General features: G+C 40.3%; 1 protein-coding gene and 2 long non-coding RNA genes across 4 annotated transcripts; 2 read left to right on the top strand and 1 right to left on the bottom strand.

Moving 5' to 3' along the window:
- Positions 1 to 13,977: 13,977 nt before the first annotated feature.
- On the top strand, positions 13,978 to 17,355 carry LOC148115583 (uncharacterized). Its single transcript, XR_015731977.1, has 2 exons — positions 13,978 to 15,340; positions 16,508 to 17,355. It is a non-coding gene; the product is annotated as an uncharacterized LOC148115583 (long non-coding RNA).
- A 20,552-nt stretch (positions 17,356 to 37,907) lies between these two features.
- On the bottom strand, positions 37,908 to 64,635 carry IHO1 (interactor of HORMAD1 1). Of its 2 annotated transcripts, none has more exons than XM_034431728.3 (10): positions 64,428 to 64,635; positions 64,230 to 64,332; positions 62,841 to 62,956; positions 60,319 to 60,387; positions 54,231 to 54,405; positions 53,568 to 53,725; positions 50,692 to 50,740; positions 50,415 to 50,490; positions 42,077 to 42,180; positions 37,908 to 39,505 (listed from the first exon to the last, which is right to left on the bottom strand). In XM_034431728.3, exons 4-10 carry the CDS (start codon positions 60,372 to 60,374, stop codon positions 38,393 to 38,395), a joined length of 1,731 nt encoding a protein of 576 aa, XP_034287619.2. In that variant the 5' UTR covers positions 60,375 to 60,387; positions 62,841 to 62,956; positions 64,230 to 64,332; positions 64,428 to 64,635; the 3' UTR covers positions 37,908 to 38,392. The 2 variants fall into 2 exon arrangements, with proteins under 2 accessions (XP_034287619.2, XP_034287620.2); XM_034431729.3 differs by having other exon boundaries at positions 64,418 to 64,597.
- On the top strand, positions 41,523 to 45,154 carry LOC117673977 (uncharacterized). Its single transcript, XR_004593631.3, has 3 exons — positions 41,523 to 41,751; positions 42,881 to 42,998; positions 44,916 to 45,154. It is a non-coding gene; the product is annotated as an uncharacterized LOC117673977 (long non-coding RNA).
- Positions 64,636 to 67,673: the final 3,038 nt, after the last annotated feature.

Genomic DNA, 67,673 nt, shown 5'->3' with positions numbered 1-67,673 from the left:
GGGACTTAGCTAGCCTTGCTGGCTGATGTAATCTTCCCAGGTGCCATGTGATGAGTTTCTGTTAATAGATGGGTCCTATTGTGTTAGTTTCTGTTGCTAGATGGGTCCTATTGTGTTGCAGATGATGGTCCATTGACAAAGATTGAGTTTCTGCCTCTGGCCCATTGACAAAGGGGGGTGGGCAGGAAGATGGGAGCTGCTTCGTCTTTAAAACATGCTTCTCCATTTCTCACACAGGGAAACATAATATTCTGCCTTTTTAATATTTCCTAAAATATTTCATTCTTCTAGGAAAGGGGTGGGTGCTAACTTCCTACACCTTTATGGTCCAAACTTTATTTTCCAAATTTCCAAGCTTTCAAAACTAAACTCTTAAAGTCTTTTAAAGTCCCTATAAAGATTCTCAGTCATCCAGGTCATGGTTGTCCCAAAGGTGCTTTTTCAAGAGGCAACTTCCTTGAAGACATTTCGCTTTTCATCTAAGAAGCTTCTTCAGCTCTGACTGGATCTTTCCAAATCCTTCCATTGCCCACCATCCAGTCACAGCTGAAGAAGCTTCTTGGATGAGAAGCAAAACATCTTCAAAGAAAAACCAGAAAGTCCAGTTGCCCCTTGAAAAAGCACCTTCAGGGCGTCTTTTAAAGTGCCTTTTCTAAGGGGGTGGTGGGTGGATGGGTCTCCATTCCTCAGCTAGAGTTGCACGCCAAAGTGTTGATCTGTTTGGGATCTTAGAATTTGGAGGGAAAAATGACAGTTGATCCCCTACAGAGCAGGAGAATTTCAAAGCTCATTTGCCAAAAATCCCCCCAAATTCCAAAATGCATAAGCATTTATGTTTTTGTGTGTGTGTTGTATTCATTCATTTTCCCTCTTTCCTGCAGGCTGCTTCTCCTATCTCACCTTTTATTCATGTTTCACTGATTAAGATGGCCGCCGCTAAATATAGCTCATTCTAAACCACTGAATACTTGATCTGCACAGACTGGAGGGGGAAGGGAAGCCACTGCCAACAGAAATCCGGGTCTGGCCTCTTGGTGAATGGGTCAAAGAGGATCAAAATGCAGCTATGGCTATAGGTTGATTGCAAGGTGTGGTCAGGGAGTGCAGATGACAGCTGTCATAGTGCAATCAAAGCTCCACCCGGGTTATTTTAAGTGCAGCACATTTTTTTAAGGACATCCTGCAGACACCTCTACTTGGTTGCCAGGAGAGTGCTAGATCCTTTTTGTGATCCAGCAAGGGCTAAGTTCTTAAGGCATCCTCATTCACGGTGTAGGAAGTTAGCACCCACCCCTCTCCTAGGAAAATGAGATATTGTAGGAAATATTAAAAGGGCAGAATATTTCCTCTAAAAGAGAGGCAGAAACTCAGCCCCTCACCTTTGTCATTAAGGCCTGGGCCAGCCTATTCTACATAGCAGAGATCTACCTCCTTCAGGCAGAGCCATAATAGGAATCCCAAAGCCCTTTCATTACATCATCACCCAGCAAGAGTCAACCAAGCTTGGGACTCAGGACAGCCTACAGAGTTGCCCCTGCATGGCCCCATGGGAATCTGACAACCAATCAGAATACAAGCTCAAATTCAAAAGCCCAGAGAGGGCATAAAACCGAGGCACTCTCAGCATCTCTTCCCTTTTTTCTTCACCCAAGATCTTCAAGGCATGTGATCCTGTCCACCAGGGGTGGGTTCTACTTACCTTTACTACCGGTTCACAATGGGATCGCGTGTGAAGTTTGGACACTGGAGGGAACTAAGAGAAGATTACAATTAAAGGAGGAAACACTTAAAATTGACTCATTAACATAGAATGGAGCAAATTATTTATTAGTTCGATTTATTAGTTCGATTTATATATGCCGCCCTTCTCCGGAGACTCAGGGCAGCTTACAATGCGTTAAGCAATAGCCTTCATACTTTTGTATATACCTGCTTAGTAGGGCTTTTTGGCCCCCCCTGAGAGGTGTTCTATTTTATACAAAGTCAGCTTATTGCCCCCACAAACCGGGTCCTCATTTTACCTACCTCGAAAGGATGGAAGGCTGAGTCAACCTTGAGCCTGGTGAGAATTGAACTCGTAGTAATTGCAGGCAGCTGGCAGCTAAGTGCTACTTTAACAGCAGCAGTTTAGTCCACTGCGCCACCAAGGCTCTTAATCTTAATCACAATGCTAAATTACTTTAGCATTGGACATTTTGAAAAATTTTTGAAGAACAATGGACTCAGAAGATAATTTTAAGAATGTCTGTTGTCATAAATAATCTGCATATGATGTTACAAAAAAGGAACCAAGGTCTACTGGTTAAGACTGAAATTGATTTGAGTGCAGATTTAAAAATAACAAGCTGCAAGAATAATATAGAAAAAGATGATATGCTGGACATTCAAATTAAACGGGTTGATGTTTTAATAGTTAAAAGGGACATAAAAATAACAAACCAAAAATGTGCTTATGATCATTTTTATATGGATACACAAAAGAGATTTGCTAAAAGTTTTGAAGGATTTTCTGAGAAGGGACAAGGAAAACTTGAGAACAAACCAATTTTAGGACATTATTTCAAGGGATTAAAATTAAGATGGTTACAAGTTCAGGCAAGGGATATAAACTTGATTTACTTGATCAAGATTAAAATGAATACGTAGTTAATTCTTCTTACCTTTAATTGATTTTTGTTGACCAGGAATGAATGACAAGGTTATATAAGATTTTATTTATAGTTAAGAGATGAGAAATGGGAAGAAGAGATCATTTGTTATAGTCTAAGATAAGTTACTAAACTTTGTTTATATTTGTAATGTAAGAGGTAGCCATTTCTTTATATCTGTCTTTTTCTTTCTTTCCTTTCCCTTTTTTCTTGTCTGTGCTGTATCGTTGTTCTTTTTACTAGTTCTGTTTAAGTTCCACTCTCAAAATCCCCAAACCCACATAGGCAAAATAAACATCCAATGCATGTGGAGGACACCAAGTTGAAATTACTTTAGAACAGTGTTTTTTCAACCTCAGCAACTTTAAGATGTGTGGTCTTTAATTCCCAGAATTTTCTCAGGCAAGAATTCTGGGAGTTGAAGTCCACACATCTTAAAGTTGCTGAGACTGAGAAGTCCTACTTTAGAAGATTTGGAAATACAAACAAGCTGGGTGAAAAAGATGTTAGAATTGTTCTTGGCATCTGTGACAATGTATCAGCTAACATCTTTTGGCAGCTAAGAATCTGTAGGATTCCAGGTAAGATTATTATTTTACAAATAACATTTGAACATCAGTGGGATGGTGAACAATAGGGTTGGGTGCTGAAATTAATTACCAATTTCCAATGCACACAAAAATTGAAGCAGAGTTCAATCAACATTGGGTTTATCTTTAGCCTAGAAATATTATACTTGATTAGATCCTGTGGTCTAACCGGGCATTGTAATGGACATATTTGAATGCCATTGTGTAGAGGAATTCTTGTGGAAAAGTGGTTGCATCTTTTGAATGGCTTAAAGCACAAAATGGGTGCATTCATCCAGTTCATTTTTTAAGTCATCATTTGGCATCATCACACATTCATGAGTGTTGTGGAAAAAAACCTTTTATAGTATAGGGGATTATAGAAATAATGTAGACAAATGTTAAGCTTAGAGAAGGAATTTGGTATATTTTTTTATTCATATCAGTACGAAAGAAAGTCAAAAGTTATTCTTTTTCTATTGTTCTTACTTTTGCTTTTCTTTTTGCCCCTTTATCTTTCTTTCTTGATCTTTTTTTTCAAAATCTTTTTTTCTTCTCTATTTATTTTTTAAACTTGTGTTTTTGGAAATCAGTAAAGTTATACCAAAAAACCCTGTTATGACAGTTTTGCTAAGGGAAAAAGTCAGATATGGAAATATTTTTCTCTAATCTTTTGCTGCTTTTAAAACAATAATGGAAAAAAGGAACAAAACACAAGATACATACGTTATAAAATTCTATACAAGGGTTTTTAAAAGTAAAAAAACAACAATAGAAAAAATAAGAAAGTATGTTGTTACGACAATAAAGTTATAATCATATATATAGTTATCCAATACAAACATTATTTAAGTATATGTGTCAATTTATTTTATTTATTTATTTATTGTTTATATTTATATACCGCCCTTCTCCCGAAGGACTCGGGGCGGTGAACAGCCAACAGATAAAACAACAAGAAATACAAAATTAAAAACCAGTATTAAAATCCGATTAAATTAATTTGGCCCACAATTAAAAGCACCCCTGTATTAAAACCCATAATTAAACAGTTTAAAAATTAAAACAATTTAAAAGAGTTTAGGACAACTTGGCTTGTTGGAATAAAAATGTCTTTAGGGCACGGCGAAAGGTGCATAGATCCGGGATCCGCCGTATCTCTGGGGGCAGCTCATTCCAGAGGGTAGGTGCCCCCACAGAGAAGGCTCTCCCCCTGGGGGCCACCAGTCGGCATTGTTTGACCAACGGCACCCTGAGGAGCCCCTCTCTGTGGGAGCGTATTGGCCGGTGGGAGGCTATTGGTGGCAGAAGGTGGTCTCGTAAATACCCAGGTCCTAAGCCATGGAGCGCTCTAAAGGTGGCAACCAATACCTTGAAGCGCACCCGAAAGACCACCGGGAGCCAGTGCAGCTCGTGCAGGAGAGGTGTTACATGGGAGTGCCGAGTCGCCCCCATCACCACCCGCGCGGTCGCAATCTGGACCAGTTGGAGCCTCCGGGTGCTCTTCAAGGGGAGCCCCATGTAGAGAGCATTACAGTAGTCCAGGTGGGATGTGACGAGAGCATGAGTAACTGTGCATAAGGCATCCCGATCCAGAAAGGGACGCAACTGGCGGATCAGGCGAACCTGATAAAAAGCCCCCCGGCCACAGCTGTCATATGCTCTTCTAAAGACAGCCGTGTATCCAGGAGGACGCCCAAGTTGCGAGCCCTCTCTGTGGGGGCCAATGACTCACCCCCAATTGTCAGCGATGGCACCAACTGACTATATTGGGATGCCGGAAGCCACAGCCACTCGGTCATGACCGTAAGTTTGGGGGTATCCACTGTCACCCCGGCTATCACGTCGAGCAGCTCGGGCAGGGCCACCACTACGTGGCAGGGAGCCAGGTACGCAGTCAGCAGGCCCATCTGTACCCCATGGCCCCACTTCACAAGGAGGGACTCACATCCAGCTATCTGAGGAACAGTGGCCTCTTTCGAACCAAGATCTTCTTTAATGATAACCGCCACCACACCACCCCTTCCCTGAGCCCTCGGCTGATGGAATGCGCAGAAACCTGGTGGGCACAGTTCAACAAGGGGGACCCCCCCTCCTGCCCCAACCAGGTCTCTGTAACACCCACCAGGTCCGCACCCCCCTCCTGTATGTGTCAACCCTGAAGCTGGCCTGTCTGAAGCCATCTAGGAACTTCAGTGTTGCCACACTGGAGCGAGGGATAGGGAGGGGGGATTAGAGTTAGCTGGGCTTGTGTATTCAAAATAAAATACTTTCTCAAGACTTTCGCCTGGGAACCAAGGACGTTCTCATACCTGGCTGAGAGAAGGAGGAGTGATGTCACCAGACCACCGGATGCTGCAGACCAAGTAATGCTGTCCAACAGCTCACCGATGGTGGCCCTTTAGTTCATTGTTGAGCGCAATTATAGCTCTGGGATAAAAACTATTCAGAAAACGTGTGGTCTGAGTTTTAATTGTTCTGTAACTTCTGCCAGAAGGCCACAGTCCAAAAAGATTGTAAGCAAGGATGGGAAGAGTCCCATCCTGCTTACAATCCCATTTGCATTTAGAACAATCCTCTTCTTCTGCAAAGCTGGCAATGCTGAGAAAACAAGCAGTATTTGTGTTCAGTTGCTAAACGTAGAGTTTCATCTGTTATGTTCTGCATCCCTATCTACTGAATGGTTTTCTTCATGATGCAGAAGAGAGGAGGGGTCTCCTAGTGTTTATAGAATAACAGAGTTGGAAGGAACCTTGTAGGTCATCTAGTCCAGCCCCCCCCCCGCCCAAGCAGGAGATCCTACACCGTTTCTGACAGATGGCAATCCAGTTTCTCCTTGAAAGCCTCCAGTGATGAAGCTCCCACAACTTTCGAAGGCAACTTCTGTTCCATTGGTTGATCGTTCTCATTGTCAGGAAATTTCACCTTATTTCTAGGTTGAATCTCTCCTTGGTCAGCTTCCATCCATTATTCCTTGTCTGGCCTTTAGGTGCCTTGGAAAATAGTTTGACCCCCTCCTCTCTGTGACAGCCCCTCAAATATTGGAAGACTGCTATCCTGTCTTCCTTGGTCCTTCTCATCATTTCTGACCGATGTCAGTCCAGCCTCTTCTTGAAAGCTTCCAGTGATGAAGCTCTCACAACTTCTGAAGGCAACTTCTGTCCCATTGGTTGATTGTAGAGATGCTTTCCATCTCTATTCTGCTGCAGTCGTGTACAGGTAGTCCTGGCTTAATAACCTCACTTCGCTGAGTGAATTTCTGTCACTAAGCGAAGGGCTGCAAAACGCAACCATCATGGGAGTGCACCATTTTGCAGCAGATTCTGACACTTTCATTAAGTGAATCCCACACATTCATTAAGACAGGACTTCCCATGGTCATCATTTAGAACCTCCTGCCAGATTCCCCCTTGCTTGTAGTAAGGCAACAAAGGCGGTCGCAAATGGCGATCACAAGACCACACAATGCCATAATGGTGAGCCGTGTGCCAGGCGTCCAGAGAACAATCACGTGACCATGGGGAACACTGCAACTGGCATAAGTATGAGGACAAGTCATAAGTACCACCTGTCAGTTTAAATGTTGCTAACAAGTGGTTGTTAAGTGAGGATCGCCCGCGCATAGCAATAGCACTTAGACTTATATACTGCTTCACAGTGCTTTATAGCCCTCTCTAAGCAGTTTACAGAGTCAGCCTGTTGCCCCCAACAATCTGGGTCCTCAGTTTACCAGCCTCGGAAGGATGGAAGGCTGAGTCGAGCCAGTCGGAATCGAACTGCTGGCAGTTGGCAGAATTAACCTGCAATGCTGCATTCTAACCATTGCGCCACCACATCTCCTAAAAGAGTGAAAAGAGTAGAATAACTTCCCTCAGGCACTGTCCATGCTAATTTGACCACAAAATTGGATTGCTGGCTTCTGCAAAATCCCTGGGCATCGTCTCCTTCCCAGCCCAGGTGCCAATGCTAAGAATCCTGGCAAGGAAAAAGCGTAGCAAAAGTTCTTTTATCTGCCAAATTTCTACACTTGCTTTATAGAACTGGAGACATGGGGGATCTGAAGGGACCGGCTGAATGCCTGTCCCGGCCTCTTCTCCCAGCCTCTCCATATACCGGCTTGTGGCAGGAGGGAGGCGGGTTGAGCTGATTCAGAGCTCACAGGGAACGAGAGCAGTGGAGGAAAGCTCCCACTTGCACAGACCAACCTCCTGTCTGCCTGTCAGCTGTTCAGTCAGGCTATTTTATTTCAGGAGATTACAAAGCCTGTGATTTAGTCTAATTAGCAGCAGATTCATGGCAGGAGGTGTTGTGTGATGCAGTGGGGAGCCTCTCCCTCCCTTCTTGTCATCTGCCAGGCTGATCCCTCTGTTGAAGGGAGGGATTGGATCAGAGACCTGCTGGGTAAGGCGGCAGTGGCTGATTGGAAGGATGGTTGGAAGTACAGATTAGGCGAAACCCGGCTCAAAAACAGTAACTGTGAGAGGGACCTTGGAGTCCTAGTGGACGATCACTTAAGCATGAGCCAGCAGTGTGCAGCAGCAACCAAAGAAAAGCTGATACAACCCTTGATTGTATAAATAGAGGCATAGAATCAAAATCACCTGAATTATTAGTACCACTTTATAAAGCCTTAGTAAAACCACACCTGGAATATTGCATCCAGTTTTGGTCGCCACATTACAAAAAAGATGTTGGGACTTTGGAAAATGTTCAGAGAAGAGCAACTAAGATAATTAAAGGCCTGGAGCAGGGGTGGGTTCTAAATTTTTTTTACTACCGGTTTTGTGGGCGTGGCTTATTTTGTGGGCGTGGCTTGATGGTCATGTGACAATTCTTTAGGATTTAGCAGAGGTACTGGTCTACCAGGCTTTTAACTGCTTGCAGAGCTGTACCGATCTACCCATTTATTTTTGCAGGCACTGATCTACCCATGTATTTTTGCAGGCACCGGTCTACTCATTTGTTTGCTTTTAACACTGATCAGCTGTAGGGCGGCCCTTTGAAGCCCTGCGGCAAGAGTTTAAACAGTTTTTTTTCCCTCTAGCCATCAGCTGGGACTCAGGAGGCAGCAATAGATTGGGAGTGGGGCCAAATAAAAGGTCAGAATAATGCGGGGGTGGGGGGGTAGGGGGGGTGGGGGGCAGGGGGGCAGAACCGGTTTGGTGACATCATATCGTCACTGCTACCGGCTCGGCGGAACCGTGAGGAACCAGGAGGAACCCACCACTGGCCTGGAGACTAAAACATATGAGGGAAGATTGTAGGAATTGGGTATGGCTAGTCTAGAGAAAAGAAGGACTAGGGGAGACATGATAGAAGAATTCCTATATTTGAGGGACAGCCACAAAGAAGATGGAAAAATTGATCACATGACTGTGGGACACTGCAACCATCATAAAACATGGGTCAGTTGCCAAGCGTCTGAATTTTGATTACGTGACCTTGGGTATCCCTCAGCAGTCATAAATGTGAAAACCAGCCATAAATCCTTTTTTTCAGTGCTGTCATAACTTTGAATGGTCACTAAACAAACTGTTGTAAGTTGAGGACAACCTGTGTCCCCTTACTGGTCTAAAGAAGCCATTAGGAACTGAGTCAATTCACTCCTTAGGGGTCACCCAACTCTAACCACTGACCGAATGGCCGGTGATGTATGTCAGGTTATATTTATGACTAGTTATGACTCATAAATGTGAGCCAGGGGCAAGTAGCCGAATTGCGATCACATGACATGTGGGTGGTGCAACTTTGAGGACAGGTTTTAAGCAGTGATGGGATTCAAGTAATTTAACAACCGGTTCTCTGCCCTAATGATTTCTTCCAACAAACAGTTTGCCAAACTGCTCAGAAAGTTAACAACCGGTTCTCCAGAAGTGGTGCGAACTGGCTGAATCCCATCACTGGTTTTAAGTCACTTTTTTAGAGGCTGTTATAACTTCAAACCACAAACGGTTGTAAATCAAGGATTACCTGTAACAGACATTTGTAGGCACCTTCCCATCCATATGTTAAGCATAATAAAATCCTAGTGAGGAAGCCAAAAAGAGGGAGCTTAAAAGATATCAAGTTACTTTCTCCTTTGAAAGACATGAAAACCAGGCACTTGGAGACATAGGAATTCCTCCAAATGGAAATGGATCTTCCACAAGAGCTGGAGCAGGGGTGAAATCCAGCAGGTTCTGACAGGTTCTGGAGAACCGGTAGCAGAAATTTTAAGCAGTTCGGAGAACTGGCAAATACCACCTCTGGCTGGCCCCAGAGTGGGATGGGAATGGACATTTTGCAGTATCCTTCCTCTGTCACACCCACCAAGCCACACCACGCCCACCAAGCCACGTCCACAGAACCGGTATTAAAAAAAAAATGGATTTCACCACTGAGCTGGAGCATTAAAAAGAAGGGGGGGGAATCTGAATTTCAAGTATATAGTCACTGAACCAGAGATAAATTGACTCTAGGCAACAGGAAGGGATCAACTAATCCAGAGGGTTCATATGGAATTGCCATCAAAATCCAGGATTGGTTGATGTATTTTTCCCATTGCTTTTGCCAGATTTATTTAGTTGTTTTTCTTTTTGACTCTCACCCTTCCACATGGTTGGTGAATCTTGGTTTTTTAAAGTGGATTATATTTTAATCCTGATTTGATTTGTTTTTCTTCAATGCTCTGAATGCTTTTTTACTTGGACAGCGGGCTAAAAATATTTTTTTTAATTACTGCATGTAAATAAGACGAAGCAGTTATTCAAAAGCTGAAGGAACAGAACAAGGAGTCCCTTGCTTGATGTTTAGGACCAGTAATAAACTGCTTTGCAATCTATGGCTGTGAAAGTTGGACCATAAGAAAGACTGAGCACCAAAGAATTGAGGCCTTTGAACTATGGTGCTGGAAAAGACTCCTGCGAGTCTCTTGGACTGCAAGGCAATCGAACCGGTCAGTGTTAGAGGAGATCAACCCTGACTGCTCTTTAGAAGGCCAGATCCTGAAGATGAAACTCAAATACTTTAGCCACCTAATGAGAAGGAAGGACTCACTGGAGAAGAGCCTAATGCTGGGAAAGATTGAGGGCAACAGAAGAAGGGGACGACAGAGAATGAGGTGGCTGGATGGAGTCACTGAAGCTGTAGGTGTGAGCTTAAATGGACTCCAGAGGATGGTAGAAGACAGGAAGGCCTGGAGGAACGATGTCTATGGGTTCACAATGGGTCGGACATGGCTTCGCAACTAACAACAACAACAACAATAAACTCCTGAGGATAAAAACAAGGATAGTCCCTTGAACCAGTTCAATCTCAGGACAGAACAAAGAGATGGTCATAGCCCCCTTTCACGTCTGTTTTAGAATTCAGCCAGGTTACAAATCCTATTACCTTGTTGCTAAATGCTAAATCCCTGAACTGGATGGCAGTTCTCACCCCACTCCAGGGGAAGGTTATTGCAAAATTCCCATTTCCTCCTGATCATCTGGGATTTGGGAGGCAGAGAATAGATGGGATTACTACCGGTTCTCTGAACTACTCAAAATTTCCGCTACCGGTTCTCCAGAACTGGTCAGAACCTGCTGAAACCCACCTCTGGTCATAAGTGTGAAAAATGGTCATAAATCCCTGTTTTCACTGCTGTTGTAACTTCCAGCAGTCACTAAATAAACTGTTGTAAATCAAGGACTACCTGTACAAAAATAATAATAATAATAACCCTGCAAATCTTTGGAGTGGCCATCAAGTGCTCCTGGCTGGAAAGTCATCTCAAAGGAAAAGGAGGATCATAAAAAGGCAAGCAGACAAGCAGAAACATGAGGCCGATAATGATGATGATGATGATGATGATGAGATTGCGTTGACTCACTGCTCCTGATCCTTGCGATCCAGGCTGGAGGGCTCCCTTCCCAGCCCGCACTGCAAGCTTGGTGTGAACAGCCCAAAGGATGAAAGCAGAGAAGTGCTCAATGTCCAGAGATGCACCTGGCTCAGGTAAAGTGCTGGCATTGGGGGGGGGGATCAGCCAAATGATGCCAGCTGGGCTTTGACAAAGAGCTTTTGGCAGCTCACTCCTGCCAGATTGTTACTGAAAGAGCCGTCCGTGAACAGACCACCTGGCGTGCCGAATGCTCTACCCTCCCGTGCTCTCAACCTCATTCTGACTCATACAACAAACACCGACTCGCCTGTGAACTTTGTGTTGTATCTGGAGGAACTCTCTTCCCTTTGAAATTAGCTTGCATTTACAATTACACCTCTGCCTTCTGGATATACAACCTTGTAAGCATTAATTAGCTGACTCCAGTCTGCGGGGCGGGAGCGGGGGGGGGAGGCGGGGGGGGCAGGAAGACACAAACAAATGAAAACAGCAGGGCGGTGTGGTTCGTGAGTTAGCCGAAACTGTAGCCTGCAGAAATGAAGAAGGCGAGCGTTTTAGATCTACAGATAAAAACACTGCCATGGCTTAAGAACATAGTCAAATTCAAATTAAACCGTATGATGGCCACAGACTGGCAGAGAGCAATATAAAAGAAGAGAAAAGAAAAGAAAAGAAAAGAAAAGAAAAGAAAAGAAAAGAAAAGAAAAGAAAAGAAAAGAAAAGAAAAGAAAAGGTAAGGGAAAAGTAAGGAAAAATTATGAAGAAAGGCAAGCATGAATAGAATAGAATAGAATAGAATAGAATAGAATAGAATAGAATAGAATAGAATAGAATTCTTTATTGGCCAAGTGTGATTGGACACACAAGGAATTTGTCTTGGTCCATACGCTCTCAGTGTACATAAAAGAAAAGATGCATTTGTCAAGAATAATAACGTACAACACTTAATGCTAGTCATAGGGTACAAATAAGCAATCAAATCATATTAGGAAACAGTCAATATAAATCATAAGGATATGTATGGATAAAATCCATTATAGCATCATCAGGATTGCTGCTTCAATAGGAGAATCACAATGTTATAAAAAAAAAAATCTTAGGCAAACCAAAAATAGGTAAAAATTAAAATAAATAAAGTATGGATACATTACTCTGCATAAAGCATTCTAAACCATTCATAAGACTAAATATCAAAGACGTCCCAACAATCTGAACTGAAAAACAGTCATTTGCCCATTTTTTAGCAACTGTCTAAAGCAGTGTTTCTCAAGCTTGGTAGCTTGAAGATGGGTGGACTTCAACTCCCAGAAGGTTTGTGCAACCCTCTCTGGCCAGGGAGCATAACTGCTTCCTGGCTCACGCATTTCTTACCGCGACCACATCCCCACTGGTAGATCTCCTGTGCGGTTCTCGCACAGGAGCAGCTGGCAGGGGAGAGGGGATGGTGGCAGGCTGCGGCAGCAGACAGTTCAAGCCGGCTAAGAGGCAACGTTCCTCCTCTTGCCAACCTCAAGCTCAGCTCCGGGCAGAGTCCCCCCAGCCATACCTGGCTTCTCCCTGCGGCAGCCCACGTGGATCCCAGGCAGCGCAACTTTGGGGCCTTTCCTCATGGTGGCGGTGATGAGGCAGGCAGGCAGCCGGGTGCATGGGAGTGACTGGCAGCAGCACTCCTGGCTGGCAAAGGGCGGAGTCCCGGGGCTGCATGCGGGCAATGACGGTGGGTGGGGTAAGCGAGCGGCGACCTGGCCGGGAACCGGTTCGGGGGCGTGGCCAGCCAATCTTATTACCAGTTCTCCGAACTACTAAATTTTTTTACTACCAGTTCTTGCGAACCGGTGCAAACCGGGAGTAACCCACCACTGAATCCTATCCTATCCTATCCTATCCTATCCTATCCTATCCTATCCTATCCTATCCTATCCTATCCTATCCTATCCTATCCTATCCTATCCTATTCCAGAGAGAGCCACCTACGTCAAGGCATATCCTTTACTAACTTGTTGCAACAGTTTCATCTCTTCCCACCAGCTGCCTAGAGCAACCAACTCACACTGACTCATAGGAGGGCTGGTCTGACAGCATCATTAGCGGTTTTCAAGATATAATCATGGCCACCCTAAAACTTCTTTAGAACTTTCTGTAGACTTTGTTGATCAGAAGAATTATCTATTCAACCTGCAGAATAAAAAGCACTAGCCATTTTTTTCCCTAGTCCCTTGCATTAAAGAAGATGAATGGTATGGATTCCAGCAAAAACATAAGCATGAATTTCTAAGAAGGTTCATATCATTCCACAATGATAGCAACACTGTATTTTATGTATTTATTTATCTATCTAATTTATAGAGCCACTCATCTCACAAGCAAGTGATGCTGAGTGCCATACAGCAAAACTAAAACAATAATATTTTAAAAACATCATTCACAAATATTAAAAGCACCTAAAAAACGACAAAAACTGTTAAAAGGGAATAATAGATGGAGGGATATTCTGAGCGAGAGTGCCTGGTCCAAAGTCACCTGGCTGCTTTCTACTTCTGGAAACAAAGAAAGAAACCATGACTTCTTGCTAGAAACAAAGAGAAATGAAAACTTAATTCTGGGATTTGATGATTAGAATTGTTTCTGTGTACTGTTGTTGATTTTAGATTAAATGTTTAATGCATTTTATATCTGTACTAAAGAAAATTCTTTTTTTTCCCCCTTTCCCTCTTTTTCTTTCTTTTTGTGGTCCTGATTCTGCTTTTTTTTAACCTCTCTTTTCCCTATCCCCCTTACGTTTTTGCTTTTTTGTATTTTATTTTTGCTGAAATTAATTAAAAAACAAAACAAAAATAAAGCTACCCAGCTGCTTTCATGTCCAGAGGAGGCTAGAACTCACCATCTCCTAATTTTTAGGCCAGGACCTTCACTGCTACATCCAACTGGCTCAATTAACAGAATAACAGAGTTGGAAGGGACATTGTAAGTCATTTAGTCCAACTCCATCTGCCCAAGTGGGAGACCCAGTCTCTTCTTGAAAGCTTCCAGTGATGAAGCTCCCACAACTTCCAAAAGCAAGCTGTTCCATTGGCCGATTCTTCTCACTGTCAGAAAATTTCTCCTTATTTCTAGGTTGAATCTCTCCTCGATCAGTTTCCATCCGTTATTCCTTGTCTGGCTTTCATTAGTTTATTATTGTCTGGCCTAATTAGTCCGTTATTGGTCCATCTTCGTTGCAAACCTTGCTTTATTCCTTTTCCATTCACTTTATAAGCCTCCAAACGAACAAGCCAGTCCATATTAAAATATTAACATGGCGTGAAAAACACAATGTAAATGTGCGGGTTTAGTTAGTAAAAACTGACACCCGCTAATTAAATGAAAGTATAATTTAATTGAGTAGGCAGCTGCTTGTCCCACAAGGTGGCAGTGTGGTACAGCAAGAAGGCAGGGATGTCTGGATTTGGTGCTGGCTTCTCCTTTAAAAGCTGAAAGCTGCTTTTAAACCAATTTTTCTGGCCTGGGCAGAAGCAGACTTTGCTGGCGCTGAAAGGCCTCACTTTGTGTTACTAATAGTAGTTGGGAAGGGGGAGTTGATTGGGGGGGGGAGGTGTCTGAAAAAAATGAGATCATTGGGAAGAAATGACAAGATTCAAAAGCCTTTCTCTCCCCTTTCTCTTTTTTAATTGTACCATCCTTAAAATAGCTGTGTTCTTTTCCAAAGATTTGATTATATTCTACTGCTTTACGGATTGTAATCCATCTTTTTACAGACTAGTACCTGGTCCTCCAGAATATGTTCAGTTAACTCTATCATTCCCTCCTAGCACATTTATTAGATTTTTATCCCACCTGTATTACTTCATAAGTAACTCAAGGAAGCAGATGTACATCATATTCCTTCCTCCTCCTATTTTCCCCCACAACAACAGCAGCTGTGAGTCTGTAGAGATTTAGCTATACAATTTAGGATGAACACCCTTTGAATGGTGTGGGAGTAGGAATGGATTTCCAGAGGGAAAAAAATTGCAGGCTACAGGAACCATTTGTACTACTCAGGTGACCCTGAGGACACAGATAAACCTCCAAGTGCTTCAACGACCCTCTAAAAGGATGCCAATGACCAGCTGTCTGCAAGGAATATAAATCTTTCCATTCCCCACTATCCAGTCAGAGCTGAAGAAGCTTCTTGGATGAGAAGCGAAACGTCTTCAAAGAAAAAACAAAGAAAATCCAGTTGTCTCCTGAAAAAAGCACCTTTGGGACAACAACGCTGTGAGGTGAGTTGGGCTTATAGAGAGTGACTGGTCGAAAGTCACTCAGCCTACTTTTCTGCTTAAGGCAGGACTAGAACTCAGAATCTCCTGGTGATTAGCCAAAGTCAGCCAGTCAGCCAGCCAGCCAGCTTTCGTGCCTAAGGCAGGACTAGAACTCAGAGCATCCTGATGATTGGCCATTGACTTTCGCGCTTAAGGGCTAGAACTCACAATCTTCTGGTTTCTAAGCACTGCACCTAACTCGCACTGCCATTCTACTTCATCCAGCCATGAGAGCAGGGATGGGTTTCACTTACCTTTTCCACCGGTTCGCCCTGTACGCGTGCTCGCTTTATGTGTGTGCTGTCCGTGCACGTGCCCAGCCTTCCGCGCATGTGCTTTGCTCGCTCGCATGCCTTCCACGCATGCACCCGGCCTCAAAAACGTGCCTAAATAGCATGACTTGGAGCCGGGGCGGGTGGGCAGACCCACCCACAATCGCCGCTACCAGTTCGCCCGAACCTGTGTGAACCGGCTGAATACGACCTCTGCATGAGAGCCATGACAATTGCAGTCAATCCATCCAAAAGGCACTGGTTGGAAAAGGTTGCATTAAAGCAGTGGAAAATGGGGACCAGGACTTATCTCTGTACCAGTGGTGGGTTGCTCTTGGTTCGGCCCGGTTCGGGCGAGCTGGTAGTGGTGATGATGTGACGTTAACGAATCAGTTCTCTATGACTGTGAACTGGGCCCTCCCACCCGCCCCCGCATTATATCTACCTTTGCAGCAATCACACGCAAAGCGCATGCGTGAAGAGAACCATTGGTAACACTGGTTGGAACCCACCACTGCTCTGTACCACTGTTGATTTGCAACACTGCACAAGAGAGGAAGAGTTTTCTACATTGTCATTCATTTCTGAACAAAACAAACTTTGTTCATTTATTTGAAGGCTACAAATGTGAAGGTATAATAAGCATTTTTACTTCCAAGGAGCCCTAATGCCGAACAAGTTCCATACATCAACCCTTCTGAACCATCTCTTCGATTAGATCGATCATATCTGTAGGGGGAAAAATATTGGAATGAGATATTTGGCAAAGATCCTTTTTAACTTGGTAACATATTAAAGCCAAAATCTTCTTGCTTGCTTTTTTAAATTGCTTTTTGCTTCTTTCATTATTTTATAGATCCAATATTATTTTACACGTCCAACAAGAAAGTGAGTGACGCAAAAGGAACAGAAATATATGCCGCATATATGAAAAACTTCTGCTTCTGGTGCCAAGTGGGAGAAAATGAATCAAATACTTGTCAATCTCCAAAAAAGACTGATTAAAATGTCTCAAGAAATTCTTTAGACCAGAAATGGCAGGTAATGTAAGAAAATAGCATTGCCTGCATTGTATTGTCATGTCAGGGTTGTGTAATCATGTTAGCAGGTCAGCCCAACCTACATTGTAACATTTCTTATTTGGTTTTTTTAGTCAGCCTCTGGAAAAGTGACATACAGGTAATCCTTGACTTACATCCATTCATTTAGTGACCGTTCAAATTATAACGGCACTGGAAAAAGTGACTTATGACCACTTTTCAGACAACTCTTTCAGCTTCCCCATGGTCATGTGATCGAAACTCAGACGTTCGGCAACTGACTCATATTTATGACGGTGGCAGTGTCCCGGGGTCATGTGATCACTCTTTGCAACCTTCTGACTAGCAAAGTCAATGGGGAAGCCAGATTCACTTAACAACCGTGTTAAGGTTGTAAAATGAGGCAAAAGTCACTTAATGACTGCCTTGTTTGGCAACAGAAATTTGAGACTCAATTGTGGTCGTAACTTGACGACTACCTATAGTTGTAAAAGAACTCTCCAAAGTGATAATATTCCAGTTATGTAACATTTTACATACTTAGCTCTACCACAGGAGTTTATACTAAAGCATTGATGAAATAATATAATCTAATTTGAGAGAGGAGGAGGTCCCCAGGTTATCTGCTCATATCTGTCAAACCTGAGCCAAGTAAATAATTAGATGAGGAAAAAAGATATTAAAAAGGAAGTGATTGAAAAGCCATTCCAGCTATTGTAGGAGGAAAGCTGAATTTCGTTCTTATTTAAGCTTGTGTCTCAAACAGACCTGATAAGCAATTACGTTAAAAGCCTTGATGTAGAAATGTGTTAATAACTTAATTAGGTAAATATTATGCCATACTAAACCAAGATTAGAATCCTTTGATGTTACAATAGCTTGTTTTAACTTGTAATTGAATTGTGCTCTGGTAAAAAGAGAGAAAGACCTCGATTTGCCTCAGAGAATGATTTAAAGATAAATACTGCTGCATCTAAAACCCCAGGGGACATATATCTCAGTGGAAGTTTGATAGTGTATTTCAAAGGTTATAAAAGTGGTAACGGCTAAACTAATAATTTAACCCAAATAATCACATAGGTTAATTATAAAAAAAAAAAAAAATAGAAAGCGATCGTTCATTGTTTCCAAGAGTTGAGGGCAGAAACCAAAATACCCAGACCAGGAGAATTGAACCCGTGGCTCACAGGTCACATGCAGCCCTGGATAGCTAATAATGTAGCCCCACAAAAATAAAGGAAATTTGTTAATTCTATGCATTAACTATATTATATTTTATTTGTGGCCCAAGACAATTCCTCCTCACTCAGTGGGGCCCAGGCAAGCTAAAAGGTTGGAAACCCATGCCTAGACCATGTGACCCATAGATCTATGCAGCTTTCTTATTTTGCCTGGAGAAGGGGAAGGGTAGTAGTAGTAGTAGTAGTAGTAGTAGTAATAGTAGTAGTAGTGGTAGGTTAGAAGGAGGAGGAGGGGGGAGGAGGAGAAGGGGGAGGGAAGGGGTGTTAAGTATTGAATGAACATTCAAAGGGACCAATCAGAAGTGAGTAAATAGAGCGGGAAATTTAGAAGCACCTCAGTGGCTGAAACCGCGGACAGCTCCCTTTAAAAGAGGCTGCCGCGGCTCGTATTGCCATTTTGCTGTACCGGAGCTGAATAAACTGATGTAACTGCATACGTGTCCTGTATCCTTGTCTGCGCCCGCTATTCAACAGGAAAGAGTAATAGTAGTAGTAGTACAGTGGTGGGTTCTACTTACCTTTACTACTGGTTCGCAACGGGCTCGCTCGTGCGCACGCCTTGCTTCTGCACATGCACAGAAGCTTCTGTGCATGCGCAAATCACTTCTCATGACGTCAGGGTCAGTGGGCGGAGCCTCCCACCGGTTTTACTGCCAGTTCTATAGAACCGGTCTGAACTGGGGGCAACCCACCACTATAGGAGGAGGAGGAGGAGGAGGAAGAAGAAGAGGAGGAGGAAGAGGAGAAGGGTAGAAATAGTATTAGTAGTAGTAGTAGGAGAAGGTTAGAAGGAGGGGGAGGGGAGGAGAAGGGGAAGGGGAAGGGGAAGGGTAGGAGGAGGAGTGGGAGGGGAGGGGAAAGGTAGAAGGAGGAGGAAGAGGAGGAGGAGGAAGGTAGAAGGAGGAGGAAGAGGAAGAGGAGAAGGGGAAGGGAAGGGGAAGGGTAGTAGTAGCAGGAGGAGGAGGAGGTTAGAAGGAGGAGAAGGGGAGAAGGGGAGGGGAAGGGGAGGAGGAGGAGGAAGAGAGGAGCTTAAATCTTCATACAACCAAGGACAACCATGTTTATTCCTATCATTAAAACAAAGAAACTAAAGCCAGTTTTCAATCCTTTCAGTACTGTAATACCTTTGTATCATCAGATATGATCCAATTCAGAAGGCCAGCCACTTTCCTGCCACAACATGCTACCTGTCCTGATCTCTGCAGGTAAACGGGCGAAAGGAAAATATGTAACAGGTGTTCAGGTGGTTGGGAAAAATCCCAAAATAATTTTCTAAGTCGAGATGATGCAGAATATTGTGGAGCAGATGTGTGCGAGGCCCGGAATTAAAATGTGATGAAAAAAAATATTACTCCAGAGCATGGTGCACGGAGCCAAATAAAGGATGCTAATAATGTCACACTGCCCTTTTGAACAGATGCAATGCATATATATATGGACACAATTCAAGATGTATTCTGAATTTCTGTTCAGTGCTGAATCTTTTTTTCTTTTATAGAAACTTTATTGAGATTTTTTTTACAAACAGAAAAAAAAGAAAAACATACAAAACAAAAACATAAAAAAACATAGGTGTAATGACATTTTCAGTTAGTATCGGATGTGCAGTGTTTTAACTATTTACATAAATAATACTTGGTGATATTTCAAATCACTTTTAACCATTATTTAACACACCTTTAAGTCTTTCTTTCATTTTATCATGCATCCACTTGTACCACCTTTCCCACACAATATAGTAAACTGACTTCTCATCATCATTTAATTCATGAGTTAATTTAGTCATCTCTGTGCATGATACCTTACGAGAGCAAGGAATAACCTTAGATTGGTGGACCTATTTACAAATAAAATCTAGATATCAGAAAGACAAAGAACAATACGGTTTAGAACTTGGATCAAATGGATTGGATAAAGTCCTGATGGGAACAAATAAAAAGATTCTGGCCAAACTATACAATTATTTATTAGGTGATGATAAGTCCGAAGATATTACAAAGAATCAAATAAATGCATGGGAGAAAAATATAGGGCGTGATATAAATTTTGGGGAATGGGAGGAGGCATGGAACAGGAATCTTAAACTGACCAGAGCGGCGGCATACAAGGAAAACCATTATAAAATGCTCCATAGATGGTATTTAGCCCCAGCCAGACTAGCAAAGATATATCCTAATATACATCCCAATTGTTGGAAATGTGGCCACGGTCAAGGCACCTTCTTTCACATGTGGTGGACATGCCCGGAAGCGAAAGGATATTGGAATAAGATCAGGAGGTGGTTATATAAAATAATTGGCGAAGATATTGAACTAACACCAGAGATATTTCTCCTGGGAATAGTAAAGAAGCCATATGGAAAGGAAAAGATACATTTAATGATCCACATAATTACAGCCGCCAGATTGGCATACGCACAGTACTGGAAAGAGAAAACTCAACCACCAGAAGAGCTCACAATTAGGAAAATATTGGAGTGCGCAGTGCTGAATCTTATCTACCAACTACCATTTTGTCTTTGGGCTTCCCAGAGATACTGGCTTGTTTGGGGAGCAGCATGCTAACCGAAGTCCTGTCTGTTATAACAGGAGGTTTATATAGTTTAGCAGCAGGATATTTCTAGGTTTTGTGTGCAGATCTTTGTCCATTCTTATTTATGTTCTGAATTCTTTTATAACTATAACATTTAGAATCATATATAAATGTAGAGGTTAGAAGGGGCCTTGGCAATACTGCCCCTGTGCAGGAATCTTAAAGAGTTGTCCTCAAGACATAAACCTGGTTGCAGGCTATTGAAGTGTGACCAGCTGTTGGGCAAGTCCCAAAGTCTGTTTTGAAATGTAATTTCTAAATTAATTTCTAAACCGATTTCTAAAATAGCAGGCTATGCAAGGGGACTGCATTTCTTCTCAAATGCTTTGCTGTAGATCAGGGGTGACAAACTCAAAGCCTGCGAGCTGGATACGGCCCGCAATGTAGTCGGATCCAGCCTGCAGGGCCGTCCTGGAAACTGTAAGGGGCCGGCCTAGTGGTGAAATCCAAATTTTTTTACTATGGGTTCTGTGGGCATAGCTTGGTGGGTGTGGTGTGGTGTGACTTGGCAGGCTTGGCAGGGGAAGGATATTGCAAAATCTCCATTCCCACCCCACTCTGGGGCCAGCCGGAGGTGGTATTTGCCAGTTCTCCAAACTGCTCAAAATTTCCGCTACCAGTTCTCCAGAACCTGTCAGAACCTGCTGGATTTCAGCCCTGGGCCAGCCCACATCACTTCAGCCCAGTCTACCCATGTGGCTTCGGCCCGATCTACCCAGTGCAAAGAGCAGTTTAGGAAGTGGCATCAAGCTGGACATGCCCACCCAGATGGCCATACCCACCCAGTCGGCCACACACCCCTGGCTCCCCAAGCTCAACCACAGCCCTGATGCGGCCCTCAATGAGATTGAGTTTGACACCCATGCTGTAGATGTTTCTTTTGACTTCCCAGTGATCACCAGCTCTTCCTGTGACCAACAGAGTCTTCTGCCCATGCCTACATTTGCACCTGGACAGAGTAGTTCAGAAGAATATCAGCATCTGAGGAGCCTCTCCGAACTTAACGTAGCAGCTTAGCTGTGCTCCTCTGTAGGAAGGAGCATCCGGTAGCTTCTTTTTGCTCAAAGGCAAAATCCAGGCAAAGCACTATAAGACATCTTCAGCAATCCTAGAGAACATTACTTTCTCAATACAGGTAGTCCTCGACTTACAACAGCTCACTTAGTGACTGTTAGAAGTTACAACAGCACTGAAAAAAATGAGTTATGACCATTTTTCACACTTGTGATCATTGCCCCATCTCCACAGCCACGCAATTCACATTCGGATGCTTGACAACTGACTCACATTTATGATAGTTGCTGTCTCCCCGGGTCACGTCATCCCCTTTCGCGACCTCCTGACAAGCAGAGTCAACAGGGAAACCAGATTCACTTTACAACCATGTTACTCATTTAACAACTGCAGCGATTCACTTAAAACAAATGCGGCAAGGAAAGTCGTAAAATGGGGCAAAACTCACTGAACACATTTCTCACTTAGCCAGATACATTTTGGAATCGGTTGTGGTTGTTTAACTGGAAAACCACCTGTATCAGTGGTGGAATTCACATTTTTTTACTACCGGTTCTGTGGGCGTGGCTTGGTGGGTGTGGTGTGGATTGGTGGGCGTGGCAGGGGAAGGATACTGCAAAATCCCCATTCCCTCCCCACTCCTGGGAGAATGATATTGCTAAATCTCCATTCCCACCCCACTCTGGGGCCAGTCTGAGGTGGTATTTGCCGGTTCTCCAAACTACTCAAAATTTCTGCTATCGGTTCTCCAGAACCTGTCAGAACCTGCTGAATAGCACCCCTAACCTGTATGTTAATATCTTAATGAAGCACTCATCTGTTGGCATAATTTTCCAAAAGAGGGCAGGCAAGGTTGACTTTGGGAGGCCAGAGAGCACTTCAAAAAAAGAGAGAGAGAGAGAGAAGATATTCAGACAGACCTCCACTTCTCCGTTTTCTGCACTAGAGGGCTGCAATCCCATAATAGATGTCCGAAACCAACTTCCTGCTGCAGGTGAAAACACAAGCACTAGAAAAGAAGATACAGCCATTTTCAGTGCGGTATGGAGAACTCTGGCTCTGAATGAAATGTCAAGGTCTCAGCCACATCAAATCTTTGGTTGAATTGCTACTTATGGAAGTCAAATGATACCCGTCGGTTTGACAGCTCAGCTCAGCAAGGAGAGTCCCTGCTGTCTTCAAATTCACCCCCATGGATCTAACATCTACAGCTCAGAAACTCCAGTTGGAAACATCTTTCTCCGAGAGTTTGAAGGAGCAAATAATAATGTGACTCAATCAAAGGCAGGTCCTTATATTTCTATGGTAACTGGTAGAGGATGAGTCAGTTGTTTAAAATTTCATGGACATATTATAATGTTTAGCTTGCTTTATCCTGAAATGATATGAAATGATTTTTTTTAATCTATTTATTTATTTCATTGACACTCTACCTCTTTATTCAAGGGGACCAACAATTCCAACAAAGTTCCCAAAAGGTAAAAACATTAAAATTAATTGGGGCCCCGGTGGCTCATGTGGTAAGACGCTGGGTCCTCTCACCTTTGAGGTTGGCAGTTCGATTCCCGTGAGCGAATAAACTGCGTAGGGACAAGAAAGGAGCCTCTCCCGATGGCCTACCGGCATTCAGGCGTCTCGCGGGTAAAGATAACACCGCCCGAAAAAATTCTTTTCTTTTTTTTTAATTGGTTTTTTATTGTGATATATAGTAGTACAATTCAACGTTTTTCGGTTCCGTGGTGTTGACACATATATATACATTATTTACATATTATTTACATAATACTGCATCTTTGCATTGGTTATAGTTTAAAAGATAGTACAAATGGTAATGCTCAATTCTATTTAGTCATTATTGATTATTCCTTGTGCCCCTCATGCTATGCATTTTGTTTCTTTTCTCCAAAAAATGTTTTCTCCGAAAAAATTCTTTTCACAGAGGCAGCCAGCCACCTCGGTGATCCCTGGCTAACACGTGCCATACGCTAAAAATAATAATAAAGTTTTTAAAAGTAAAATTAATACTGAACATTTTCCCCACTGGCAGAATAGCACTAGCACTAGCACTTAGACTTACATACTGCTTTACAGCGCTTTCCAATCCTCTCTAAGCGGTTTACAGAGTCAGCCTATTGCCCCCAACAATTTGGGTCCTCATTTTACCCACCTCGGAAGGATGGAAGGCTAAATCAACCTTGAGCCTGGTGAGTTTTAACTTGCCAAATTGCAGGCAGCCAGCAGTCAGCAGAAATAGCCTGCAGTACTGCACTCTCACCACTGCGCCACCGCAGCTCATTCTCTTCTCTTCAGAAGAGAAGATATAAAAACCAAGAATTCCTCTATCGGTGGAATAAAAAAGAACTGTATATTGAGCCCCAAAATTCTATTGTTAACTGAGTTTTGCCCCATTCTGTGATCTTTCTTGCCACAGTTGTTAAGTGAATCACTGCAGTTGTTAAGTTAGTAACATGGTTGTTAAGTGAATCCGGCTTCCCCATTGACTTTGCTTGTCAGAAGGTCGCAAAAGGAGATCACATGACCCCCTAAGACACGGCAACCGTCATAAGTATGAGCCAGGTGCCAAGAGTCTGAATTTTGATCGCATGACCATCGGGACGATGCTGCAACAGTTGTAAGTGTGAAAAATGGACATTTTTCAGTGCTGTTGTAACTTTGAACAGTCTCTAAATGAAAGGTTGTAAATTGAGGAATTCCTGTAGTTACAAAAGCCAGATTAAATGGTGAGATGATTGTCTGAAAACTCTCATGCCCTTTGGAATGGATTTCTTTTTGGAAAGGGCTGCCCTAAGAATGTCTTAATTATTGTCTTTTAGTCACTATTGCTAGATGAAACTTCCTTGTTATGAATTCCATCTGAAGAAGGAACACAACACTAGAGAAAACCAAGCTTTAGTTCAACAATCATTGATGCCCGTTTTAAAAGAAAGAGCAATGAGTAAACAAAGACTTTTATAGATATTGAGGGCTACAAAGTGGAAAATCCTAGATCAGGGTTTCCCAACCTTGGTAATTTCCAGTTATATGGACTTCAGTCCCCAGAATTCCACAGCCAGTATAGCCATTGCTGTGAATTCTGGGAATTGAAGCCCACTTGCTTTCAAATTGTCAAGGTTGGGAAACATTGTCCTAAGGGATTTGATTGGCTGGCCAGTTTGGGGAAGCAAGGCCAGTTCTTGTCAGTGTCCCTGGGTTATTTCTATTATTAGGCAAAATGAGCCTTTCAGAAGGGCAGAAAACCTGGGGAAGCCCATGGTAAAGGAGATGGATTTTTGAAGCCATCAGGATGATTAAGGATGGAAGACTGGGGTTTCTCTAGGTTGCAAGGCCCTTGTAGAAGTTCTCATTGGGCTGTACCATGAGCCTCTAAAGAGGCTTCTATTCTGTCGTGTAGAATAGCTTGACTCCCTCTTCTTTGTGGCAGCCCCTGAGATATTGGAACACTGCTATCATGTCTCCCCTAGTCCTTCTTTTCATTAAACTAGACATACTGCAACCGTTCTTCATTAGACAAAGAGGGGGTTTGAAAAGACAGGGAGAAAAAGGGTGCAGTAGCCCCCATGTTATTTGCTACATATATTTGCTCCCCCACGTTCCTATCAAGGGCTGCATTTATACTCTACTAAGAATCAAGAGCAGGATGGTTTTGCTATTTGGATGGCCCATCTGGCAACTTCCTGGAGGCATCTAGGCAGGGGTGGGTTCTAAATTTTTTTACTACTGGTTCTGTGGGTGTGACTTATTTTGTGGGTGTGGCTTGGAGGTCATGTGACTAGGTGGGCGTGGCTAGTTGGTCAGAGTCATTTCTGGAAGGTCCTCGCACTTACGGCTAGTCCTCGCACTTACGACCCGACTCATTTGTTTGCTTTTAACACTGATCAGCTGTAGGACAGTCCTTTGAAGCCCCTCGGCAAGAGTTTAAACAGTTTTTTTCCCTCTAGTCATCAGCTGGGACTCAGGAGGCAGCAATAGATTGGGGGTGGGACCAAATAAAAGGTAAGAATAACGTGGGTGGCGGGGTGGGAGAGCGGGGGGGAGAACCGGTTCGGTGACGTCATATCGTCACTGCTACCGGCTCGGCCGAACCAGACCGGACCGGGAGGAACCCACCACTGCATCTAGGTGACCCAGTATTGTGGAAAACCCAATACTAATCAAGAGGCAAGCTTTGGCATGGCCCAATGGGCTTTTCTTACGCTCTAGTAATAATTTCATAAGACCTCAGGAGTCAATGGAGATATGCGCAGGATGGCTGTCACATCAGGGTTATTATCCAGTGCACACTGGACCCTCCAGATTTTCTTAATCATTTGTACTGCTGTCATTTCCCAAGGAGCGTGGACTCGGCAGGAGATGTTGACGCATTGATTGAAAATGTCAGCTTGTCATGTTTGCCAAATGAAACATGAACACCACAGAATTACAAAAGGAAATAAAATGAAGGGATCTGGTCCTATAAATACCAAGGTAAGACGAGTAACTTTCTTTTTTTTTCTTTCTTTCTTTTTGGCTTTATCTTCGGAGGGACTGAAATAAATTAAACTCGGCTAAAGCAGCAGCAGACTCTGCACCATATGCCAATCTATCTCATCCCGATTCTTCCACTTGTCGGAATTAAATTCAAGCAGCCGTTTTCACACTAACTGTCCAACAGAGAAAATAGGTATAGTTGCAATCTGTCTGTCTGTCTGTCTATATATACATACATATATACATACATACATACATGCATATATATGTAAAAAAGAAGCAGACATACTGCGAACTCCAGAATTTAAAATTTTAAAATTTTAAAAGAATTAAAATTTTATTTTACTAAGCTTTCGTCAGCCATCTGCTGACATCGTCAGAGTATTTAACTACCATTACAGAGATCTCTGCCTTTAGTAGAATAAATTTTTTAAAATTTTTAAAAATTTTATGTTCCGGAACTCGCAGAATGTCTGCTTCTTTCTTTACTACTATACCTGGAACTCGTATTTTTAGAATAGTTTATAATACACATACACATACATATAGGTGCTGCATGTTGCTATCCTTAATAAGACACACTTTACCAAGACTATACTGACGAAATATAGAATCTATATTGTGCTTTATCTATTTATCAAATTTATACGACTGATCATCTCATAAGAAGAGGCAGCATACAACAACAGAGTAAAACAATAAATAAGTGCTCTGAATGACCATTGCAAAAAAGGTTGCAAAGTCAGATCGGTCACATTACCAATTCACATTTACAAATGTCATGAATTATGATGGGTGATAGGCAGGGTCCATTATGGTCGTAACTTGAGGATTACTTTGATTAACTACAATGATGGAAATTTCTTAGAATGGCATCGCTCCCTTGGGACCTCCGGGCCTCCTGGCATAGCCAGGTCTTGAGGGATTTCCGGCATATCAAAAGGGATGGAGCTAATTAACTTTTGTGTGTGTGTGTATGTGGGGGGGGAAATGTTCTAACAGCATGTGCCACTGTAGAGAAGGCCTGCCTCCTGGGACCCACCAAATATAAGTCCCCCGCAGACAGGACCCACAGCATGCCTTCTCTGCTAGATCGAATGCGTAGGCAGATGTAAATGAGGAGAGGCAATCCCACAGATAATCTGGTTCTATGCCATAAAGGGCTTTAAAGGTTAAAACCAGCACCTTGAACTGGACCTGAAAACAATCCGGAAACTATTATAGCTCACAGAGCAGATGTGTGACACTCTGAAAGCGCATATAACTCAGTGGTGGGATTCAAATTTTTTTACTACCGGTTCTGTGGGCGTGGCTTGGCGGGCATGGCAGGGGAAGGATACTGCAAAATCTCCATTCCCTCCCCACTCCAGGGGAAGGTTACTGCAAAATCCCCATTTCCTCCTGATCAGCTGGGACTCGGGAGGCAGAGAATAGATGGGGGCGGGGCCTGTCAGAGTTGGGTATTTACCGGTTCTCCGAACTACTCAAAATTTCTGCTACCGGTTCTCCAAAACTGGTCAGAACCTGCTGAAACCCACCTCTGATATAACTGCTCATGCCACTGCATTCTCAACCGGTTGATGTTTCTAGTCTATGCAAAATGATACAGGCTTCCCTGCATTACAAAGAGTTGAAGACAGGAGTCAGCCCCATTCCCCCAATAAAAACCCTTTGCTAACTGTTCTTTCAGGAAGGTGCTTTTTTTCAGGAGACAATTGGACTTTCTGGTTTTTTTCCTTTGAAGACGTTTCGCTTCTCATCCAAGAAGCTTCTTCAGCTCTGACAGGATAGTGGGGAATGGAAGGATTTATATTCCTTGCAGACAGCTGGTCATTTGCATCCTTTTAGAGGGTCCTTGAGGCACTTGAAGGTTAATTGTGTCCTCAAGGTCACCTGAGTTGTGCTCCTGGTTCCTGTAGTCTGCAATTTTTTTCTCTGAAAATTCATTCCTACTCTCTTTGGGAAGCCATGGGAAGCATTTTTGGAATAACCATGACCTGGATGACTGAGAATCTCTACAGGCTGTTCTTTCAGGATTTGTTCCCATGGTGCTTCCTTCATCTCCTCCAGGGGAGGAGACAAACATGGATTGGTCGGTCGGTCTGTCTGTCATGCCACCCATCTCCCTTATAAGGTGACTCTGGGTACCAGAATCCAACATCAATCCAATCCAACCCATATAGCAGGGGTGAAATTCAAAATTTTCCCTTACCGGTTCTGTGGGCGTGGCTTGGTGGGCGTGGCATGGCATGGCTTGGTGGGCATGGCAGGGGAAGGATACTGTAAAATCTACATTCCCACCTCACTCCAGGGGAAGGATACAAAAAAAATCTCCATTCCCACCCCACTCCAGGGGAAGGATACTGCAAAATCCCCATTCCCTCCCCACTCCTGGGAGAAGGATATTGCCAAATCTCCATTCCCACCCCACTCCAGGGGAAGGATACTAAAAAATCTCCATTCCTACCCCACTCCAGGGGAAGGATACTGCAAAATCCCCGTTCCCTCCCCACTCCTGGGGGAAGGATGTTACAAAATCTCCATTCCCACCCCACTCTGGGGCCAGCCAGAGGTGGTATTTGCCGGTTCTCCAAACTACTCAAAATTTCCGCTACCAGTTCTCCAGAACCTGTCAGAATCTGCTGGATTTCACCCCTGCCATATAGGCCATATATTGATTGGGATACATCAGAATTACAACTACTTAGTATCCCTCTGTTAACACCTGATCATGGTGTGGCAATATCTGTCACAAGATCAAGGTTAAAAGTGGTTATAATTAATTGGTCATACCATAAGAAAATTCCCTTCTTCTTTCCAGGTTAACAGAAAATGTTGACCTAAGGAAGACACCAGAATGTTTCCGTTGCCACTTAAATTATTTTTTTGCATGTACATATCTTTGAGTCAGTGTTGACTCTTCAGGGCTGCCTGGACAAGTCCCTGTGGTTTTCTTGGCATGATTTCAGAAGCAGTTTGCCCTTGCCTCTTTCTTCCTAGGACTGAGAGAAACTGACTGGCCCAAAATCATCAAACTGGCATTGTGCCTAAAGTGCGACTAGAACTCACAATCTGCTGGTTTCTAGCCCAATTCCGTAAATTGACTCTCCCATTTAAATTTCTGCCAATATATTAGAAAAGGGGGAAAAAAGAACCTAGAAACCTAGGCACAGGAAGTCCTTGACTTACAACAGTTCATTTAGTGACTGTTTGAAGTTACAACTGCATTGAAAAAAGGGACATGACCATTTTTCAGACTTATGACCATTGCAGCATTCCCATGGTTACATTTGGATGCTTGACAACTGACTCACACTTATGACGGTTGCAGTGTCCTGGGGTCATGTGATCACCTTTCGCAACCTTCTGACAAGCAATGTCAATGGGGAAGCCAGATTCACTTAACAACCGTGTTATTCGTTTACCAACTGCAGTGTTTCACTTGACCAATGTGGCAAGAAAAGTCATAAAATGGAGCGAAACTCACTTAACTATTTTCTCACTTAGCAATATATATTTTGGGCTCAATTGTGGTCGTAAGTTGGGGACTACTTGTATACGATAAAAAAGCAAATCAGTCAAAAGGTTGCCAGAAACAAGCAGAAAATAATAAGCTTATATTTAAAGTTAATTGAAAAATTATAAGAAGTAGGTTAATATGCATTTTATAAAATCTATAGAAAACTCTTTTATATTATTGTAATACAAAGAGAATGTCAAAGGCACTTGGAAGGAATGCAAACTTCAATCTGCTCTGGATACAAAGCCTTTAACAAAAGAACAGGTGGACATTGATTGTTAAGCCCTAGGTACATTAATTGTGTGATAGCAGCCACAAGGGCAATGGAAACAAAACTCTTTCAGTTTCTTATAACTAAATCAAAAGATATCCCAAAGGCGCTTTCAAAAGGCAACTGGACTTTCTTGGGTGGTTTTTTTTTTTTAAAATTCAAGTTGGACTTAGAAAAGAGAGTTGTTCAACTTCTGAAGAATTTTGTGGGAAGGGTCAAAGACAAAATGAAAAGAAATCAAGTTCTAGGACCTTATTTGAAGGATTAAAGATGGATTGTTAAAAGTAAAAGGAACTCAAATAAAGTTGATTTATTTGAGAACTATTATTTATGAAACCTTTGGAGGGAGTAAGATACAAAAAGCGCAACCCTCCTGGTCCTGCTTAATTCCTCAGCTGCCTTATATAATATAATTGATCACAATGTTCTTTTGGATTACCTCTGGGGATTGAAAATAGGTTGGGTTGAGTTACTGTTTTGCAGTGGTTCATCTTCCTTCAGGGGCATTTTTTCAGTCAAAGAGGAGAAAAATTGCACCCTGTTCTTGCACTGCGGGGTGCACGAGGACTTTACTCTCTTGCCCGTACTATGTAACATTAGGAGAAATCTGTTGGCATTCATCATCATCAGCAAGATACTTTCCCAGTGTCTGGAGTCTGAGATGGTCTGGCTGAGGAAGAACATATTCAGGTTTACTTCAGCAAAGCAGAAAATCTATTAATTTGTAAACCAACTGAAACTACTCATTTCCCCCAAAATAAGACCAGGTCTTATATTATTTTTTGCTACAAAAGATGCATTAGGGCTTATTTTCTGGTTAGATCTTATTTTGAGGGAAATCTGGTATTAAATGCATCTGTCTGGCTGACAAGCTTATTTTTGGGTAGAGAATAGGATAGGATAGGATAGGATAGGATAGGATAGGATAGGATAGGATAGGATAGGATAGTTGGAAGGGAACTTCAAGGTCTTCTAGTCCAACCCCGTGCTTAGGCAGAAAATCCTATATCATTTCAGACAAATGATTATCCAATCTTTTCTTTAAAACTTCCAATGTTGGAGCATTTACAACTTCTGGAGGCAAGTTGTTCCTCTGATTAATTGTTCTATCAGGAAATTTCTCCTTAGTTCTAGGTTGCTTCTCTCCTTGATGAATTTCCACCCATTGCTTCTTGTCCTGCCCTCAGGTGCTTTGGAGAATAGCTTGACTCCCTCTTCTTTGTGGCAGCCCCTGAGATATTGGAACACTGCTAGCATGTCTCCCCTGGTCCTTCTTTTCATTAAACCAGACATACTTATATTACGGGCATCCTGAAAAATCATGCTAGGGCTTATTTTCCAGTTGAGTCTTATTTTGGGGGAAACAGGGGTAGTTATATTCCTTCTTTATTTTTAGATGGGCATGTTTCTCTGGGCTGAACTGGCTTGTAATTTGGGAAATCTACTAGACTCGTAGCTCCTGCTTGAAGAACAGGTGGCAGCTGTGGTTTAGAAGACTTTTTGTTTATCAATTATGATAATTCCTGGATCAAGAGACCTATTCACAGTTATTTATGATTTGGTCACTTCTTGACTGAACTTCATCATTATTATGTTTACAGTTATTATAATATAGTCCACATGGGGCTGCCCTTGAAGACTACTCAGGAGCTACTGTTGATCCAGAATGGAGCAGCTTAATTAGTTAAGGGCATCTTTACAATCCACTTAGTTAAAATGACGGTTGACTTCCAGATACTACAGTACATGCTGATTGCTGCCTTTAAAAAAAACTTTAAAAGCCTTCAAGCTGTTCTTTCAGAAGCGTTTGAACTTTGATAAAAATAATGAGCTCCCATCCTGTGGCAGGCCACTCTTGGGTTTACTGGGAAAGGTATACCTCAGTATGATGAATGTGAAGGTTATGAATGTTATTTGCTGTGTATTGTGAAATATTTATTACTTTAATCTTTCTTGTTTGCTTTTTCTAAGTATAAGTGCCTTGCAGTGGTTAAATAAATATTGATACTATCCAATGAAGCAACGAAAGTAAATTTTGCCTCTTGTATCTTCCTCATAGCCATGACTTAGATTCAGCTGCTTTTTTTGGCCAGTCACAATTCTGTTTCCAAAGATTCATATCTAGCTAAAAGCTACCCTGTTGTGATGCAATTATTGATTTAAAGTTGATACACCTGCCATTTGTAAATCCAAACCGATCCCCAAGCTGCAATGAATGCCTGCTGAGCGGAATCACATTAATGGGATTCTAAGATCCATGGAAATGTGAATTTCAATTAAGGAGCAATTTTCCTTCTGCCCGGGATATCTACTACTGGCTTGTGGGACTCAGAGAATTGTTTGGCAAATTTAAATTAACTTCTGCTAAAGAATTATCTTCTACTCGTGACTCTCTTAATTTTCTCTCGGTTTTCTCCCATCTCGATAAATTTGATTTGTAATCTTGTAGAATTCTGTCAACCCTGGCCAGGGGCACTTGGCCAAAGGAGTAGCAATTCTGCCCTCAGGTTTTCTGGTTTCAGAATTGAAATGAAATACAGTGTAGGCCCATGATGGCGAACCTATGGCACGCTTGCTAGAGGTGGCACACAGCGTCCTCTCTGATGGCACACAAGTCGTCGCCCCAGTTCAGCTCTGACGCACATGCGCGCACACTTCCCGCCAGCCAGCTGGCCTTCGTGTCTCTGCCGCAAATGCGTGGGGGGCGGGCCACACCGGGGGACGAGGTGTGCATGGGGTTCTCACATGCATGCATGGAGGGGTGGGGTGCATATGTGGGGTGGGGCGTGTGCAGGGGGGGTCACATGTGCACGCATGGGGGGAGTGTGCACGGGGGGGGTGTATTGCATTTTGGGCGCTCTGATGTGCGCACTTTGGGCACTTGGTCCAGAAAAAGTTAGTCATCACTGGTGTAGGCTGTGGTCAGTGCTTTAGGTATCACTTGAGTATTATGATTTTAATGCTTAATGACAGCCGATAGCCGTTCAAAACTTGAGAATAAGGGAATGAAGATTTTATTTATTTATTTATTTATTTATTGGTTCGATTTATATGCCACCCTTTTCCGGAGACTCAGGGCAGCTTACAATGCGTTAAGCAATAGCCTTCATACTTTTGTATATACTGCTTAGTAGGGCTTTCGGGAGCCCCCCCAAGCGGTGTTCTTTTTTATACAAAGTCAGCTTATTGCCCCCACAAACTGGGTCCTCATTTTATCTCAAAAGGATGGAAGGCTGAGTCAACCCTGAGCCTGGTGAGAATTGAACTCGCAGTAATTGCAGGCAGCTGGTGTTACTTAACAGTGCTTTAGTCTGCTGCGCCACCAAGGCTCTAAAATATGAAAAGTGCTCTCAGCTATTGGTCAATAGCTGAGGATGTCATGCTCCTTCTTTAGTTTTGCATGAAAATAGAAAATCTCTCCACCCTCTCCTTCAAGCACACAAAAATAGATGGATCACTTCATGCTAGATATAGATGTTAAACAGAGAGGGCAAGACATTGTGTTCTGAAGCACTGTAGAGGTGAGAGACCTAAGGTTTTATCTCTTCCCTGCTACCACCCATAAAAAACGAGAATCCTGGTTCCAAATTTCCATTCTCTATAGGTGGTCTGGGAGGATACCATGATTGATAGTAACAAAAAACAAGCAATCAAAGAGGACCGGGACAGTAACACCTCACCCATCCTGCCACCATCACAGGTCATTGACAAGCATGATTAATACTATCTTAATATGAATTGTGACCAGCTGTAAGATGAGGGCATCAATGTCTAGGCCATCTAACCATTGAAGTGCAGCATTGTTTATATTACAAATAATCAGATACTGAATTATTACCAGTATCTGATTATTTGTAATATAAACGATGCTGCACTTCAATGGTTAGATGGCCTAGACCAGTGATGGCTAATCTTTTTGCCGTCACGTGCCAAAGTGAGGGGAACATGGGGGGGGTCATGTGCATGTGTGCTCACACCCATAATTCAATGTCCCCCGTGCCTCACCCACCCCCCATTTATGCGTGCGCAACCCCCCCATGCTCTCCCTGCTTTTGGCACGCAATGGCAAAAAAGTTACTGGTGGGCCCAGAAGGCCTGTTTTTCGCCCTCCCCAGGCTCCAGAGGTTTTCTTGGAGCCTGGGGAGGGCGAAAACAGCCTTCCCACCCACCCTCCCAGGCCCTCAGGAAGCTGGAAACAGCTTGTTTCCCAACTTCCGGTGGGGCCGGAAGGCCCGAAAATCAGCTGGCTGGCATGCCCATGCACGCTGGACCTGAGCTAGAGCAACGTTCGTGTGCCCACAGATATGGCTCTGTGTGCCACCTGTGGCACTCGTGCCATAGGTTCGCCATCATGGGCCTAGACATTGTTGTTTGAATATAAATATTTTTAATGTTTATGTTTTATTGGGTTCTACTAATCTAGTTAAAACATTAATTTATATTGCGAGTCCATGTATGATATGCCCCACCACCACCTCTCATCATTTTAGCCACTGTTTATCCATTGCAGGATGAAGGCCTCTTCCGTATGTTTCCAACCAATACAGTCCTGAGCTTTCTTTTGCCAATTGGGCCCACAATACTTGCTGATCTCATCGATCCATCTTGTTCCATCTTTCGTGGACACTTTTTATCAAGTGGGATTCATTCTGTGACTGCCTTGGTCCACCTGCCATCGGTTCTTCTTGCTATGTGACCAGCCCATTTCCATTCTTTTACTCTCTTGATATCATAGACTTTTCTTTGTTCTCTAATCCACATGCAGGTCTATCTTGTCTTGCAATGCCATGCATGATATGTCAAATGCTAAGTAAATAAATAAATATCTTAGTATTATGCCCTGGCCTGAATCCTGACTGAAATGGATCCAGAAAATTTGTTTTCTCCAGGGTCCTCTGGAGCTTCAGCCAATCACATTCTTAACATCATTCCCTAAAGAGGGAAAGTTGGGGCTGAACCAAATTATCTGTTGTTGGGTTTTTGAGAAGGGGTGCATCAGTACTTGTATTAGCACCATCCCTCTCAAGGAAACGGATATCACTACTTGCTCTCAATACTATGTCATCTACTAAGTAGCATATAGCTTTAACAAGCAGGAGAAACTTGGCTCTAATAAATGGATTTACAGTCCAGAGCAGGGGTCTCCAACCTTGGCAATTTTATGACTTGTGGACTTCAACTTCCAGAACTGGGAGTTGAAGTCCACAAGTCGTAAAGTTGCCAAGGTTGGAGACCCCTGGTCCAGATGATCCTCTCCAGGTTATTTGAGAATTATATGCTCAAATTCATTCCAGCCGAACCCCCAGAACTGGGTTTCAGGCACCTCAACGAGACTTGCCCAGTCTAATTCCATTTTTAAAATTTCCATGAAAACCCATGCATCTATTAAAATGCTCATATGATTTAATAATCATTCTTAATATGGAAATTTTAATAATCAGTGCATGTGAGGATAAGTGATACTACATGCATTCTACATTTTATACATTTAATTGCAAGCTGCAACGCAAAATTAGGAAAACTGTATATATTGGCAGTGGGTTCCAGTTTGCATATATATTCAGAAAGTACATCAAAATGTGAGCCAAAGAAGCTTCTCTGACTTCATTATCTCTGATTTATAGGGAGAGGGAGAGACTGTGGGATGCCTGCAAATGCAGAAACACAATCTCAATTTTATTGTATTGGGGATTGTGTGGTGAAATATAAAGTTGTGGCTTTGGCCCAAGAAATCACAATATGTATATATGCCTTCTAGAGTTACCTTTTCTGCCTGTGGTATAAAATGTACAGATTTTGAAAAATCATCCTTAGAATGGCTATACAAAATAAGTTACATTTTTTTTAACCCAGGAGAAATTTAATAGTTGAGCGAAGCTCTAACAATATTAACTTGCAGCAAAGAATGGCTCTAATCAGAGTAAAAGCACTGTTGAAAGCAATCAGTTTTCTAGATGTGGGAGAGATGGTACCTTCATTTGCAAACCTCCCTAATTAAACCAAGTGTTTCTTTCAACTACTACGAAAACAATAAAAAAAAAGAACTATATGGGTTATTTGAAACCCTCCATTGACACTTAAGGAAAGAATCAGTCGTTCTTCTCCAACCTCAGTTCCAATTACGGTAAATCAGACAGGGAAAGCAAGATGAGAAATACAATGTTCCTGACAGTTTTATGCATGATCTATTGCACGGCAGCACTAAAGACTGACAGCTGTCATTAAAATAGTCAAGACAGCTCAAAAAAGTACAGCGCCGATTGCATTTTGGATCCCCATTCTGGTTTCCTTAGGAACAGAATAGGGCCTGTCTTCTCTGAGAACCTGGAAAGGGGAAAGAGATGGGATGAGATACATCTCCCTAACAGCAACTATTGGCATCAGAAGCCCAATCAAACAGGTGAGATCAAAGAACTGCCCTGAAAGGAAGCATTATTCATCATTTCTCTCCTCCCCATTTCTCTCTTTTCCTTGTTTGGGTGGGGGGAAAGAGAGGAGGGAGACTCACCCTCTGGTTACCATGGGTGAAAGCGAAGCAGGGAAAAGGAGGGAAGAGGATTCTCACCCTTTCCTGAAGGGATGTGGCCTGCAGTGCACCCAGGGAAGCAACTCTGCAACCTGTGCCCCCCACCCCCACCCGATGCAAGATGCAAAGTCACTTCTCTTAGTTGCAATGCTCCTCTCCCTTAAAAATGCTTTGGGGTAGTCTTGAGCTCTGTAGGAAGCTTTAGGGCATGAAACACGTACCAAGTGTGCTCTATAGGTAGGGATGGTGAACGATGGCCATGTTATGACTTGGCTGGCTTAGGAATTCTGGGAGTTGAAGTCCAGAAGTCATAAAAGGGCCACGATTGCTCTACAGATCTGTTGAAACTGTATTTTAAATACACAAGAGCTGCAGGACATAAGCCATTTGAGGGTATGGGAAGCTTTGAACAGGTGAGACCCCTTTCTGGTGTCTGGAGAGCTAGCATCAAACAGGCCTCATTCCCCCTCCCTCCTTCTCTCCCTGCCATTGGTTGGAATGGGAGAGGTCTTTGTGACACAAAGGAGACTGTTCCCTTAAGATCTTGACCACTGAAATGGCTCCGGAGAGGGAGAATGGTAGGGAATGCCTGCAGTAAGGCCTCAGGTAGTCAGTAGAAACAGAGCAGACTCCCCTCCTAAATGCTCTTCAGATTATTTTGCCAGTTTGAATGCTTGCTGTAGCTTCTTGCAGCAGAAATAAGAGGGGGGAAGCCATGTCTGAACCAAAGCAACTATGGTGAAGGTTGTCTTCACAGAGCACTGGGGCTGTTTTCTCACTATAAAATGCACTTCCCCCCCCCAAAAAAAGTGGGTGGAAATGTCTATGTGTCTTATAGAACAAATATTGCAGTGGGGGAAGGGGGTTGGCGTGCGCCACCACCTGTCACCGCTGCTGCCATTTGCTGCCACCGGGGAACGCTGGAGCCTTTGCTGCTGAACAGCTGATCGGCAGTTGGATTGGCCTCCCGGAATACAGCCGGTCAACTGACCAATTGACGCCGCCAATTGCTGCCAATTCAGCAGCAGCAATCAGTGATCCCCGCCGCCTAGAACAGCTGATCAGCGGTATTCCGGGAGGCCAATCCAACCGCCGATCAGCTGCTCGGCAGCAAAGGCTCCAGTGTTCCCCAGCAGCAGCAGCTCAGCTCAGTTGAGTGGTGGGCACAACGGAACGGAGCCCTGACGAGCCATGTGCTGGAGCTGTGACAACGTGCTGAAGCTGACCAGGCTGTTTGCTGCAAAGACGCTAGCCAGATAAATACCAGATGGATGCTGGGAGGCAGATTTTTTTTCTTGTTTTCCTCCTCTAAAGCTAATGTGTGTCTTATGGTCCAGTGCGTCTTATAGTGCAAAAAATATGGTATGTCCCAAACAAACAGCTTGGGGAACAATTTTATAGCAAGGCAAGTAGAGTGTTTAGATATCCCAAATCTCCTTAATCAAATAACGCATCGAATCATGTGGGACCTGCTTCCTTGAGCTGCTTTCCTCATACAGTCACAAAAAAGAGAGTATTCAACGTGTCAGCAAAACCAGTTGCAAGAATCTTCCCAGTCTCAGAATTGGCCAGAATCCATAGAATATTTATTGTACAGGTTTAATAAACACATTTATCAAGTAGATACTGTGTGTTATATTATAAATCAAACAAACATTCCTATGCTCACAACCATACTATTAATAAGTTCAGAATATCCTTATTTGGGGCATTATGTATATAACCACGGGGGGGGGGGGGGAATTACATTTTTGGGGAGGAGACAAAAAGCAAAGAGCCAGTATAGACATATTAAAGAAAACAACTTTAGTCATATACTTCCTTTCCCATCTCCAGAACTGTAGAGGAATTAAATGATACATGCTCCATTTTTCTACTTTACTATAGTATTTCTTAAAATGTTACAACATAAAACAACTCCTCAGTGATGATGGGAGTGATAGATCCAGAATGCTGGGATTACTATTTACAATACCCAAACAGGGTTCCTTTTTGGTAACGGAAAGTAACAAGGAAAGTTCCACAGCAGATGCTATATACAAACCCCTTTTAATCAGAATACTCACTGTCAAAAAATAATTGGCAACCGGCTGTGGCATTCTTGGGAACAGGAGTATTGCAATTAGTCAGGGAGAAATTATCAAAGAGATCTAGCCACTTGATCTGGGTTTGGGGAAAGGAACTTTCTGGAGAGGAGCAGGGCCAGAAACAATGGTTGCCCTTAATGCCAGGAGGCCTCCCATGGAGATTCGGCGTGGGCTGCTGGTTTTCATGGGAAAGGAATAGGAGCTTAGATTTCTTCGCCTTTCTGTCCTGGAAACTGCTTGTCTTTTTCTCACTCAAAACCACAGGCCTCAAGCTAATACTACCAGATTCCCTTGTTTCCCTACAGGCGTATTCTCCAATGGAGTGTCCTTTTCCTGTTGTTTCCTGTTTTATATTAGCTCTGGGATATTTCAAACTGTTTCCTTTCCTGGAGGGGTACATTCTTTTCCTCTGACTAGGCAACCGTGGCTTGCCCTGTTTAACTCTGTTTTCTTTACTTTTATTATTCATCTTGCCTGGGATTAGTTCCTCGCTTTTCCCATCACCTGCACGATTTTGCATGAACCCGTTATCCATTTCAGGATGGTTTAGCTGTGAATGTTTTGTAGCACTGTAGCCTTTTACTTGGTTGTTTCTCTGGATCACTTTCCTCACCGGAGTAGCTTCGTTTGGCTCTTGACTAAGGAACCACTTTCTCTCTTGGCTTTTTGCAAGAAAACTTCCACCACAGCAACAAAGTGTTTTGTTGGCATTGGGGCTTCTGGCTGGAATATGGCTCTTCTGCCACATGTGAAAATTTTCTTTATTTTCTGAGGCAGCCTTATTAGAGATGTCTTTGTTTGCAGGAGAGATGTTTAAAACATTCAAGTGGCAACTATAAGATAATTGGTTCAGCAGCCTATCTGGAGAAGTCTGAGAGCCGTTGTCCTTGAGATGATGAGATTCTCTGGGTGCAGAAATGAATGCTTGTAAGTCATTCAGAATTTTGGAAAGCTTCATATGGTCCAATTGTTCACAGATCTTCAAGTGCTGCTGGTTCTGCTGAACTGTAAATTGCTCCAGACTCTCTTTTAGTAATTGAAGGCTAGACTTCAGATCTGAGATTTCTGTGTCTTTCTGTGGAAAGTGTTCATAACAGCAGAGAAAACGGTTAAGATGGGTTTAAAAATGCTTTCATTCCAAATACAATACTGTGTATAATTTATTGAACTTTTCTCTCCGCTGAAGGGCGTTTCATGCACTGTATTTTCTTTATAATGTGTGGGGGAAGTAGGTACGTTTCTTTTATATATATAAGTGAGACATATAAAGAGTTTATTGTTATGCCTTGAAGCCAAACATGCAGTACCTTCAAAATACATGAACTGTAACTAACACTTATGCAACGTTCACTACATCATGAAACAGACAAGTGATTTCTTACTTTGAATTTCCCCTGTAATCAAAAAAGACAAACACGCCCCCCCCCCCCGAACTTGGGGTTTTATCAAGTATGAGTTCAATCCAGTATCGTATAGGAGGACTGTTAACTTGTACAAAGCAACAAAGAATGTCACATGTAACACCTCTGCTCTGGGTATCGGTTTGCTTCCGAGTTCAATCAAGGTGTTAGTTATGTCTTGCAAAACATGTATATGGCCCTACATAGCATGGGGCCAGGCTACCTACAGAATTGGTTTCATCCAATTACATTGGCCCGTTCCTCCTGATCGGGCAGAGATGATATGTTGCAGACCCCGTCAGTTAAAGAACTCTGCCTGGCGGGGTGTAGGAAGAGATTCTTCCTTGCCATTGCCCCCACCCTGTGGAGTATTCTCCCCACCACCCCAGAGGTGAGGCAGGTACTCACTCTCCTGGCCTTCTGAAAAGGAATTAAAACATGGCTCTCTGACCTCACATGGGGAACCCATGCAGTTGTGGGGCTGGTTGATGCCATGAGAACCTCCCATCACCTTAATTAATTAATTAATTAATTAATATTTATTTATTTATTTATTTATTTATTTATTTATTTATTTATTTATTTATTTATTTATTTATTTATTTATTGGTTCGATTTATATGTCACCCTTTTCCAGAAACTCAGGGCAGCTTACAATGCGTTAAGCAATAGCCTTCATACGTTTGTATATACCTGCTTATATACAGGTGTATATACCCCCCACCAAGCAGTGTTCTTTTTTATACAAAGTCAGCTTATTGCCCCCACAAACCAGGTCCTCATTTTACCTACCTCGAAAGGATGGAAGGCTGAGTCAACCTTGAGCCTGGTGAGATTTGAACTTGCAGTAATTGCAGGCAGCTGGTGTTACTTAACAGTGCTTTAGTCTGCTGCGCTGCCAAGGCTCACTTGGCTCACTTTAACAGAGTTTTATATACTGTTTTTATACTTTTGAGGTTTTATTGTACGCCACCTGGAGTTCCTTTCTGAAGGAGATGGGTGGTTGTTCAGAAATGAGAAAAAAATAAGATAAAATAAAATTGTCTTACTTTCTTTCCTCTTATATCCCACGTTGCCCAAAGGGCTCTGCAATTCTTTAAAGTAAAGATGGACACCTGGAGAAACCCTGTGATCTTATTGTCTGTAATGCAGTTTCATCTTTTAATTTGCTGTAAGCTGCCTCTAGAGAGTTAAATAATCATAATATTTGTTATAGATGTCAGCTTTCAAAAACTTTACCACTGTGGAACCTAAAGTATTAAAAATGTAATTCCTCAATGGTAGTTTTGAAAGCTGACATCCATGAAAAAAAAGATTATGATTTGGGGTCCCTTTGTGACCTTAATAGATTTTCCACACTCCGAGACCCTTATTAACCCATATCAGCTTCTTTGCTGTCTTCAAAGTGCTATAGTGTAACTCCTGGGCAAAATATTTTGTTCTGCTAACGAAAGGGGAAATGTTAGCAGAAAGCATTTCTTTAGAGAGAGTTGTCTTGTTTGTCTTAAAAAAAAAGTCTCTAACCTTGTTGTCTATAAAGTAAGAATTAAAGGATTCAACCAGGCAAAGAATGTTAATTTATTAAGTCATCAGCATGACACAGATATCAATGAACCAATGAACTTGTAAGCTCATAACTCTCCTGATTTATTTGCAAAGCTATTCTTGCTTTCATTAAGTCATATTTTCCCAGCATAAACATATGTGGTTTAGCTTCTGAGAGCAAGACTTCTTTACAGGCAGATTTGGCATTTAAGCAATCAATCAAGCACACTTCTTTAATGTTAGGCAGATAATTATAACGCAGCAAAATTGACCTATTTTCATCCAATCAAATAAATTTCAAGGAATATATCAGGGTTTTTTTTTTCTTTCTTTCTTACTAGCTGAACAAAGAGTCTACCTACAGGATTAAATAAAGGTAAGAATTTTTCATTACTATTAGAAGTTATATTCTGTAAAATAATTTGTAATGCATGCAGTGTATGATCATGTACTTTTTTAAAAATGTATTTTATTGACAGGCTATCAATGATGGCAAAGATGCAGCTTTTGGAACTTTAGGTTTTGATTTGCAGAAAGAGTGTCTAATATCTAAAAAGATTACATGATTATTTCATAGCCTATGATAACATAACATTAGGCTATGTCTCTGAAGGCACAACCTCATAAGTAGAGTATCTCTTCTGAAGAAATAGTGAAGCTAGGACAAATTACAGCTTACTAAAAAATAATTTCACACTTACTTCTTGCAGCCTTTTCTCCATTCCCAATAATACTTGTCCCATTTCATTTTTCTCACCAAGAGCATTCAGTAACAATCCATAATGGGACTGAGAGGTTTCTTGCACTAGACAGAGAAATCGATACAAACCACATTTATTCTGTCACCTGAATACATGAATAAAATGCCATTCCAGGTTTTTCAATGGAATTGGATTGAAATACTATACTTTAATCACATAACCATGAGGTTGCCAAAGATTGCGAAGTAGATATAACATTTAACACAGACAGAGGGCTGGAAAATTTACACAATGATATTTGATTTGACATTAAATTAGCTAAAATACTTTAAGAACTATATGTTGTTATTTTAATTTGGTCTGTGAAGTTATTTTTGCTACAATGATCTGGTAAGGATAATCCTCTCGAAATATTACTTTTTATTATTTTATTACTACTCAGAATCAACATCCAAAATAATTTTATCCTTCAACCAATTCTGCCTCTTTCCTCTATACCCTTATTTCTCCATTTCTGTTCCGATTCCACAACTGTGAGTAGTTAAAAACCTCACACAGATTTGATGAAGTAGACAAAGATCCACAAAAGCTAATGTGATAATAATTATGTTAATATTGAAAGAGCTATGAGACTCTTGTGATGGCTTCGCACAATGAAAATAGACTCATTCTAACCAATTGATAGCTTTTTCTCAAATCCAATTTATGGATTACACATAGAGAAAACAGGCTGTGGTAATTTCCACATATCTGACTTTAAATGCATAATTTACTGTGCCTTTCTGTTCTGCTCCACTCCTGAAGCATGTTCCAGAATATTCAGCCTGGAAAATTCTGGCATCCACACAGAATCAAAGGAGAATAATTTCTTGGAGTAATATTTTGAAATTTGTCAAGCTGAGGTTCTGGAGTCTTCCATAAGGTATTTATACTATTTATTTAATATCTTAAATGGCTGCCCAGCTTATGTTCAATAACCCTGAGCAGCTCACAAAAACAGCAATAAAAACAGAAACAATATTCCAATGGCAAAAAGACCATTCCTGGCAGCCCCCAAAACACCTCTCCATACCTCCACATTACAGTTACTGAGCTCCATCCATCCTGCAATCCAAAACCTAGAGGAGGAGAGTTCGTCATAGCGTTAATGATCAAGGGAGATGTGATAGAATAATAGTTCAGATTTCTAGCAGGGAGGGACCGCATTCCAGCAGAGCAAGAGACAGCAAAGTTTAGATAGTTTGGTTGGAAGGGGAACAAGACAGATTCTCCCTAGGAGTTCTCCGAGTATATCATTAATGATGCCAGTACTATGCTTTACTTTGGCAAGATTTCTGTCTATAGGAGAGGAACAATAAAGGAAACTGCTTTGAAAAAACTCAGTGTGTCTTTCTTGATTTTTTGAAGCCTGACATCAATCTTGTCAAACTAAAGCAAATTCCTTGCATCATTAAAGATATACTCGGAGAACTCCTAGCGAGGAGCCGTCTTGACAATCTTCCTCCCAATCAAACTATCTAAACTTCACTGTCTTTTGCTCCTCTGGAATGCAACTCCTCCTTGCTGAAAATCTAGACTATATTCCACCACAGGATAATGTCTATGATCATGATTCAGAGCACTTAATCCAATTTCTTCATCATTTCACATCTGCTCTAATGACTAAGGTAGTTGGTGGATAACCACTGTCATTCGATACTTGCTTGTTTTCTAAAATCTTGTGTTTGTGGAATAATACAGTTGAATGGGCATGATGGATACTCATGTTCCATTGTGTATCACATTTTAGCTTTCTGAGATCCTAATTTGCTACAACCAGAAGACAAATTCATTGTCAATACTACATTTACCAAGGGAATAGCTTCAGTTGCAGCTAACTGAAAAGGATAATTCTGATTTCAATTACTGAGTTTGCATTTTCAAATGTGTGGTTCAATTATAATTGGGCGAGGCAGACTCCTAGTTCTGATACGGTCTCACAAATGTTCCCCAAGACATTTAATGGATTGACTATGCTGAGAGAACTGAATAGATGGAATTCAGTTTCGGTTTCTCAAGTACTTCCCCAATTTTCTCCCATTTATTCAAATGAAGAGCTGATGAAAATTATAAAGACTGCACGTTTATAATTCCATCAAGGGTTGTTAAGAAGATATGTTTAGGAACTGGCTTGTTTCTGATTTCCTATCAAAATCTAGAACATCTGAAATGGAAAATTGTTCTTGACGGACAAAATAGCAGTCTCGCCACAAAGTGGACCTTTCACATGTGCTACAAAACTAGGGAGAATTGCTCATAGAACAGGCAATGAGAAAAAAGAAAACTAAGGGCTTGCCTGTGAATTCAACCTGTACAATAGGTGAATGGTCTCTAGTCAATTATCCTTTAAAAAATCTGCTGAAATTGAAAAGTTTATTTTAGTTAGGCTGAGTGTAAGGATTGTATTTTGAGTTCTGTGTGTGATTGTTGCCTTCCCTTATTTTCCCCATATATCCCTTTTCTCCCAAACAATTCTTCATATATAGAAATTTGGCTTCATTGGCTTTATAACAGCATTTCTCATTATAGGATTAGCATATGGTTTGCTAAATTCTATAATTCTGGATTTGGGACAGGAAGTTCAAAAATACTTTGCCTTCTATTTTCCTAACTTTGGGTCGAATGAAGAATCCCTGGGTAGAATCACTAAGAACAGCATGATGGTTGGGTAATTTGGGAGGTTGAAGTCCACATATCCTAAATTTGGTAAGGTTGAGAACCACTGGCCTAGGGTAGAGTATGTCAAGAGGTTTTATTTATTTATTTATCAAATCTGTTTGGTGCCCATCTCACAAAAAAGTCAAAACAGCATATCCAGCTGATGAGTCATGCACATTCCAATGGCTGACTGACCAAAGGAAGAGGAAAGAAGTTGCCAAGCAACCGGCTCTCAACTTGGATGGACAATGTGACGGATTGTTTTGGAAACTTGAGGAACTGAAACTTATATTGGGGTGAAAAGCCCGGGAACTTCAGTACTGGCTTTTCACCACTAGTGCCAAGATGGTGTATCTAAATAAATTTGTTCTTTGAGGAAAAGCAATGCCTCGGAGTTCGATTTGTAACGGGTACATTACTTGGAGCCTGACACATAATTGTCTTTTATTAAGGAACTTATTTATTAAGAAAAAAACTCTCAGAATGGTTTTGAATTATTTCTTCTCTAGTTTCAAATAATGAAATACATCAAGCATATTTACAAGAACTTCAACTTAGATATTGCTATCTCTGATTTTTCTGGTAATAGTCGAGACAAAAATATGCAATAAGAATAACTGAAGGTAGACTAACCCTGTGAAGTTTAATCCAGATAAAACCAATAAGGACTTGGTAGAAGAAGAAAATCTAGGATGAGGCTACTCGTCAGTTGTAGGTGAAATTGACTAATCACTATTTCTAACCTGCCTAACACAATAGGCTTATCTGAGAATAGAAGGATTAATTCATTCAGAATTAGTATTACCTTGAGCTTTGGGTTAGGAATGGCTTGAAGTCACTTGAAAAACGCACCCACACACCCACAAAAAGTGTACATCTAGTGCTAACAACCCTGTCATGAACCTGATAAATTTGGGATCCTTTCATTTTCCATTATATTATCCATTTTGCATTTTAATACAGTCTATACCTTTCTTAGTCATTTGAATCAGTGGTGGGTTGCCCCTGGTTCGCACTGGTTCTATAGAACTGGTAGTAAAACCGGCGGGAGGCTCCGCCCACTGACCCTGATGTCATCAAAACGCTTCTGCGCTTGCACAGAAGAGCACGCATGTGGGAGCCCCCATTGCAAACCGGTAGTAAAGGTAAGTAGAACCACCCCTGATTTGAATCATTTGTATTCATGGGGCTGCTGAATTTTTCCACTATTTTTCAAAATGTCTAGGTTGCTCTTCCCAATCTTGTATTTACACAATGTCACTTATTCCTTCAAGATAGCCACCAAGTATCTTTTAAGAGTATTGCACAATTCATCCAATGAATTGAGCAGAATGTATTACATTTCTCAAAAGGTTATTGCCCTTTCGGAATGTGAACAGGTAAATAAAACTACCTTTTGAATTATTACAAAGTTAGCATTTTTCATTATTAGTTTTGGAGATCTTATGTTGAAGCAGTTAGATCTATCAATGATGTTGCAACTGCTACTGAACATATTACTTGATCTTATTTAACCTTGTTCAAAAGCTACAGAAAAAGCAGAAGCTGCATCAAAATAAATGGCTAGCTATTACATTTAATATTTCCTTGAATAAAATGTTTTTCATCTACAATTGTTATTAATGGATATTACATTATTGCACAAGCCTACAACTGAAAACAGGATTATTATTTTTCTTTCTACCCTAAAATGACTACTGCTGAGTGACTGATCCTTTACTAATAGCTCATACGATTTGTTTTGAGTTTATTAGTTTAAGCAGCAGGGAAAGCACTGATGCTTTTAGTCTGGCTTCTAATAATATTTATACAAAATGCATCCATTTTCTGAAATTACTGTATCTCAATCCCAGGTCTCATTTTTTAATTTTTTTTTTCCTTTAATGGGAATCTTAATTTTTTTTTTTAGTTGACATTCTAAGAAAATTTTCATGCAATGTAATCCAGTAGGAAATCAGTTTTTCAGAAAATACTTTCAAAGCAGTGGAGAAAATGCATGTGCTTTGGCATTATGCAGTTTGGGAACATTGTATAATGTTCTAAAAAAAGTTTCAATAGTCCTGTTTAGTTGCCCATTGTTCATTCTTAGCAAAACGTTCATGAATAACACAAAAATTAGCTGTGTTTAACATAAAAGCATAGTCTTCCTATCTTGGGCCAACAGAAATATGATATCCCAACACCATGATGCCAAGAAAGATATTCTAGTACAGTGATAGAGGTCCAGGTAAATGGTACAGCAGTTGCTTTGGTGTAAGTTTAGTCTCAAAAATCTCCATTAAGGATTCTGATAAACTGAAATACTGAAGAAGTGCCAATCAGCATAAAGAAGACCAATGATTTTTGATGCACTAGTGAATTAATTCCAGCCCCTTTCACATATACAGGTGGCCCTGGTCTGAAATTGCACCAGTGTCTCTCTGGTATCATAAGACTTACATACATAGTGGGAATCTGAGCTGATTAACTAGCAATCCTTCTGTTTCTCCATACTGAACTTAGCTACATAAGTTAAATTTTTTAAATACATGTTTTACTGTTATTTTATTCAGGTAGGAAACAAAGCTGTGCCATGAGAGCAGTAGAAGAGAAAGAAGGCAGAAAAGAAGGCACAAATGAGTTTTTTCTAAGTATTATGGGCTGGCCCTGGACAGCTGCAAGATCAAGTCTAGCACAGCTCTGTATTTCTTATCTCCTTTGCCAATGAATATTTTTGTTGTGAATACTTAAAAGCTAAAAAGGGAGTTTTAAATACTTTTTTTAAAAATGTAGTTAGATTTTATTTATTTCTTGTGAGATTGATCTGTCTCCCAAACAAGAGGGGAAAGAAGGGCTGATTTTCATAGCTATATGCTTCAGGGTCACAAGGCCAGGAGGTGGCCCTATAGCATATTTATTTGTTTATGTCTACCACCTCATAATTTGCCAGAAAAAAACCAATATGGTTTGTAGGAACCCTGTCTCATAGGAAGATATAGGAGAAATTAAGGAAAAGGTAAAGGTTCTCCTCCCACATATGTGTTAGTCATTCCCGACTCTAGGGGGCGGTGCTCATCTCCGTTTCAAAGCCGAACAGCCAGTGCTGTCCAAAGACGTCTCCGTGGTCATGTGGCTGGCATGACTAAACGCCAAACGCTGTTACCTTCCCATCAAAGGTGGTCCCTATTTTTCTACTTGCATTTTTTACGTGCTTTTGAACTGCTAGGTTGTCAGAAACTGGGACAATAAGGTGAGCTCACCCCGTTATGCAGCACTAGGGATTCGACCTTTTGATCAACAAGCTCAGTGTCTTAGCCACTAAGCCACCACGTCCCTTAGGAGAAATTAGAAATATTTATTTATGTATTTATTTGAATGTGTAAGCCACCCAATTCCAATAACACTTGGAATAGTGTTGGACACTTCTTGTCCAATAACCCTTGGACAAGAAGTGATGACAATAAGAATACAAGCTACTACCCCAGGGAGGATGGGCCAGGATCTGAAGATCCATAAGACTTCTGTGAGAAAATCTATGAGACTTCCATTCTTTTGCCCTGCTACAATTAGTTTAAATAACTAAGTGGATCTATATATATATTTATGATGTTTTTATGGCCATGAAAAAAATGAAGTCTTTTTTTTAAAAAAAAGATTGATTAAGCGATCTATAAAACTATGCCATAAACTCTGACAGTGAATAGACATCTTTGCGCAGCAGCATGGAGTGCTTAAATGTCTTCTGAAGCCTTTATTATAACACTGTTCCTACTGTGCTGCATCTATGGTGCATGTCTATGCAATTATTCAATCGCTGAAGAACTGCACAAACACGGAGCCAAAAATAGATAGCAGAACTTGTTTAGCTATGAAGGCATATCTTTTTTCCCCAAACAACAACTTTAAATCAGAAGCTAAATTGTTGCCTTCTTTATAGGAGGTTATAATCTCAAAACAGAAAAGTTCTATTCATAGCATTTAGGGACTTGGACATTACCCATCTTATGGCATCTGTGAAATCCAATATATCATTGCTGCTTTTCTACTGGTCAATATAAATGAATATAAAGAGTTTCTCCCATTTTTTTTTTTACAAGGAACAGTTACATTCTTAAATATGTTGGAGGAAAACACAAACTACAACCAGAAAGCAAGACATTGGGCTTTTAAAGAGAACACAGTATCTTTCCACGTCTCCATCTTTGTTATTTGGATGGTAGGAAGATATTTAATCATCACTGTGTATCAAGTCAAAAAGCATATTTATTAGCAGTCTTACAGAGACAAATCAATGTGGATGGAGAGTGCTTTGAAATATTGAAAGTGGTGGATTCATTTTTGTTAGGCATATAACATTCTGCTATGTGATTTGTGCTACTGGTAAATGTCAAGTGTGCTTTTCCAGAACTTGGGAGGACTAAAAAGAAGACTGGGATTTGTTCCAAGATAACTACTGGGGGGATGGGGGGGGGGGAGAGAAGGAATGAGGAGGAAGCGTAGGAAGAATTCCAGATGGCCAAGTGAAGGATGCAGGACTTTTACAGTGAATCACTTTTAGTATATTTACTATCTAAACAGAACGTTTTCTTTGCCAAGTGTTTTATAGCTGTGTGAGTGTTCAGGAGAAAACAAAGAACTGCACTTTCAAGGTAGTACATGTTGAGTAAATATAGCTATATAAAAGCTATGATATATCTCCAAATTCTCCTTCCTTAGTATTTCAGATATGTTCATCGTCCTTGCACATCCTACTTTGATTATCTTTGAAATACTGTACTTGTTCTACTGCTTAGTGTCTTGTGTTGTTTCTGTAATATTGGCCTTCATCATAATAACCAATATTCAAATGTGTTAAAATATAATATTAATATTACCAATAAATGAGGTAGCAACCCAAACATGACAGAATAAATTTTATTCATATGGCCTAAACATAGGAAAACAAACAACCTCTCACCGAAAATAAGATGTCACTCACTCCTTTTTAATTTAGACATTTTTGATTGGAAAATCACAGCTCATAAGACCTTCTTTCTTATAGCTACATAGCATTCTTCTGATAAGACTACAAGTACAGTCTTGCTAGATCAGGCAAGAGGTCCAGCATTTTGTATCACACAATGACCAGCAAGATATGTTTGGGAAGCTGAGAAACATAAGCAAGTATCAAAATAGGTCTTTTTCAATGCTTCATCCATCAACTATTATTTAAGGTAGGCTATGTGTTATTTGGGATATGGTATACAGGCATCAAGACCAATGGATATTGCTTGCCCAGTCTTTCAGGAATTTTTCAGCAATCTTCTTTAGTGGTGAAGGCACCAAGCTAGAAACTGGGAGACTATGAGTTCTAGTTCCGGTTTAGGCATAAAAGCTGGCTGGGTGATATTGGGCCAGTCACTCTCTCCCATCCACCCTACCTCACAGGGTTGTTGTTGTTGTGGGGGATATAGGAAGAGCAGGCAGGCAGGCAGGCACACACACACACACACACACACAAACCTAGACAGATATAGATATACCATAGATATAGATAGATATAGATATAGATTATCCAGGGCAAACCATATCAACAGGAAATATTCCCAGAATGGAATGGGTCAGTACAGTGACTCATTTGATTTTATTCTCCATTGGATACAAAAATATTCCACATACTTACTTGTCTTAGAAATATTTCCCAAATCATTCAAAACAGATTTCAGAGTTTCTTCTAACATATTGAAAGAGGATTGCAACTGAAAAATAAATTAATAATGTTGGCTGATGGGTATTCACTTCTTTTATCATATGTTCTGAGTATTCAAAGTTTTCAGCTAAATCAATAGAGAAGTTGCAATTGTATTTTATCACATAGTAGTAAGAAAGACAAAATATCAAAATGTAGTACAACTTTCCCACCCTTATTTTTAACTTCTGACAATCAAACTTTCCCTTACCTTTTGAAGACTCTCTTTGGTGTTCAAAACAAAAGCATTTAAAAGGTCACTGAAAGAGACATATTGGAAAATTACAAACTTCGTACGTACATTAATCAGAAGAAAATGAATAGGAAAGACTAGTAGAATCTCACGAGATTGTGCAATAAACAATAATATGTGGGTTGGAAATGCCTTAATTCCGTATTAAAATATTTATGAAACATTCATTTTTACAGCCAAATAAATCCCATTAGTAAGAATCCCAAGCTGATGGGTCTTTCTGAAATGCTGGCAGATGGCTAGCACTAAAGCAGAGATGCCAGCAGTTGTATAAATTATTATTTTAACCAGCCAAATTAATTAAATGCAGAATTTAACAAGAAGAGATAAATGGAACCAGTGAGCTCATATACAACTCTATATTATGCATATACTGGTACTGTATTTACAAGTATTTTCACATACGCATTTCCCATCTCCAATTCCTCAGAAAGAAGTTTAAATTTGACCCTCAGTCTTTCTAATGTCTACAGGTCTGAAAACATTGAAAACACGCATGGTATACAATGAAACAAGCAATGACCAATAAAAAAGAACAGACATCATTCAATATGTGTTCCTCTCCCAACTTACTACCAATCCTAGAGCACATTCTCAATGCATGGATATGTATTTGATAGTTTATGTAAATACATACATACATACAAACTGTCAAGTATTTGCAAGCCATTGGCACATGTATCATATAGACACCAGTGGAGGCAGAGAGAGTCTCCACCCCTATGTGGAAAGGAGGGGCTTACCCTGAGTATAAAACCCCCTCCAACCTTTTCCACCTTGCTCTCTCCATCTCTCTCTTTTCATGTTTGTTCCTCATGAGACTTGATTTCTGTTGTACATAGTTAATATGATTTATCATATGAATAAATACATTTAAGACATTTATTTATGCATCTGCCTCTGAACTCTTCTATGCTCCTGGGTGTTTCTACGATCCCAACTCCACAGAATGGTAGCAGAGGGAATGGTAGCAGAACTCCACTCCAGGAGCTGTTGAATAGGCAAGATGCCCTCCAAAATAACCTGTGAAAGAAGCTCCCCTGTTGTGACCAGAGGCCTTCAACGGAGGAGAACTTCACATCAGCCCCAGTCTGAATCGCTTGATGGAAAACATCAAAGGGGATTTCCATCCAGCTACAATCTGGCAGCCAGAGGCCACCCAGATGCAGCAAGAGATCCCAGGGGCTGAGCCAAGCGATGCTGGAGAAGGCTTCTTCAGCACTGACGACGAGGGGGCAAAAGGACAAGATGAAAGCCTGGAGAGGCAAGTGGCTGAGATGTCAGAAGAGGAATGCCGAGCAGTGCTCGCCTCCCTCCTTAAGACAAGGGCAGCAGCCAGAAAGAGGCCTGAGGAGGCAGCACATACATACATATATACACACACCAGCCAACAGAAATGAAGCTCCTGGTTGCAAAGACACCATTCCTCTTCCATTTAATTTTTCTTTTTTTGCAGACAGTAAGGATAAAATCACAGGATGCAAGCCCTTCTTCAAATAATTACAGCCATTGTTGCAAGATGCTGTCATTCTCTATATAGATATATCGAATAAGGGCTATATAAAGTATAAAGGCTACTTCAATGTGGACTTTCCTATTGGACAATTTCTCATCCAAATTCAGGTGACATAAAATACCCGGGTTGAAGATGTACCCTGTTTCGTAGAATTTGGCAGGCAGAAGGGTATCTTCTTCCACACTGCAATACATCCCCTGGAATCTGAGAGCTGATCTTGGCCCCCTCACTCTGCACTTTGAAAACTGTACAGGTGATCCTTGCTTACCGAACACTTGTTTAGTGACTGTTCAAAGTTACAATGCTGATGAAACACAAGACTTACGACTGCTCCTCAAAGTGGCAGTCTTTGCAGTGTTCCCCTGATCACACAATTGCCATTTGCAATCTTCAGAGGCAGCTTCTGAAAGCAAATGAGTCTAGCAGGTCACAAATTGCACTTAACCACCTGCAGTGCTTCACTTAACAACTGCAGCCGCAACAGATGTCATAAATCAGCATGGGCAAGTGATATCAAGCTTAACAACCACACTGCTTAGCGATGGAATTGCCAATCCCTATTGTGGTTGGTAAGTGAAGACTACCTGAATATCTCTTCCAACAGGTGGGTTAAAGTCTAAGATATTCTCTGTCATCCAGATCATGGTTGTCCCAAAGGTGCTTTTTCAAAAGGCAACTGGACTTTTTTTCCTTAAAATTGTTTGCTTGTCATCCAAGAAGCTTCTTCAGTTCTAATTGTTCTATTGAACAGCCCTCTCTCAGTAGAGGGGGAGGGATATGACCTATCACCTGTCTCCTGTTTATAACACTGTCCTTTCAGCAGTCCCAAAAAGGTTCCACATTCGTTTACACTCTGGCTCAGGTGACTCGGAGAATGCAGATTAATCCCCAAGTGGCCTCAACTGCCAATGACCAGATGACTGCAAAGAATTTAAATCCTTCCATTCCCATCATTTAGTTAGAACTGAAGAAGCTTCTTGACTGAAAAGTGAAATGTTTGCAAGGAAAAAAACCCAAGAAAGTCCAGTTTCCTTTTGGAAAAGCACTTTTGGGACAACAGGTGGATTTATTTTTAATTTTATAGACTCTTGTTTTAACTTTATAGACTTTTGTTCTGTTTTTAAAATTTTCTTAGTGGACCTAGGTACTCACCTGAATAGAAAAGGAGGGATGATATCAAATATAAGAACAAACATACACACAATACTGCAAGGAAGTAACATTAATTATTTCTTGTAGAGCTTATATAGTTGTACAGTATTATTATTTTTAATAGGAGGAAAAATTAATTTCCCAGCTTGCGGAAATGTTTGCATACTTATCATATTTTTCCTTAATCTTTTTCTTATTTTCTTCAAATTGTTCCATGACTCCTTTGAATCTTCCAGCAAAATTGTTAAGGGAGACATTTTCCTTCTCCTCTTTTCCAAAGAGCTGTGGTTTAGACTGGTATTTGGCAAAAATACTGATATCGTTCTGTTTTTATCAGGAAAAATGAAAAATGTGAGTGTTTAACATAAATTATGAAAAGGACAAATCAGTGGCATTCACTCACTGCTAAATATACTTTTATGAGTAGGTTGCATTAGATAGAATTGTATTTTTTTTCCAAAAATATTTACAACTCCATTCAATCAGAAGGTTTTTTTGGTAACTAATATCCAAAGCTAAATTAAATGTATCCTAGAATACTAAAGAAGCCAACTGGTAGACTACCCAAATCTTATGTATTTTCTTCAAGAAATTTTGGAAAACTGGTAAAGTTCCTAAAAACAGCACAATGGCAACTCCCCTCATTGTCTATTTAAAAGTATTGGTTTGTATTGAAAAACAGAGGAATCTTGTCACTTCCATTATAAACTGCATGAAATTTGTCAGAAATTTCTGAAACCATAGCATCCTACTTGATTAAACCAAAAGTTGATCTAATACATCATCCTAGTTCTTATATGATCCAGCGTACACTATACATTGGACTCACTTCCTGAGAATTCTGTTGTGAACCTTTGTCCTGCCTTTGTGGGATATTAAATTCAACTGAAGCTGATGCACTCTGTGAATTCTCTGGGCAAAACTGGGAGCCAAAAAGGAACTGAGAATCACTCATACTGTTATGTTCGTTGGGAGCGCTGGTCCAGGCAGATGATTTATGGGACCTGAAAAAAGAAAGAGGAATACCTCAAAATGTAAATCATACATTTATAAGTTATTGTGCTAATCCATAGTTAGCTAAACAGAAAGGTACGAAAAAAGTTCCCTCTTAGTAAACAAATAATATACATTAATTTCTTTTTTCTCTATGGGTTATCCTCAACATACAACAGCTTATTTACTGACCATTCAAAGTTGCAACAACACTGAAAAAAGTTACTTATGGCACTTATGACCAATGCAGCTGTCAGCACTAGGATAAATGCATCTTGACCTGACAGCAGCATCCTCCCATAGTCATGTGAACAAAATTCAGACATTTGGCAACTAACTCATATTTATGATGGTTGCAGTGTCTTTAAGTCATATGATCACCTTTTGTGACCTACCGACAAGCAAAGTCAACGGGGAAGCCACCTTCACTTAACAACTGTCTTACTAACTGAACAACTGTAGTGATTCAACAACTGGCAAGAAAGGTTGTAAAATGGGACAAAATTCACTTAACAAATGTTTCACTTAGCAAAAGAAATGTTGGTCTCAATTGTGGTCGTAAATTGAGGACTACTTTTATTGTGATTCCTAAATTTACTCCAAACTCTTTAATAAAAATACATTTACTATTTAGCTATCCTAACATATTTTCACTAAGAAGCTGAAATTGTGAAACAATCTTCATGCCTTATAATCTAAAATATAGAACTAATAAAAAATAATTGGCCTACACCCAATATCTTCACTCCATAAACTCTTTACATTTACCTAAAAATCTCAGTTTGGACTGGTATTCTTCCTCATTGGAAATCCCATAGAGTTTGCAGGGATGAAATTCTGATTTGACCTCACAATTCATGTAATGTTTAAGCAGTTCCTTTTTTATGTCTGCCATCTTATATGCCAGTTGTTTTTATTTTTCAGAATCTTTCAGGTAGTACTTGGGTACAAGCCAAACACTGCCATGTTTATTTGATATCAGCAGCTCTATTCCAACAAAACGTACCCTTCTCTTTTTTTCCATTGCTATTTATAGGAAACCTGAGCATACTGGATTAGAAGTACTGGCATATCAGAAAAATGATTGGGAAGCAAATGATTATGGAAATGTAATAAATATGCAAATGTTTCTATAAATATAATAAAATCGAAGTATGAATTCAGCCATATACCAGACGCAGATAAAGCCCTATGCTGTGCGCAAATTACATCTCTAAATAGCAAATGAATACCACCTACCACAATATACTTTTCTTCTGTCCTATACTAATGACAAACTTGGTATTTTAAAATAGCAAACCATGCAGAGGAATATCTGCAATAATTTCACATCAAAATGTTTCCTAGTACTGCTTTGATTTATAGCATGGGTCACATATACTCAAAACGGTATGATACATACAGATATTTGATCTGTGTGTCACCAAAAGTGATCGATAAAACGGATAAAATATCATGCTCTGTGTAGCGCATTGTGTAATTTAAATAAACATAAAAGCAAATTTTACATGTGGAAAAAATAAGTACACCCCTACCATTACCTCAAGTACCTAAAATTAGAATCAGGTGCATCTTATTAGGTGCAAATGATTAGAATATCATTAGAGAGGATCTGGTTGGAACCTGCCTTGCTGAAACCTCAGAAATTTACTTTGATTTGTTCTTTGTTGTTGAAGTGTGAGCTATCATCATGCTTAGATTGAAAAAGCTCTCAGAGGCCTTCAGGAAAAAAAAATCAGAGATGCCTAAAAGGGACTTACAAAGATTGCCAAATAAATGAACATCAATCATTCTACTATGCAGAAGATTACCGTGTTTCCCCAAAAATAAGACCCTGTCTTATATTTGTTTGAACCCTGAAATAAGTGCTTGGCCTTATTGCCACGCACTCAAAAGCCCGATTGGGCTTATTATCAGGGGATGTCTTACTTTGGGGGAAACAGGGTATCTACAAGTGGAGGTTTCAGATAGTTGTTTCATGAACATCTAGGCAAAGAAAAGTATTTTAAAACAATCTGTTCTGGACAGATGAGGCATACATAGGGTTATTTGGCCACAGGACCAGAAGACACGTTTGGTGAAAACCAAAGACAGTATTTCACCTCAAGAACCTGATGTCAACTGTAAAGCATGGTAGTGGAAATGTTATGATTTGGGGTTACTTTGCTGTATCAAGGCTTGATGTTTAGTTATTGCCTTATCCTAATAGGATTGGCTCGCCCCATCCATCCCGGCAGAGGGGGCATGCTGCGAACCCCATCAGTCAAGGATTTTCGGTTGATGGGGTCCAGAGAAGAGTCTATTCTGCCAAGACTCCTGCCCTTTGGAACACTGTACCCACCAAGGTGAGATCCACACCCACCCTTCTGACCTTCTCTAAGACCCAGATCTGCCAGCTGGCCTGGGGCCTGGGGCACCAATGGAGGCGCACCACTCTGGAGGTAGCTATTGGATTAGAAAAGACCCCATCTTTTCCTGCGTGCTCCATGTTCCACTACTTCCCAACTTTTAACAGTATTTATTGTTTATTTTTATTTATTTTAAAATGTGTAAGCTGCCTAGAATCACCTCCCATGAGATGGGCAGCACATAAATTTAATGAATAAATAAATAAAGTATTTAGCATTCAGAATATGTAGAGACAATCTGATGCCTCAGATTATGCATTTAGCTCAAAACTAGGGCCAAATTCTCTCCTTGTAAAAAAAAAAACATCCCAATATTAAAATATATTATTTACTTAATTAGTCTCAATAGTGTTGTGTTTTTTTTAAAGGTTTTTTCCTTGGGTGTAAGGATAGGGGAAATTTGCTTGTAGAGAAGGCATATGCTTGGCCTGGCTTCACCAACAGCTCAAACATTATAATCTCTACCCATTTTTAATTTAATTTTTTAAATTTTATTTGCATCCTCTGGACAGTTTCCCAGCCCTGAAACGGATCGTGTCAGCATGTCTGTGAGAGGTTAATCTTTGCCGTCAGATAGATTTATCCATGGTACACACTGCGACAAAATCTGAACTGTACATCCAAACTGAATATACTGTGTCACATTGCTGCCTGGTTCAACAAGCACAAACAATTCCGATATTTTAACTCGGCTGCTACAATTCACTGTAACTTCCCGGAAAATATGCAAACTACATAAAGGCATCAAAATTAAGCTGGCACGAGATGATCAACACCAAAAAGAGTAGCCATTCTAGACCTTTTATTTCTCCAGGACTCTGTATCATTAGTTGGAAAATCAAATGTATCTCACATTCCTAAAGAAAGAACTTCAGTGCTATCTTCAAAAAGGATAATCCTTTCCTCCCTTTGAGATTTTCTTTATGAATTTTCTTGAGCTAATGTGCTCCTTATTTGCACTGAGAAAGAACTGTAATACTGGAAGTGATTTGGATATGAATCTGATAAGCTTAATACCAGAGCTTTATTAGAAAAAAATCCAAACTCCTAATCCTAAATCATAACACTATCAAGCAGCATGTGATTATTTCAATAGAAATCATGTCAGAAATATTAATTGCATTATTTCCATGTTAACACCTTCTGCTTTACAAATTCTATTAATTCTCCTTCTTTGCATTGCTTATAATTATTTTCTTGCTTTAATTTTCTCCTTTTACCATCATCACAGCAAAGCAAGAGGGCAGGGATTTGGGTACCTACATTGGTAGATTTTCACAAGTTTTACTAATATGATAGCACATAATTGGTTGGCCCCATTCCTCACTTAACTGCATTGCAATTAGCATACTGATTATTCTGATTATAGGATGTTCTATTTTCTTTCTCTCCTTGTCTGTCATGTCTTTTTAAAAAATCCTTTGCCATTATTTTGTTCTGGTTAATCTGCAGGGAAAAATATGTCTGTTCTTGCTACTACTTAGATGCAAGATCTATTTCAATGTGATTTGATAAAGAAATAAAGTCTAATCAGAAACTCATACCCAAGCTCATAAGCGTGTAAAATATCCTATACTGATGTATAATGAGTAAATTATATTTTGAGCATCATTATTCATTTCAGTGCGGTCTTCATCAACACTGAAGAGGCCTTTTCACATAATAAATTCTGTACTATAAAAAAGCACAAGAGAAATCACAGCAATAAAATGCTTACAAAGCCTCCAGAAATTTAATCTGGCAGTCAAACAATAACATGCATATTTTAATATTTCTCCTTCAGTAAACATCAGACCAATATTCCAATCTGAAGAAGGCTGATACTTGCAGAAAAAAAAATAGCAAACTACATTTTCTCTCAAATATAGTGGATATATCTGTACATCACAAGAAATACTAGCAGCATCAACTCTATAAATTCATATTACAGATTTCATTAATTTATAAACCTACTGGCTTCAAAATACATCATCATGTGTTGTATCCTTTGTTTTTAAATTTGAAAATAAACCAAAGAAATGCTTTTGATGTAAATTCACTATGATTTCCTATTCCAAAAGCAAGGATAGTATGCTGTTTTGATCATTGGGAATTATTCAGATCTCATGAAAACAGTAACAGAACATGAACAAATTACTGTTCTCTTGAGTGTAATATCAAAGAAAAGCTTATGTTATCTATTTAATTCTCCACTGTGCCTTTCCAGCCAAAAGTAGTGCCCAAGGCAGTTAACAGAACAAAATAAAAATTTCAAAGCAATTAAATATGCATTTAAGAATGTTCAAAATATATAACATATGTATAAAATAAATAGCACTTAAGCAACTCTACTGACATATTCATGGATGACTAAGCAGTAACTTTCCTGATTTGAAATTCCTTTAGTCCCAAATAGATACATGCATATTTTTGGAAATACTAGTCATTGCAAGCACCTAAACAGAACTGTCGAATAAAGAGTACTGTACCAGATTCCTATCAATATGAACTATGGAAGATAAAAATGCCTATTACTTCAGTTCTCTGGTTATGGGTAGGCATCCAACTATCTTTTGTCAGAAACAGGAAGCTAGATTAGATAGACTTTAGGCCAGGGGTGTCAAATTTAAGGCCCACAGGCCGGATCGGCCAGTGATGTGGTCGGATCCGGCCTGTGGGGCCATCCTGGAAAATGAAAGGGGCCAGCCCGCATTGCTTTGGCAACGCGGCAGTCTATCCATGTTGCTATGGCCCGGTCTACCCAATGCAAAGAGGAAACATGCCATCAGTTTGGGGAGTGGCGTCAAGATGGCCATGCCCACCCACTCGGCCACGCCCACTGAGTGGCATCAAGCTGGCCACAGCTACCCAGTCGGCCATGCCTGGCCAGCCCCTCGAGGTCAATCACAGTCCTGATTCGCCCCTCAATGAAATTGAATGTGACACCCCTGCTTTAGATCGATCTTTTAAACCAATTCTAATTGTTCGAGTGAACCTTAGTCACTATATTAGTCAAGTGAGTGAACTACTTAAGAGAGCAACAATTTGAAATAAAACTTTTTAAAACTGAAAAAAAAAGAAAAGAGAGCAACTATTTGTCCAAATCTTAAACTACAATGTATTGCATGCATCAAAAACTCAATCAGGGCATTACAGTGAAATCACAGTTTAATTTGTAGAAATGGGCTATATGTATGAACTCTATCCCACGGGTGTCAAAATCATGGTGTCATATTGCTGTTACGTGATATTTTACGATGTTTTTTCCCTTCACGGAGCTGGGGTGGGCATGGCCTGTGTTTGACGCATCCGGCCCACACCCTGCCAGTTTGACATCCCTGCAGTCTATCCAGTCCTATTCTCCTCCATTTAAGATTACTTTTAACAAGAATTTGACACAAGGTCCACGCTGAACAAATTGTGAGTATTACTGACCACATCTTGTTTTCAACTTAAAAAGACATGGTTTGAAAGTCATGATGTTGAACATTATAAAGTAATACAAATCAATAGCAACGGCAGCAATAAGCTTCTTACCCCATTTTTGTTGGAGTCATAAATATATCTTTGGTATTCCAAAGATTCAGATTCATCTTTTAGGCTTGTCTGTTACAAGAAAGATAGAGAAATATGTGAGGGTTGTTATAAATGCTATATTCATCTTTCTATGTCTATCACAAAAGCATATGTTTAAAAGGAAGTTCTTAGCCTAACGTGTCCAAGCCTGTGCAGAAATCTCAGTTAATGATTTCAAAGTTCAACAGAATTGGCTTGAATACATTCAGTTAAGGGCTGTCCAGTACTTCTCTGCATAATTAGTTATCCTGTCGTTACAGTATTAGGAAATTTCTTCTAACATTCAATCAGAATCTGCTGACTTGTAATCTGAATCCAGTATTCCAAGTCTTATATTTTGGAGTAATAGAGAATAAATAACTTCTGTTGAGGCAAAACCGAATTTGTGTTTTTTTGCAGCCATATATATGTCTGTGATAGTGATATATATCACACTTTGCTGTCTTGTTATTCAGTTGAAAACCAATTATTATTCCAGTATTTTTTACAAGTATTATTACCAACTTAAGTATCATCCTGTAGCTTTCCATTAATTTCAATTTCTTTAGTTGATATTTATTGCTTTAGTTTTTCATTTATACATTAAGGAAATTGAATGAAAGAATGAATGAATGAAGACTTATTTTTGTTGTCTTCTACATTTTGTAAGTAAGGTTTGATTTAATATTCTTCAATATGTCTAGATCAAATGTCTGTTTATTATCAAATCTGGAATAATAATTAATAAATTGTTTCATCATTTCTTTGATCATATGTAGAAATATATTTGGTTCTATCAAAATAGAAATAATAGTTCATTTGTTTTTTTTCCTTATGCATTTACTAGGCCAACAATTTATTTGAGGTTGCCTTTCTAAAAATATTTCATCTTAATAAATTCAGTTTCCTGTAAGTCTTGTTTACTTGCATTAACAAGCAATCAATTTTATTGATTGCTTTTATCCTTTGTACTAAATCTAAAATTGGTTTTCTAATTGTTTCTGTTCATTCAGCAATGTATCCTATACTGTTTCTCATTTGTTTATTTATTTGTTGTCATTCCATCCAGTGGGTAAAGAAAACATTAAAGGTTTAAACTGATATAAACTCTTCAGTTCCTGATGATACCGGTATTTCAATCTAATATCCTCTTGTGATAATAAAAGTTCATTAATCTCCTTTTTTCAATTTGGAAATTTCTGTATTTAGTCTTAAAAGTTATTGGATTATAACCTGCATGGTAGGAGCTTCCAATTTTACATCTATAAGGTTAGTTAACAATGAATTAAAAATCCTACTCATATCTATTATTGGGTACATTTTATGAACTGAAGAATAATAAATAAACTCTCTTCCTAGGATGTTTATATTTCCATAATATAAATAAGGGAAAGAATTGTGACATATTCAATGCAGTTCAGAAATATTTTGCCAGCATCCATAAAGACTCTATATAAAATGAAGTAGTCTTAACTAGTAGAAGATATTTCTTTATATCCTCCCATTATTATTTCTATAAATAACTCAAGGTGGCAAGCATAATTAATTCTTTCCTTCTCCTATTTTCTCCACAATAATCCTGTCACGTAAATTGGGTGAGAAAGAGTGACTGGCCCAGAGTCACCTTGATGGCTTCCATGCCTAAGCGAGGCCTAGAACTCAGTCTCCTGGTTTATAGACCAGTACCTTAACCACTAAACAATAGTAAAAGCTCATATTTTTCCTTTTCTTGAGTATGCCTGGAGGTACATTTGATTAAAAAATTAATTATATTTTCAGGTTTTAAATTCCAGTATTGCCTATTTTGTCTTGAAATATGTAAATTTTACAAGTATATCATGGCAAGATTCTTCTTTATGTTGTCTAAGAAGTTATTCTGTGCAATTTTCTAAATTTCAGTGTTTCATCCATATCCAGGTTGTGGACAATTACTGCACTGTTTTCAAGGTGCGTATAGATCTCTCTTTGAGTCTGTACTATAATTTTTTCAGACATGTCAGACTGATTAGTCTGCAAATCCCGAGATTGTCCCTTTCTCCCTTTTTTAAATAGAGAGAGAATGTTTTACTTCCTCCACTTCTCAAAAAATTATTGAAAGGAAAAAAAAAACAAAGTTTTAGCGAGACTATTATTTTCATTTTCATTTCATTTTATTTGATTTGTATACCGCCCTTCTCCAGCAGGACTCAGGGCGGTGAACAGCCAAGATAAAACAGAGCATACAAAATTTAAAAAACAGTTTAAAAGGTAATTAAATAATTTTGGCCCACAATTTAAAACAACCCAATTAAAACCAATTTCAAATTAAAACCAAAACGGATGGGATCAAGCCAGCCTGGCTAGGTGAAATAAATGAGTTTTCATTATTAAGTTTGTACTGTTATCACAGAATGTAGTTAATCTGGCCCGGGAGATTGAAACTCATTAAATTTTCTTTAACAGTGATAGCTGCTAGTACTTTATGTAAGATGCTGCCTGGCATTATCATACAAATTATTATTTACATTTGTATCTGAGCGTCAGTAGAAAGTCAGTAGAATTTAACATCAAAATAATCCAAGGGAGATGATGCTGAGGGATGATCACTTGCCCAAAGGAGATTACATGCAGGATAGCATTTCTGATTCACAGACGTTCAGGAAAAAAAATTGCTACAGATTGCAATAGCATGCACTCAGTAACAGCATCCCTAAATGCTGGGTTTTTTTTTTTATCTTGAATGCTTAGAACAATATCTACACTTTCTTGTCAAATCCAGCTCTTTTAGAGTATCTGTAACAGCGACAATCTGCCATGTTGCCTCTTAAAAGTAAAAATAATGCAAGGATTGTCGTAATGGCACTCAGCACTGAAAATCAGCACAAGAACTGACGCATTTAGCTTCCTATCATTCCATTAGCAAGTTCAGCTGGAAGTGAAAAGTAGCCAAAAAAATGCACTAAAGAAAAAAAAGGATGCTACATGGAAAGCTATCAAGATTTCTCATAGTGAATGTATAACAAATTATAGTTACGGCATTAAGCAGATTTATTATTTTTGGAGTGGAAAATTGCATGCAGTGATTGCAACTTCCACGTACAATAGCGCAAGTACACCTTCAAAAAATTCCTAGGCTAGACTCATAATTCTTCTATTCATACTCTTATTTTTAATTCATATTCTCAATTCACACTCTAATTCATACTTTCCCTTGCGTTTGGTTTTAATTACTGGGTCTTGGCAGTGTGGCAAAAAATAAAAGAGAGGAAGATAAATCCTATAAAGCACTGAAGTTTGCCTGTCCCTAGAACAAATGACACATAGACTGCATAAAAATATTGTGCAGAAAGGCACTATGGACAGGTTTCCAGATACTCTCAATTCCACGATGAACTATATGTTGTCACAGGTGCTTTCTGAAATCTATTATCATGAGAATGATAATAAAAGGATGGATTAAAATAACTTTTAGAAGCTTTATAGACCATTTTAAATGTGTGAAAAGTCAATCACATATTCAGTAACTGAGTTATTTCTGAAACTTAAAAAAAAATGCATAAAGCAGAGAAATTTCAGGCTATCCTTGTGTCACACCCAGGATCTTAATTCAGAGTGGTTAGAATAAATCCCAAACCTCAAATACCTTTTTCACTTTTAAATCAAAATCGATATAATGCCCACAACTTTACTGCCTAATAATGCAGTGCCAACTTGTATCTAGGCATTGACATCTGTTAAAAGCACAGAAGTCTAACAGAAAATGTGTGAATAGAAATAGAATAACAGACTTGGGGGGGGGGACCTTGGGAGGTCTTCTAGTCCACGTCCTGGTCAACCAGAGTCATCGTATCTTACTCTGAATTAAACGAAGCACAGAAGCAATAACTTTCAAAAAACCGTTTTCAAAAGGATACTTCTATTAATAAAAATAATAATAACGATGCCAGCAAACAGCTTATGACACACTCCGTTTCATAAACGTGTACAGTCCCGTACGTATTTTTCTCTATACAGGACCTGGAGGAGAAGGGAGACAAGCGAGGAACACATGAGAAGTTAGTTTTTCAACCCACTGAGGAAATGGCTTCCTAACCTTCCTTACCACAATTTACCATGACTCTTACTGGTTCTACCGTAGGAGTCTGGCAATTCAGCTCTGTTTCTCGGGCAAAAGAGAACTTAACGCGACACGGTAGAGACAATACGGGCACAAAGGCCGTCTGAAGGCAATCATCACGTGTCCCCCGGCCAGGCGCGGGAATTCGCGTGCTCGCCGCTTTTCCCTTCGCAAGATCATCCGCGGGAGCCGCGCGCGCCGCGAACTTTAATGTGGGCGCTTTGCAGGAATCCCACGCGCCAAACCTACCCCTTCCAGGAGTCAGACAGTCTTTCTTTCTTTCTTTCTTTCTTTCTTTCTTTCTTTCTTTCTTTCTTTCTTTCTTTCTTTCTTTCTTTCTTTCTTTCTTTCTTTCTTTCTTTCTTTCTTCTCCCTCCCTCCCTTCTTCCTTCCTTCCTTTCTTTTCTCTCTCTCTCTCCCTCTCCTTCCCTCTCCCTTCCTTCTCTCCCTCCCTCCCTCCCTTTCTTTCTCTCTTTCTTTTTTTCTCTCTCTCTCTTTCTTTTCCTTCCTTCTCCCTCCCTCCCTCCCTCTTTCTTTCTTTCTTTCTTCCTTGGAAGAAAAAAAAATCTCGTGGGTGAAATAGGAATTAATACTTTCTTCCACCCGGGAAATGGCAGACTTTTTATTGTTATCTTTTTCAAAGGTGAGAAGGGGCGTTCAGGGATGAGCTGGCATTCCCCACCCCACCCCCATATTTCTTCTGCCTCAGAAGCTGTTTTTCTCTTTCCAGTTTTTTTTTATTAGTTGATCAAAATATAAAATACAGTAATGCAAAGTAAAAAGAAAACAATAGGAAAGCAGGAGATGAGATGAGGAAGAGGAAAAAGTGTAGGGTAAAAGGGAAAAGGTGATTTGTTATTATTTATTAAACAAATTATTATAGTGGCCCAATTCAAACATAGGTGACTGCAGGAGGAAGATTACATTAAAAAAAAAAAATCCACTATTTATTTATTTAGAAAATTTATATAGCCGCCCACTTGCTCAGAGCAACTCTAGGTGGCTTACAAACAATAAAAACACTGTATAGAATATAAATATAAAACAATAAGCCCCATACACTATATAATAAAAACTCATTAAAGCCCACCTGCTATTTGTATTAACTTGACAAAGAATGGTATAAAATTGATACTGATAGTACTAATATAAAATATAGCAAATTCCACAATCAGATTGCCCAGAGTTGGACTGCAACTCCTATCTCCTTCAGCCAACACATCATCAAATATCAAGCCAGGAATGGTGGCCTAGCAATCGTATATATTTGTAGGACATCGGAATAAGACTATAAAGACAACTATTCCATCCATGAGGTGAATTTTTCATTCACTTCAATGCTTGTATACTTCGATGAGATGTATATAATATATTTTCAGCATTTGTTTTAAAGGCAACATACTGTTTAACTTTAAAAAAAAAAAAAGCACTGGAAATCAAATGTGATTATTTTTTTTCTGAAATAGCACCATACCTTCAGCAGTTCCAGGCAGTGCACATAATACTCTCCCATTTTTTCTGCACCACAATCTTGTGAGGGAGGTTGGGTTGAGAGAGAGTTAGTAGCCCAAAGGTACCCCATGAGCTTCAGTAGCATAATCAGCCCGGGCTCCTCAATCTTTATTTCACATATGCCAAATATCATTCATTTATATTTTATTTGTCCCATGCTATTGGGCATTTGTGCAAAGTGCCTTCCTGGCATCGTGTCCATTCCACAAGCTGTCACTTAGGAAGCCATTATTCTGCCTGCCCAATATGTTCCGACAGAGTGAGTTCATTCTGTATTTCTTCAGTTATATGTTGTCATCTTGTGGGACCAAGGAAGTGTGTCTTTTGTCTTGCTGCCTTTGCTTTCCAAAACAGTATCCCACTTTCCTGGGAACTCAAAAGGCATTTGACAGTGTGCCAAGCCTGGGACTATTGTTTTTGGTAATATATATTACCAAACAAATATATTACCAAATAAATATATTTGTGACGTCCCTGTCATAATTGTACTGCTTATTTGTTCTGATTGTTTTATTCTGGTTACCTGTTTTGTGTTTTTTAAACTGTTTTTAAAACCTAGTTTCTTTTATTTGGTAAGCTGTCTGATGGACTGGGAGATCATAACATTGAATTGGATTGGATTGGATTCAGTTGAATTGAATTGTATTGGGCAGGACTCACAAAAAGGACAGAGTCTATTAGGAGTTAAGAAGAGACGCTTGCTCTGTTGCACTCAAAATGCATCAGCTGCTTATATAAATAAATCATTGCACTTTCCTTCATTAGACATCCTGCAAGAATCATCTCTTATCTTGGCAGAGATATGCTGAATGTGGTCCCTGCTTGGGTTTTATATATGCTGGAATTGTGATAGGCTACAAAGTTATATCCAATTTGTCTGAAAAGAGTGGTAGTTAGAGTGCCATTTGGCATTTTCTATTCACTTCAGCAACAGTTTTTAATGTATGCCGCATTTTAAAAGTAGAATGGGGGGGGCATGGGGGAGGACTCTTTAATGGAGCATAAAATCTTCATTTCTAGCTCCATTCAAACTTCACTCTATGGTTTTTCTTCCATTCACAATATACTATTTGGTATAAGAATCAGGAAAAAATCTGCTGTAATGTAGGCATCACCGGTTAATTAGTTTTACCAACAATTAATCAGTGGAATAGCTTGCCTCCAGGAGTTGTGGGTGCTCCATCGCTGGGAGTTTTCAAGTAAGATTGGGCAGCCATTTGCTCAGAATGGTATAGGGCAGGGCTATCAAACTCGAATTCATTGATGGCCACATCAAGATTGTTTGATCTCGGGGGGGGGCAAGGGGCGTGGCCAGAGGGCATGGCCAGCTTGACATCACTTGTATTAAGAGCACTTGTGGTGGCCCAAGCACTCTGCCAGCAAAAACAGGTTCCCGAGCTCCATTTTCACCTGTGATGGCCTCCTGCAACTCTCCTTCCTGCAACGAAGCTCAGGAGGGCTGCACGTTGTCCTCCCTAGCTCCATTTTCGCTGGGAGAAGCACCAGTTTGCTGTTTCCAGGGCGGCCCTGTGGGCCACATGCAGCCCCCAGGCCTTGAGTTTGACACCCCTGGTATAGGGTCTCCTGCTTGAGCTTGGAGTTGGGTTAGAAGACTTCTAAGGTCCCTTCCAGCTCTGTTATTCTAAATTCTAAGCCAGTATTGGCGAACCATCCTACGTTTTGGGGATTGGTTGAAAACAAGATCTCTGTGTTAAAAAAACCTTTATTA

The sequence above is a fragment of the Pantherophis guttatus genome, chromosome 2 (assembly GCF_059756535.1).
Source record: "Pantherophis guttatus breed Tessera chromosome 2, ASM5975653v1, whole genome shotgun sequence".
NCBI lineage: Eukaryota > Metazoa > Chordata > Lepidosauria > Squamata > Colubridae > Pantherophis > Pantherophis guttatus.
The sequence above is the reverse complement of the archived record's forward strand: the minus strand, read 5'-3'. Positions and strand labels throughout refer to the sequence as shown.

What these genes read in the sequence shown, in the direction of transcription:
- IHO1 (XM_034431728.3), bottom strand. Translation starts at nt 60,374, where the DNA reads ATGAATCTGAATCTTTGGAATACCAAAGATATATTTATGACTCCAACA. An exon ending in CACAACAGAATTCTCAGGAA is followed by an intron (nt 53,726 to 54,230) that starts GTGAGTCCAATG and finishes TGATAAAAACAG; the next exon opens with AACGATATCAGTATTTTTGC. An exon ending in GGGAAATATTTCTAAGACAA is followed by an intron (nt 42,181 to 50,414) that starts GTAAGTATGTGG and finishes TTCTCTGTCTAG; the next exon opens with TGCAAGAAACCTCTCAGTCC.